Below are 72,089 nucleotides of genomic sequence, written 5' to 3'. Positions count from 1 at the left end.
GGCAATTTAAAGGATAGCTCGCTTCATTCGGGGCCTTTTCGCTGGGGGCCTGACAACCTATCAACTTTATACTGCATAAACAGGTCAGGATCGTCTGAGCAGTCCAATATGTTATACTTTAAGGTTTTCAGCACACAGAATTTCTAAATAGAAACTGGGGGGAAAAAAATGAAAAAAGGGGGGGTTGGGGGAAGCATCCTTAAGGGGATGCTACAGAGCCCCTTGCCTAAGAAATGATAAATTTGCACTGTGTCCGTTTTTGAAACGGGGGAACAAAATGTTATTAATTTCAAACCAACTGGAGACCTCCATATCACAATTTCTCAGGCTGTAAGTAATATTATAGTCCCGGAGAAGATGATTGACTGACAGGCGCTCTTGCTTGGCTTTTTGTGAGGGTTTCAGAGCAGCACTGAGCCCCCAGTTTGTCTTGAAGCATCCATACAATATAATGGCCCCCAGTTAAAAGTCCTCTGCTGGCACTAGTGGCTCTATTTGTGTTTTGTATAATTGACAGTGGACATACAGTATACCAGTGAGGGCCCACTTCTATACTGAAACATTTATGCATGCAGAACTGAGTTTTGGTCAAAGCTAAGACAATAGACAGTATCTGTATGTTGAAACCGTATTGAAGAAGTTGCTGGTAAATAAAAGTTAAAGTGTATACCACTCTTCGATTAGACGCAAGTTGCTATCACAGTTACATATAAACTATCAATCCAGAGCCATGGCTGGTATCAATAAAGTTGATTATTAGAGACAAAATGTTGAATTTGCTAAATGACAAATGGGTTGTTAACTTGTCATTGTATGGACCAATATGAGCAATGATAAATGTGTTACTTGATATAGTTGTACAAACCTCTAATGCCAAATAATGCCCTGTGTGCATTATCAATAATTCCTTGATTAATATTCCCATTATATATTAGAGTTTGGGAGGAAATACAGAGTCATTTCAGTTATGGGCTGAAGTTACAGTTACAGTATATATAGTCAATGGCACAAAAACATTATACTTAACAACTTTCAATCTGGTGTCCATATTTTGGGCATGTCATTATAGGCAAAAAAAACTTCAAAAATAGCGAAAATATCTTTGTATATAAATATTTTCACTACTTTGCCGTGACACTGTCGTACAACAAAGCCTAAAATTGGTCTTAAGTGGTTAAAATGTTCATTGTCGATGGCCACAAATGTTTGAGACTCAGACCTGCCTCATAATAACTGTGGCCTTCAGTTCAATTTCACCACAAGTTTTACAGTTAGCTGAAATTAGCGAATGTGCCCTATGACCTTGAAGAAAACGTGGACTGCCTGCTGCGGGCGGCTCTACCTTTCCTGTTCCTTCCAGGTACCCTGTCCCTCTTTTTTATTTCCACTCTGCATTTTACCAAACACACAGGCTAAAGATAGTTATTCCACCTTGAACCGATCTACAGCCCCTCCCCAGAGAGCCCCGGTCCCCCTTGTGCAACCTCACACAAGTATAGCATTTTCTCACTTACTAAAAGGGGAATAGAATGGCGGGTGGATTGGGGTGGTGGGGGGGGGGGGGTGGGCGTGGGGGGTATTCAGCAAGCCTCACTTTAAATCAAGATAAAAGACTGAAATGGAAAATAATGGAGGGAACAAACCCCTGGACGTTACAGAGCCCTAATGGAAACACATGGCTGAAGGCTGAGGTGTTGTCAGCAGCCAACACTCTGACATTCCTTTTTTGATAATCTGTGCCTGCCATGAAATTAGAATAGCAAATATCTCCTGACAAAGATGCATGTTCCTCCTCTATTGTGCCATCATAAAAAAAATGAAGAGCCCCAAAAAAAGGGGGAAAAATACTCCACTGGCGACTCAGAATGCCACAAACTTCCATTTAAATTTACAGCGCAGCGGAGAGGAGAAGTGATATGCACTCAGAATTTTTAATAACCTATTAAGTTACGACTTCAATTTCATTTTATGAATATTTTCCTTGGGGAGCACAGCCATCACCAGAGAAAGATAGAAGTTTAAAAAAGATAAATAGTGCCATTAATCTATAACGTTTCTCTCCCATTATCCCTGAAAATGAGGAGTTATTTTTGCTCAGATCCTCACGTAATTAGCTCCTTACACTTGATTCACTAGCCAGAAAATGACCATGTTCAGAAAATTAAAAATTTGTCATTAAGTGGAATTTAACATAATATCATTTATCTTTATATATTCCTCAGCTGACAAGCTGCAGCCTTGGATGTTGATCAGGCTTTGTCTCAAAGCCAATGTGCAGGGACTTAAGGAACGTGTGTGTGTGTGTGTGTGTGTGTGTGTGTGTGTGTGTGTGTGTGTGTGTGTGTGTGTGTGTGTGTGTGTGTGTGTGTGTGTGTGTGTGTGTGTGTGTGTGTGTGTGTGTGTGTGTGTGTGTGTACTTGTAATACTACACTTGTGAGGGCCAAATGTCCCCACAAGTATAGTCAAATGTGAGAAACAGCCATTGTGCGGACATATCTCTCTCGGACATAAGAGATATGGTTGTTTTATGGATATAAAAAAATATTTTTAGTGTTAAGCTTATAATTAGGATTAGGCATTTAGAGGTTAGGTTTTTACGGGTTAGGCTGGAGTTATAACTGATTTGTACATAGTGTCACACAACGAAAACAGTGACATGTGTGCTTGCAGATCAGCTATTTTCGGTGCGCAACACAGGCATGCGACTAAGTATAGCTTAGCCTTTAGGATTAGGGTTAAAAATGGCAAACAAAACGGTAAGAATGGCATTCATAAAAATTGCCAGTCTAAAACGTTGATGTCCTCGCAAGTATAGTAATACAAACGTGCGTGTGTGCGTGCGTGCGTGCACGTGCATATATGCACATGCACACGTGTGCGTGCATGCGCTGGGTAACCAGGTGACTATTGGTGGTTTTAACGTCCTCTCAGACAGAATATTTATCCTACTAATGGTGCTGTCATTTGAAATAGGGATTTGCCATTTGAGTTGAAATGAGAATAGCAGCGAAACACCATGTTACTCTGTTGACTTCTTGCACTCCATTATGAAGATGGATGTAAACATACTGTTTACTTTATGTGTCCACTTTGCTTTTTGAAAACCAATGCGAACTTCACAGCAGGTACTACCACTCGATACGATCTGTTTGGATTGGGGTAATTTCCAATCCGATACCGTTTCATATTGACAAATGATCACAGATAAAAGCTTAACCACATGAACCCTATAGCATCCCTATTCTGGACATGTCATAATAGGTGAACATTTGGAGTAAAAAAACATTATGAACATCTGGCGAAAACAGGTGAACATTCGGCTAGCATTTGGCAAAAATTGCAGATCATAACATTGAGCGTGTGTATGCTATTTTCACTACTTGACGTACACCTTAGTAAAAAGGTCAAATATTTAATTTTGTTAGTTTATTCAAATAGAGAAAATGCAATAAATAGTCTTTTCAAATGCGAACTTCATTTTGTGCGATTTTATCGTACAAGCCAAATTCCTCTTTCTGGCATTCATGTTTCATTTCAACAATGAATAATTCCAACATCACAGAACAAATCCTGTAACAGCGTCATTGACTGAAATACATTTATAAAGGAGAATAGGCCATTCAGTTCTGTGCTACTGACTGCTGTGTATGTTTTTGTCATTTGTTAATAAATTAAAAAAAGTAAAAAATAAAGGATGTTGGGCCTGGTCATCATCGCCATGCACACAGCAGGCTATCCATTAAGATCTAATTGATCATCAGAGGGAACGGGAGAAAGAAATGGAGTTGATAATGATGAGAGAAACCATTTTGTCTGACTCCCATTACAGGGTAACAACATTCTTGTTTAGTTATTATTCTCCTGTGACAAAAAAAGAAAAAAGAAAAAAAGTGAAAAACCACATGCTGCACTTCTATAATGTATCTTTCTTCCAAAAATTTGAAAAAAAAAAAACTTTTATAAAAGAAAGACTTCCCAATAATCTTTGAAGCAACTTTTTCAGTTTTTCATTCTTTTAAGGACTCCACGTTACTTCTGTAGAACACCTGATGTGGTTCAAATGTGCGAGGATGCCTTTCTTGAGGATTTTAACTTTTTGCTAATAGGTATAAACTGGATTCCTATGTATCAGTACCATGTACCTCCCTTCAAATTGAATATTGAATAGTTGAGATTGCGGAACTTCTTCATATGTTATCCATTTAGCAAGTTATTTTTGCAGCTTACACGAGCATGGTTGTTGTGAACACCCGATACCTATGTTCTCATCCCATTGAATGGGGCCATTATCACCGTTCTCATCAATGGGATGAGAACATAGGTATCGGGTGTTGTGAAGCAGTTTTTACTAATAGGATATGTGTGAAATATTGCTATTTCAAATAAAAGCAAAGGAGACAGACGAGTAGAGAGAGAAGTTATTTGGTGGGACTACAAGTGGGTGGTGAAAAAGTCAAAACCAGGATTTGTAATGAGCTTTTAGATGTGTCCACAGAAATGCAGCTTTTTAACACTTACATGTACAGTTTTTGGAAGAACAAAATGTGGTATATAACAGTAATGCTCAATGATCATTATTTAGGAGGAAATATGGGGCCTGTGGCACATCAACTTTGAAGTCTTTGGGTGGCTATGAAGGAAATTATTCAAAAAAAAAAAAAAAGTCATATAACAAAGAGCTTACAGGAAAAACGTTTGACACTCTGACAGGAAGCAGAACCAGAATCCATAATCATTTGTGATTTCAACTCATGAAATCATGTACAAGGAGCTGAATATGTTTTGCATTGTGCATGATGTCACGGTGCTGGAACCAAATTAGGGATACATGTAGTACAATAGAGCCTTCACGTCAAGTGGTTAATGCAGGCTCTCGTCACCCTTGCCTGCTCCCCTAAAGCAAAAGCACATTACTGCTAGATTTAAAACTAATAAACTCATTTCATAATAATATGTGCGGCTGGGCTGGTAATAAATCATTATGGGAGTTCTTGTTCCCTTGATACAGTATTGAGGCATTGACCCCAATCAGCACTTGTGACAAATATTTGGAATTACAGTGGGGACTTGATTAATTTCACCAGATCCTCAGATTCTTTGAGGAGATGATGCATACACTCTTCAGGGTTCCCTGCAGAAGGAGTTAGCAGGCTAAAGATAGCTGATGGGACACATTCATGTGCACATTACTGTACAACAGCAAAGAGCACAGTGATCTTTTCATGTCCATCCACGATGACAAACTGTTGCCCTTTCCCGCCCAACTTGTCTTCTGTTTCGACAGACGTGATTACGTTTCGCAAGGTGGAAATGAAGGGAGCTGCGGGTTATCCTTTAAAAAGCAGGATATTAAAGATGACAACTTTAAGTATGGGTTCAGGGGAGGTGACACACACACACGCACACACACACAGATCAGCTCAGAGAAGTGTGAACGTGGTAGTCTATCACTTGTAATAGCAAAGGAACAAAAGTCCTCCACCATGCATATTTCTTTAAATAGACCCTTTTTACATGTCCATTTGGGTCCATTTATCTCTTACAAACTTTCAACACGGCATCCGTATTTTGGGCATGTCATTATAGGCAGAAATTGTCTAAAAGAAAATCAAAAACTTAAATAAGTTATTATAAGTTATAATAACTTATTATAAGAAAATAAGTGATCTACAAGCTCACAACGCGACTCGAGGCATGGTGAGCTTGTAGATCGGCATTTTTTGCGAGACACAGTCATATGACAAACAATGAAATACGGCTTAAGTGGCTAAATTAACTGAGGTTTTGACTGTGTCTAAACAAAGCCAAGCAACCTTACATGCTGCTCACATCGATTCAGTTCCCAGGGGCTCAAACCAATCTCTCTTGTCTCCATCGCAGTCTTTCTGCCTCAACCTGCAACAGCCATCAAACCCATTAATCCATCTGCCGAAGATGACTATGACTGATCTGGCCGCCAAACAATCAATTTGTATCTCTCTCTCTCTCTCTCTCCCTCCTTGCGCGGATGTACAAAAATATCATGAAAGACTGTCAATGGTAATAGTTCCACCAGAGAGAAATAATAGAGTAATAAGGCAATCAGCATTTGACCTTGGAGGACAGCTAATTCTTCTGCCCATCTATCTTAATTATTTCCTCTGAAAATGGCTACAAAATACAAACTGAACAATTCATTCATTCCCCCCTGTGACAATTCCATTTTTTATCTCCTGGCAATGCCCCTGTTTGTTTTTGTTTTTTTTAAACATGATGCAGCAAAACTCTTGGGGAAACCTATTGGTCAAAACAACTGAAACCAGGCCTTTCATAAAAGTTAAACGAAAATAGTTACTGCTAAGAGATATATTAAAATAGTCAGACAACTAGAAGATGGTTTTATAGTGAACGTAAAAGTTAGATTTAGTATCATAATGCAATAAAAGGGGCATGAAAGCCTAAGCTAATTTTGTAGTTTGTTTTCCTGTACAGGTTAAACACTTCAGAAGTGTAAAACACATGGCAGGATAGTATAAGCAACACAGCTGCAGCTAATAAAATGAATAATGGTTAGATTTAGGTGTGCCCAGAGGTGTGCCAATGTGCCAGCAAAGACAGTAGTAATATATTGTACATAAAGTGCCCTTTTTTACAATTTCTCCATGGAGGACAGGATTCCTCTGCTTTCTCCATAGTCACGAAAATGTTACCGAACTCGCCTGAATAAGTGAGTCAATGTTAGCAAAACTTCATTGCACGGTTAAGAAGTCAGGAACGTATGAATTATGTTCATAAATCAATATATTCTCTTAAAATGCAACAATTGCGTAGCTTTGACAAAAAAATTAAAATAAAAAAGTAAAATAGAAAAAAGCGTCTCTTTATTTCTTTGTGATAACTGCTACTGGACTACACAGCCAAGATACGTTGCTGTGGCCTGCAATGAGAGCATGGTGATTCAAAACTAAATGTAAAACTTTGGATTAATAATACAATTATATAGAAACCAATATCTTCCATGAAAAACTAACAAACAAAGGTATTCTTTGGAAGAGTTGTCAGTTATGCCTAATAAAGTCATAGTCAGTGGGCTATGTTCATGCCAGACAACTACACTAGCATGCATGGGGCTGTGGTAGTTGTTTAAAGCCCAAGATATGGGGTAAGGGAGAGTAAGGGATCTGTTATAACATAATTTTAATATATAATGTGTTCACCTTTGAAAATGTTATAATTTTTCAGATGTGTGTCTGATGAATAAAACTATGAATGACCTTGTGCCACTACCCCTAAAGCAATGTGTGCTCACCCTCAAACTAACCTCGCGTCACCAGGCTTTCCACCGCGGAGGAAAGCCTGGTATTCATTCTAAAACTGAGCCGTGGGATCCGGTTTAGAAAAAAGGAAGAAAATAAATCGTGTTCCGGTGGTGGGTTCCGGTCGCGTTGTTTTTGATCCCCACATAATGCGAAGCAATTCGTTTAGTCTGTCGCGCTACGAGTTAGAATAAAAGATGGACATACCAAACGACTATTATACCAAAATAAACTAAATGATTGTACCAAATTAAACACATTTTAAACTTGGGGAATCATTTTGGAGGTGGACAGCGCCGGAAGGTTCCAGTCGTGTGTTCCAGCCGCGTGATGACATTAAGTTATTTCCGCTCGAGACTGGATCTGAAATCCGAAAATGGTATTGATCCCAGGCTACCCTCAAACTCAGAGGTGGGGAGACTAGAGCCTCAGTGAGAGGTGACTGTGTGCTTGCATTCAGGAGAACAATCTTTTTTCCAATCAGATTTTTCTGTTATAATCATGCACGCACCAGTAACTGACAACTTGCACGTAGTTTTGTTTATTGATGGAACTATTTGACTACCTGTTATATTGTATTCTTCTTACTGTTGTATTGTGTTTTATAGTATGTAAATATAGCCCCTGCCCAGAGACTTCAGATGAAAATTTGCCTGTACAGTTAAAGGAGTAGTTCACCCAAAGAATGTCTTATTTTCTATCAATTACACACCCCATGAAGCCTTGAATTCATGGATATTTTTTTGTTTTTGCCAATAATTTGATGACCGGCGGAAAGATGCTAATGTCACCGGTAAGTCTCCTACCAGAGACTCCGGCGGTCATCAAATTATTGGCTTAGGAATGCGACAAAAACAAAAACCTCTCCTTGAATTCAAGGCTTCATGGGGTCTGTGAATAATACACACCCCATTCACAGAAAATAAGTATTTTTTGGGGTGAACTACCTTTAAGTCTGGTGCATTTTTGTACAGTATATATAATGTACTGTACATGTTTCCTGCTAAATATTTAAATACAAAATACAAAAAAGAAAAAAACTGCTATGAGTTTTATTGTGATTGACAGAGAATCCAACATGTAGAATCACTGCTGGCAGTCAATCAGGTTAGGGCACAAGAAGTCAGTATACAAGTGTTTTGACATTTCTGAAAGAAGTTATAGATTAAAGGGTCATTTTATCGTCTACTCAGGCCTTTGTGAACCCCCCCAGACAGTTTTTAAGTTACTTGATTCAGTATTTAGATATTTGAAATTCATTTTAACAGACACGCCCCCTTCCTATACAAACCCATTGTAACTTCAAACTTCATTTTAACCATGCTAGATTCATCAAAAACACCCGTCCTTGGTTCTGGTGACTCACCCTGCCCTCCTAATGCGTGAGGGGGCCGTGTTTTTCCGATCATTTTTTTCATTTATTTTATTTTATTTTTTTATTGTATTTTATTTTTTTCATTTTCCAAAAAAAATATTAAAAATAAATGAAAAAAGTTAATGAAACACGGCCCCCTCGCGTATTAGGGGGGCGGTATGAGTCACCAGAACCAAGGACGGGTGTTTTTGATGAATCTAACATGGTTAAAATGTAGTTTGGAGTTACAATGGGTTTGTATAGGAAGGGGGCGTGGCTGATTAAATGAATATCAAATATCTATATACTGAATCGAGCAACTTAAAAACTGTCTGAGGGGTTCACAACGGCCTGAGTAGACAATAAAATGACCAAAAGTTTTTTTGAAAGTGAAATATCCCTTTAAGTTCTTTTATTTAACATAAAAGAGTCTGATCAATATTTATTTTACATTTCCCCCCACAAATTCCTTTATTTAGTCTGTCTCCCGAAGGAAGGCTTCATTGTTGTCTCTTACATTTCTCACTGAATCGAGGAATCCAGACATGCATAATGTCAAACACAGGGAACTTGAATGGCTCCATTGTTATAATTTCACTGTATTCAAGCTGCATTGAATCACAGCACTGCACAAAGGAGGAAGCAGTTTTCCACTAACAGAAGGGATTATGGGGGCCAAATGGCAAACGATTATCCACACTCATGTAATGTAACGCCCAGGAATCGAACCCGGGTCTCCTGCGCGGGAAGGCACACTAAAGCCAAACAAGTTATCCATTGACTAGCCTAAAGAGAAATCCCCCTTGGCCGGGGGAGGTATTACGCGTTTTGGTCTTCAGGCAGAGGCTCTGAGCCACTCTCTTACACTCACCCCATTTTGAACTCCACCACACCATAACACCCGACCAGGGTCATTGCACCAATGTAACGCCCGGGAATCAAACCCTGGACTCCAGGTGGGAAGGGACACCAAAGCCAAACACTTTATCCACTAGCCTAAAGGGGAATCCTACTTGCTCAGGGGAGATATTAGGCTTTTTGGTCTTCAGTCAGAGGCTCTGAGCCACTCTGCTACACTTGTTTCAATTGTAATCGACTAGGGCGATACCTAGCAAGCAAGCCCCTTCGCTTATCTAATACCCATTGTACCCGTTGTTCCCGTTGTCAGACTATGTAGTGCAGCACCCATTATCCCATTATCATAGTACTTGGAGAACAACCTATTGACGTGAATTGCCACTCGGCACAAGGGTCCTCTGCGATACACACGTCAACTTTGAAGTCAGACGGTCAGACGGTGTTCAAGTTATGTGCAGTACAGACAATAATTATAATAATAACAATAGATAATTTATATTTTCTGGTTTAAAAAGTGTTTTGTTAAAAAAAGTTAAAGCTCTATATTCCAAGAGTAATCATTACTGTAGAGTGTCTGTTCAGACACAGGGGTCTCCCCATCTCTCCAGCTCTTTACTAACAGAAAAGACAATTTCAGGTCAGGATACCAATTTTATCCAATCAGGAGATAGAACTCCACAAAGTTAATTCACCGTCAATTTGTATGTTCCAGTTCCAATTTTGTCTGCAACTGTTTTTGGTTTAATCACTTCCAATTGCACTTGTTTATCCATATCCTGTATGAGTTCTCTTTCCTGATTGGATAAAATTGCTATCCCAACCTGAAAATATATTTTCTATAGGCCTATACTAAAGAGCTGGAGAGAAAGAGCTGTTACCGCACAAACTCTAGCAATGATTACTGTTGGAATATAGAGCTATTTAACACTTACCGACATTTCAACAAAGAAATACAACATTTAAAATAGCAGATCTACAAGCCATACAACGCACAGCACCGTGATGCATTGTATTTCCACTATTCGTCATACAACAAAGTAGCTAACATCAGTGGCATTTGTGGCAGTCATCTAATTTAGGTAAATTTGGGGTAATTTCACATTGCAGACCAAGGAGATAAAAGCAGATCATACTCCCTCCCGTCTCCTACAGCCTGCCCTGCCAAACTACGCTAGAATGCAAAGCAGGCCATCTGATTGCACAGAGCAGAAGGTGGGAAGGAGGCGTGCGTCTGGGACGCGCAGCGGAGGAGCATTTGTCAGGAGACAGTGACAAAAGGGGGTTGAAGGGGCCTTGCTCAATGCTATTCAGAGACAATTTGTAAGCCCGGCTGTTGAAGCCAGGCCAAAGACTTGCGGAACAGCTGGAGCCCCGCCGTGATTGATAAACGCGGGCCTCCAAGAACTTCATTTTGATATGAATGAAGACAAAAGCGCGACAACATTCTGTGAGTGTTTAATATTACCGTCATTAAGTGGCAACAGTGGACAAACCCCCTGTCCTCAGCTGGGGATACACAAAGCCAAAAGGGAGGTCAGAACCCCCTGGTAATTAACATTTTTATGACAAAATACCCTCTTTGTAACAGCTTTGTAATTAATTCACGTTTCAAGCCGCAGTGATTAAAAGAGCATTTAATCTAGATTTCAGGGCTCGGATTACGTTTCAAGGAACTCCCCATTTGAGCCTTGCAAAAGGATGGACAGTTATTTCTCATTATTTGTTGAAACGCTGTTATCTTCTCTTGTACAATCCTTGTATTATATCTGCCTCCATATAAGACATTTAAACATAGGCTATCAGTTCAGTTTAACACATGGCAGGTAATGTTACCTGCTGAAACAAAAGATTATTTCTAGGAAACAAGGGATATTTTCTCACAAAGCATGGTGGTAACGCATGAATGGCAAGAGCCCCAATCCCAGAGTGGGAAGACTCAGTTTTATATAGAGCACTGTTTCTCAACCAGTGGTCCACAGACCACTAGTGGTCCATGGCATAATTGCAGGTGGTCCAGGGGAAAACGTTTTAAAACATACCGTATATTGTACCATGTTTAAATGTATCGAAAATATGTTTAAATAACATACAAATTAAGAAAAGATAATAGGCGTAGTTTGGGGTGGAAAAAAAGCTTGAAATGAAGTAATAACAGTTAAGGGCTTTGAAGTTGTGCAAACACCGAAAATAGACAATCTCCAAGTTGTGAGCTTGTAGATCAATTATTTTTGGGACGGCTTGCAACTCCAGTATAAATCCAGAATTAAGATTAAATATAGGAAAAATAATAACTGTGTTATGCCTGCTTGTATACTAAATATACTGTATTGTTGTGGGTAGGGGGGGTCCTTGTTCAAGTCGTCCAGAGATCAAGGTTGAGAACCATCGATAGAGATGTATTACATATGGGCTCTCATCTAATTACACTGCAAATGCAGTTTGTCATGCTAATCTTCAAATAAATACATTTCCAAAGATATCGACAGGAGTGCATAAAAGACAGAGCTCCGCTGCCTCTCTTTCACAGGCTTGTGCAGATTTTGTGACCCATGTGTGTATGGGTCATTGAGAGGGAGAGAGGGTGACCAGTTCAACGAAGGGTGATATTTCCCACTCACTTAGTGGGTTCACTGACTTTTAAACCTACCAGAAACATCTTTATTAAAAACAGATACAACCATGATTTTGTCATTCACTGATACACTTCAAACTCATTCACAGTCTTATATCAAAATTTTAAAAAAATGAATTCAACTGAAATGTGATTCTCTCTTTGTTTGTTATTTATCATGATTTGCCAAATCAAAATAAGCCGTTTTATCAAAATAATACAGAATTTTGTGTCTCCATCAAAGGGTTAGTTCGGTGTACGGGGTACAGTCAACCCTGACCTATTTAATGGCTGGGTAGTGCCACAGACCTACGCAGCAAATTGAAAAGTTTTCCATCATTAAGTGATATATATGGCTGTGACCGGAGTCCATAAAAATTGGGAATTGTTCTATTCTAATTTAAAATTCCATTTCAGGCATCCCTCACAGTGACAAAGGGGAACATCCATCCAGTAATACAGTCGAGAATCTGCTGCCAGGATTCAGGATGAATGAGTGAATATTGATGAAGTTGAAAACTCCACTGGGTCCTTTTTTCTACATCACTTCAGTGGAGAGAACGCGATGGGCTGGGGGGGGGTGGGAGGGTTGGGATGGGGGAAGGGTGGGCTTTGCTGGGTTGCCGTGGCGAGAGGCACCTTTCTCAATATTCAGAATCCCAGCGTTCGGCATGAAGTCTCCAAAGGAGATCAATCTCACTTTGAAGCACTGGGGGCTTCATTTGTTTGTGAAGGATGTGAGGTGCTGCCTAAATGACTCTGCCAATTCTTCAAAAACCCCACTTGCCGTTGACACCCCGGCTCTCCTCTGCTTTCGTTGTTTTTTGGGCTCAAGTTCGCAGGCCCATTCATTGAATTCGGCACAGTTTTTCAAAGTCTTGCACACAGTGACAATCTCGGCAGTCGGACGTTGCGTCACAATAGAATTTCAATGTTGCAAAAATATACGAGACAAACACGCATTGATTTAACCAATTAAACCCTATATACTTCTTGACCGGGGTCCCACAGGGGTCTATTCTTGGCTCCCTCCTTTTTCCCTCTACACCAAATCTCTTTAATAATGTTCACCAATTATGACATGCCCAGAATAGGGCCAGGGTTCATGTGGTTAACACTGAGTGTAAAAATTGACCCGTGACCGCCCGTATACGGATATTGCAGGTATTGTACAATATCATACTCAGGAATAACATACCATATTCTTCATGATTTACTATACTCCCTCCACTTGTTCCTCCTCCTATAGCACCTTCAGCCAACCATTTGGGGCTGTTCTGCAATGATTTCCCATAGTCCACTCCATGGATCCCAACACAAATAAGTGCTCTCTCTCTCACTTGCCAGTACTAAAGTAGCAGCGTGTCAAGCCATTCCTCTCCCAGTTTTAGCTGTGCAATGGGCCATGCGGTTCGCTCACAGTGTGTTTAGAAGAGGGCCCTCCATGTCTGGTCAGTTGTGCCTGGTTTACCAACACTATTGATTGCAGGTGATGTGCTGGACAGAGTCCATCTGACCTCTGGAGGGGCTTAAATACATCATTGTCCGAGCGAGACCTCCAGAGACTCCCGTTATACTGTGTGTGCAGCCTTGTGCCTCCGCTGCCAGACACACTGATAAAGTGGCAACAAAAACAGTCAACAGGACACATGGATAAGCACTTCTTACTCTTTTTCCAAGACGCTGCAGAATCTAAAAATACAACTGTGTTCGAGGACGGTAGATTATGTCAGTTGAGAGTTTATCTCTAAATGGAACTGTGGATAAATCTAAACGCGTTTGTGGTCTTGTTTTTCGAGCCTTTGAGGTTGGAAGAAGTATTATCTTGATGAGAAATATGATCGGACGGGTCAAGCTGCTGTACCTAAAGACCCTTAAAAGCAGGGCTAAAGCCTGGTTCATATTTCGTCAAATGGCTGTGACACTCTGCGAAAATCTAGCCAGACGATTATATAGATATAGCTAACGTCTGGCAGAGAACTATAGAAAATTTGTTTTGAGATAAAAACCCAAAACATAACAAACATATGAATTAACCAACCATGGGCCTACGTGTCATTGTAGATTTTAGCGTTGGCTATTCAAAAATAGCAGATTCGTGCCAGTCACAAGTTTGGGAACCACTGCTTTGGAGAATCTCCAGTGCACACATCACAATCAACTGGTCTGCTCTTCCCTTTATGTCGCCATGACTGCTAATTGGCATTATTAATAAGCAATCATGTTAACACTCTCTCTAATCTGTGTGGCAAGACTTTGTTCCATACACACCTCAGAGCCATTGATGGAAATCCAATGAGACATAGGCTTACCTGCCATGAAAGCACCTCAGTAGCAGTCGTCAACATATTGTGGGGAGTGCGGGGGGAAGTACACTTTAAATTAATTAACATCAGACCTCTTGTAGCAGTTCATTTATTGTAAACAAACATTCTAATGTGCAGTAATTAATTAAATATGTCAAGCTTCCATTCTGTTCTCCCATTGTTCTTTCTCATTGGTTCATTGTTTATAATTTTTTTCTTAGTTATGTGAAATAGTTTTTCACTGGCTGGGAGTAAAAAGATGTAGGACACAATGTAGTCTGACACTGAAAAAAATATCCTCACTTCAAACGAGAAGGAAAGGTAGTGAGTCTTACAGACATTTTGGGCCATAAGGATATTCAATTCGAAATGATCTAAAGGTGGAATATTCATAACGTTAACTCGGGAGCATCCGTTTGTAAGATAGCATTTATTTGTGGCTTCCCTCATAGGAGGCAGCATTTGGGGCGGGGTGGAGGGGGGTGTCTGGGACTTTTCTGTTTTCCTGATTTCCATTTTATATCTGCAACACTCACACACACACACCCGGCTCTGCATAAGAGCTGCTCATGGGTGATGATTTTAGAATCGATTTGCCATTCTCACAAATGAAGGGCACAAAAGGCTGAGCAATCAGTCCAAGGCTGGCTGCATTTGGCCCAGAGAGAGGAGAGATGCTGGGTAGAGGAAGGCAAGCATGGCTGGTCTGAATCATGAAGAATAATGTTTAGCCTGGCAGATGATTAGGGATGTTAATTTTTTTTCTTTTTGGATGTTGGGAGCGGTGGGGGGTGTTTTGGGGGTTGGGGTGGGGGGGTGGGGGGGGCAAAGGAGGCTGGCGCTTGGTGATGTCACGTTGGCTATCGGAACAATCTGGCAGGGGCTGATCCTGGCGAAATGCTGCTCAATTTGCTGGGACGCCTGCTCCATTTGCCTGTTAATGAGCACTGTTGTTGGAGGTACCCATGTGTACCATGTCACGAGGCTAGCAGGCAGCACCTTCACCTGACGCTCTGACCACAGAGGAAAATGGCATCCACCGTGACAGATGTTTTGGCGGGCCTGGGAGAGAGAGCCATGGGAGACCTGTACAGTCAAGAGGGCCCCGCGCTATATCGCAGGCAACAACTGCTCCGACATGTGTCTGCCTCGATGTGCATTCAGCAGGCACGGAAAACAAGGGACTCAGCTCTTTTCTTTGAAACAATATCAAAGTGACAACAGTGTGCCTCGTGGCGTAACTCAATAAGGACCACCCAGAAACAAGCAGCAATGAAAAATCGTCAGAGGGGGGTTTTAAACCTCATGCTTTGAGCTGTGAGAGGAAGGACTGAGCAAGTTTTTCTTTTTTTATATCTACAATAAAGGTACAGGAATTTCTCTTGGTGACATTGCTGCAGAGACACAACTAATGAAGCAACGCAAATACATTCTGGCACACGAGATACAGGGAGGGCAGGTTTGCCACATAGCAAAAGCATGAAGAAAAGAATATGTTTTAACCACTTATAGGCCCTATACGTAGTTGTGCAACGAATAGCAAAAATAGCTAATCTAGAACCTCACAATGATGTGTCGCACTGCAACATGTTGTGGGCTTGTAGATCAGCTCTTTCCGCTATTTCTGAACATTTTAGAAAAAATATTTTTTACATTTTGCCTATAATGACAAGCCTAAAATAGGGACGCCAGGTTGGAAAGTGGTTAATGGGTAAAGTGCTACTACAGTACATGGCTGTTACCCAGTGATAGCTCAGTGTGTGTCAGTGATTTACTGGGAGGAGCACTCTCCTGAGTGATTCCAGTGTCACAGGACGGATGGCCAGGGTAAACTCATTACGTCACAGCATGACAACAGCACTTAATTACTAATGAAAGGGTGAGCTCTCCACAGTCCACTGTTTTGGTGGGCTGAGCATGCAGGAAGTCCCCTGTATTGCCACTGTCAAAAGGTTCTCCACATATTGGTAGGTGCACCGACTGAAGAGTCCCAACACATCCTGACAGCGTAAAAATGATGATGATTCTGGGAGAAGAGCGGGTTTTCTGAGTTCATATGAAGGTTGAAGGCTGCTGTGGTTATTTATTGACGTTGCTGAGTAAAATGTGACAATGGCACTGGCCTATACATTGTTATACCATTACACAGTGCGTCATTAAACAGATCCATAAAAAAAAAAACAAGACAGGCAACCCGACCAAAAATGTAATGACAAAAGCACTGATCTGAGATAAGTATAAATATGGTGTAATTCAGTGAGGTTTCATGCCTGGTTAAGCATGTACATCTTTTGGCGGCCTACTAACTGATATTACCACAGTGCAATATTTCAGCGCACATCAACAGCGGAGCGAAATTAACTCTGATGTGTGAACAGAACCAGGTCCGGAGCTCCAAACTGTCTTCCTGATTATATCGAGATGGATAGAGCGAGCCTCGCAAACAAAACTCCCCACAATCTACACGCTGTCCCGGGCGAGTTTAAATAAGCCTCGGAAAAAATGGGAGCATCTCCTCTTTAATGAAAATGCAGATCTACAGTGCCTTTTCTTTTTCCTGGGTGGGGTGAAGGCATTTGGGTTCCCTTGAAATACAGCTTAACCACCTTCAACCTGGCATCCCTACTTGGGCATCTCATTACAGGTTAAGTGTTTCAAAAAGTGAAAATAGCTGATGATCTATACGAGCTCGCAACGAGTCGCGATGTGACACGTTATGAGCTATTTGTAGTACGATGAAGAATAAGGGGCTTAAGGGGTTAACAGATATGATGCTTAGAAGCACCACCATCACCAACAACCCCACCCTCCGCTCCTGCACCACACACCCACCCACCCACCCACACATCCCTCCCTCCCTCCCTCATCTCTTCTCCATCTGCCAGACAACAGTTTAAAAATTCTTAATCCATGAGCAACCATTGAACATTAGTGAATTGCAAATTACAGATGTTTTACTGTCTCTGTGTTGTTGAGTTTTTTTTTTCTCCTCCTGTTTTGATCCGTGCATCCCACTGTCACTCAGTGTCGCGCACGCTTCCCTCGCTCCTCTGCATTCATTAGACGCCCCGTGCCATCATGGCACCATATGACACTGTCATCATTTGGTAATTAAACCTTTGCTCGTTTAAATATGAAAAGCTGGCAAGGGTGCGATCATAAACAATGTTGCGCAAACCAGATTTTCCAGACTAGATGAGATTTCAAGCAGCACCATGGCAGATTCTTTTCCCCCCTCCTTTTAATTTTCTTACTTGAAGCAGAACAATATCCTCGAAATTAAAACAGGATGCTGAAAAAGTTACCATTTGGTCGAACATGCCTTATATTGTCGTACATTTCAAAGCTCATTGATGTTATATTCACAGCGTTGTATCACTAAAATGTTGTAAGCTCTATTTGGACAGAGTTTTGTTTATGGTATATGGGTAAAATACTTGGGAACGTAACACCAATAGGAAACATTTCTAATATCTTATGTCTATCTGTTATATGGTATATGCCTTAGATTACCATTCTCCTATTTATAATCATACTTCTGATGACAGCACTATAGCAGAGAGCAGTAAACCTATACCAAACCAATGCATAACGTCCAAACCAATTTGGACAGCATCATTATAGTATAACGATTTTTAGCAATCTGAAACTGAAACAAAAAAAGCACAGAAGTAGATATGAAATATTCTCTAAACACAGTTTTATATTCACTCATATGTTTGTTTGTTTTTTGTTTTTGTGGGAGGCACAGATTGGGGGTGGCGGAGGGGTTGACAATGAAATCCAACCAGCGCCCGAGGACGATTGTCAACATCCTCCAGATTCTAATTTACATCTACACACTGAAGATTTAGCCAAATGGGGTTTGAGAGGAGGAATGCCTGGACCATTACGGCCCAAACTACTGGCTTTTTTATTACCACTGAACAATCTTCCTCGGAGCCCTCCTTTGGCGTGCCTCCATGCTCGGAGCCAGGGAGAAGTATGTGGGAGGAGGCCATTCAGTCACATTATGGCTTTCCATAGATCAAGGTCACAATTTTCATGATCATTACACCACTGAAGGTGACAGGAAGCACTTACAGAAGTGATCAGGAGCTTATGTGGAAACCACTCATCCATAGATTTCTGGGGAGAGCAATGTATGTGTGTACACAGTCCCACACGCATTCAGACACACACACACACACACACACACAAATATACGTATTTACTGTGTGTGTGTGTGTGTGTGTGTGTGTGTGTGTGTGTGTGTGTGTGTGTGTGTGTATATATATATATATATATATATATATACATACACATATATGCAATATATATCTGTAGCTAGATAGATACTAGATAGACAAACAAACGTGTATGAAACATTCAGTGTAAATGTCATGCCATCACAACATAAAGCGCTACCTTGACAATTAAGATAACTAAAAAAAGAATTAGCTTTCCGTAATTCATTCTTAAAAAAATAAAATAAAAAATGTTTTCTGGGCTCACATTCTGCCACCGGGAGGTGGATGCTACATTATACATTCACATGCCATGGGCTAACACATGTCACGGGCCCACCGGACAGAAGCTGCAGTTCCCATATTGCTGACATGTGATTGGAAGCTGTTGGCTGTCTGGTTGGGACAGAGGCAGCTGGCAGGCCACCTCCGAGCAGCCTCGGGCTGATCTCTGCTAGATACACGCTGATCCACTGGAATACACTGACATGGGATCAGATTTCTCTCTCACTCAGACGAACCAAGGCCCTTTGTGGAATGACTGACTAGTGACTGCAGGATCTGGTGTGTAGCCTATATACACTACATTCATCCAGTGAAAGGAGCACTGCTATAACTGCTGTTTTATGTTGATGATTATTTGCACGTGAAATAAAAATGGTGAAAACTGAGAAAGGAGGAATGCTGTTGTTATTGTTGTGACAATTGAGATTTGCTAGAGGTGTTGACGATGATATTGGTGTAGAAGTTTATTTTTATTTCATTTATAAAATGCAAATAATTATTTTTTGTGACAAATTATTTTGTTGTTTTTGCTACTAATTATGATAAAGATGATAAAATATTGAATATGATCATGAGTGTTTCACTAATTGGGTTGTCCAATCACTGAAATATAATTTAAGATAAATCTCTGGGATTTTTATTTACAAATGCAGTGCATATACTAAAATGATTTCAAATTAGCAACAATTTTAAAAGACCTCACGTGATTACCCTCTCTCTCTCATCTTCGTTAAGTTCCAACCAGAGGGGCACACATTTAACTATTCATGTGGAAAGTTTGGTGGTGAAGAGGGGATTTAGCCCCTGTTCCCAGTACTATGCAATATAGAGAATATTTTTGAAATGACAATGATACAGTCCTATTTTTAATCCAGCACTGCAGGGCATATTTAACAATTACTCGCAAATCTGCATATTGTATGAGGCGCAAGAGTGTATTTTCAGTCTATAAGGACAGTATTTCATTCCTTGGTGTTTTAATTCATAGGAGGTAAAGAGACAGTGCCTGAAATATTAAGAGGCCTTGAAATGAGAGGTCATACAGACAAAATGATCAGTGCACACAAAGTGCACGAGCTTTCTTTTCAGGTGAAGTGCTTGAAAAGTTTTCACGTACAGCAATGTTTGCAGTACACTTAAGAGTCAACATTACGGTCATTTTATTGCATTATAGGTAATGTATTGGTTTTACAAGCTGGGCAAAACAAATGTCACAGTGAATATCATAAATAGATAAATAATAATAAATTATTATATTTTTAATAAACTATAATAATAATGTTTGTAATGTAATCTGCATCCTACTTTATATAATGTATTCTTTCATGTTTAAAATGCAAATGAGATGTTAATTTTGCTTAATGATTTGCCGTACCTGGGGCATGGAAAGCTCAGAAACTCAACTGTCTGACTGCTTTTGTGCTCAGGGTATAAAAAGTAATTTAACAAAGTGTTTTCCAATCAAAGTAATACTATAACCTGATTCTACTTGCATTCAAATATTTCCTACAACCTAGTAACACCAACCCTTATTCACAGAATCACAGACAGAGACTGTGTGTGTGTGTGTGTGTGTGTGTGTGTGTGTGTGTGTGTGTGTGTGTGTGTGTGTGTGTGTGTGTGTGTGTGTGTGTGTGTGTGTGTGTGTGTGTGTGTGTATGTGTGTGTGTGTGTGTGTGTGTGTGTGTGCGTGCGTGCGTGTTAAAAGAATGGGTGCATGAGTGATGAGGGAGATCAGAAAGATCAGAGACATCAGCAAGCACAGCCAACCGGAGAATATTCCAGGTACAATATAGGCTGAAATGGAATTAATACTAAATGTAATGTAATGCGTAGTTTTAGGGGTGTTGGGTTTTACAGCTGTAGTCAAAGATACAGCCATATCCCGGACGCAAGACCATGCTATGTGGATTTTATCATCTGAGATATGGCCCTAACAGTTGTAAAACTTTCACATTGAATTTTACCCCTATTCTTAATTTTTCATGATCTCCCATCAAAGACAGTAACATTTAATTGGCTGTGGTTGCTGCACATATGCAGTGGTGAATTGACATATTTTCCTTTAAGTGATACCTTTGGTGTAGTTTCTTAAGTGCAAGCTGAAAGAGCACTTCAAACTGCAGAGCATTGTTAGGTAATAGCCTCATTAGGCCATGCAAGACCAAGGGCCTGACATGATATCTGTAAAATGTTTTAAAGTGTTAATAGCCTATATAGAGAGTGTTCTGAGAGAAAATAAAAAAACAAAAAAATATATATGTATCCAATTGGGCTTTCTAAAGCAACATAATATATATATATATATATTGAATGACTTGTCAGGCATATAGGAATTGCTTTGCATGGTTAAGATTCACACCTGGTAAGCTCAAATGTGTGCTAAAACAAGAGATGCAGTATATGTAACACTTGCTTTGATAACTTCCCATCTGCAGCCCTGCTCAGGAGTGAGTCTCTCTCTGTGTGTGTGTGTGTGTGTGTGTGTGTGTGTGTGTGTGTGTGTGTGTGTGTGTGTGTGTGTGTGTGTGTGTGTGTGTGTGTGTGTGTGTGTGCGCGCGCGCGCACGTGCACGTGCACGTGCGAGTGTGAAATCGGGAGCGCGTCTGTGTAGGGGGTGCGTGTATAGGCTATAATTCCCATAACGTTATAAATCTGTCATGGCAGTATATACTATTGGCCTACCAGACCTACTATGGTAATAGGCCTACTAATAATCAATAACCCCTCGCTTTTTTTTAAATGCATAATGTTGTTCCACAGAAAACATAGATCACACTCTAATTCACCTTTTAATTTTACATTTAAATGGGAAGATCAATGGAAAACAGCTGTAATGATCTAATTAATTATGGCAAAATTAAAAGCAAGTGCAAAATCAATCTCTCGCGGTGTTGAGGATGGGATCAAATTGATGCTCCATCTGTTCAAGCGAGCAAGATTTGTAGCCTAAAGTATATGCTCGCTACTAGAGAGCACACACACACACACACACACACACACACACACACACACACACACACACACACACACACACACACACACACACACATACGACACCTTTTGGAAATCCAATAAAAAGTCAAGCAAGTATTTGTTAATATTGTGTGTTGCAAATGAACTGTAAAGAGACGTCAACGAGAACGAGCTCGAAGTTGTCGATCTAAATTGGTAACGGCTTTATCGTTTTTTTAAATTTAAAAGTTCCTCAGCAAGTCGTTCATTTGTCAAGAAGTTCTAATGATGTGTTGAGAGGTTGGGTCACACACACGCAGCTGACAATGTCCTAAAATGTGATTAAAGGTCTGTTGTTAATATTCGGAATATTTAAAAAGACATTTGGATGACAGCTTATAAATAAAAAAAAAACTTCTTCTTTAAGTGTCAAAGCCATTTCCAATTTAGACGAACAGCCCAAGTGAAGTGGCCTGTCATATGTAATTTAAGGTATATAGCTCTTTCAATCGATGTATTGATAATGGCGCATGACAGCTGGCATTTTAGAAAATGTAATAGCCTATCAGTTGATTTATAATAAAGGGGGAAAATATCAGATTTGATTCAAAAGTTTTACATCATAGCCTGATATGCAGGATGCAAACAGATATGGCAATAATAACCAACAAGGCGCCCTTAATTGGCGCAGGGGTAATATTTCCAGAAAGAGAAAAAACACCTATGAATCAGAAGAAACCCAGTCAAGAGAAATCCCTTCTTGAAAATCCAAAGCATTATAATATTCAACTTACAACCAGTGCTGTCAGCTCCCAGTGCACGGTAAGGTATAGCTATACTGAAAGAGAAGGGAAAGTCATATCGATTTGTGACGTTGCAATAGCGATGGCGAACGAGAGAGCAGCAGGGACCATGGCTACTACGAACGAGGGAGAGAAAAATAAGAAATACAAAATAAATAACATTTCAGCATTTACCCCGCACCGCACGGCCAACCAAACAGCCCCTCCCTGGAAATACTGGATGTTTCTCTCTCTCTCTCTCTCTCTCTCTCTCTCTCTCTCTCTCTCTCTCTCTCTCTCTCTCTCTCTCTCTCTCTAGAGCTGCTGCTGGACCTGTCTCTGTCTGTCCCGTGTGTGGTTCTCCCTCTCCTCTCTCCTCTCTCGTCTGCACAGAGCTCCTCTTCCTCCTTTCTCCCATATGCCACTTAAAGACCAACACAGGCCATTAGCAAGGGGGGCAAAAAGATAAATTGCTCTCTGTCAATATATTACACCTCTCTTAATGGGTGCATGCGGGCTCCCAAAACATTTACCAAACTCTTCTCTGTTATCTGTTTTTGCTTTTTCAGTTTTTTGTTTTTACTTTTACATTCGCGTGATAACGGTTCTGAACCTTTTCAGGCCTTGACCCCCCAAAATAATCATATTTGAACTATAGGGACCCCCCCACCCACCTGACAAGCACATGGAATGTAGGAGTTCAGGCATTACATTTTCGGTTCCAGATACAAATTGTGAAAATAGCAGATCTACAAGCTCACAACAAGGCTTGAGAGCTTGTAGAGCGGCTATTTTCACAATTTTTGCCTCTTTCTTATATTATTTGACAATTTGGCCAATGTTTGACCAGTTTGTATAGTATTGGCAGAGCCGTCTGGGAGAAATGTGTTGTTGATTACTTTTTATTCAGTAATGGTCTTTTTCTTTTCTTTCTTTTTGAGGTATTAAAAAGGTCTTAAAAGTCCTTAAATTGTCACTTCACTGTCATCTGGGGACCCTCCTTGGGGTCCCGAACCACAGGTTGAGATCCACTGATATAGCCTAACTAACGGCGGACTGGATGTCTAATTGAGGGCCGGGGACCTATTTATTCTTATATTTATCTTCATCTTCTCTGATCTTTTCGTATCCTTTTCCAACTTTTTTTTGACAGGCACGTGTCTCTGGGTTCAACGGTCGCCTAACCTTCCCAGCTGGCTTGATTGGCAAAAAGAGGAAAGTTGCAAAGGTGGAGTTAATTGATTCAGCTGATTGCGTTGTTTTAATTTTTCTGAATAGGTTTTTAAATGGCTGTGAACCTTATAGGCTATAGCCTATACTTTCTGAATAGAATTGGCTATACTTGGTTTAAAAAAAAGAGAAGAAAAATCATATGGCCCAGCATCTGAACAGAGTCAAACACGTTTTTACACGTGCTACCCCAGAAGCAGACAAAGAAAATAAACAAGTAAAAATGTGTATTAATTTATATGTGTTCAGAAACAATTCCAACATTTTTGTCCCGTAGATTAAAAAAAGAAAAAAAAAAGCATTAATGCTTAATTTTTGCAGTGAGAGACCAAATCGTGCAGAGCACAAGGGCATAGGGAAGGAATTGAGGGGGGGTCTCACAGAGAAAAAAAAAGAATGTAGCTTTAAGGGAAATGTGCAGTCAAGTGTGAAATTACAGCCTATAGTGCTACATATTGTACCAGAAGCTCACTCCAAAAACAGTAACAAAAAGAGAAATCATCCCCTAACCTGACCAGAAGGCACAGCACTAGATGGGGCCGTCTGCCCCTAAGAGATGCCCCCCCCCCCAAAAAAGCCCAAATATCAGGCATGCGTTCCCCGACTATATACACAAGCCTCTATAAGCCCTTTAAAGTTTGCAAACACGCATATAAAATATACATAAATAACTGCATTGCATTGGCCCTATTTTTTACGTAGCCTAATATTATTAATAGGCCTACATAATAATTGTAATAATCATATTTTTTAATAATACATTTTCAAGTATAGGCAATTATAAAATAAACTTACAGGAACAGATAGGTTACTTCCCGCAAAATCAGTTCAGTAAGGTTTGAACTCTAGAATCAATCAAGAAAAGTTAACAGGGAAATGTCACTGATTATTTCTGTTATCAGATGCCTATTAGTGTGTGTGTGTGTGTGTGTGTGTGTGTGTGTGTGTGTGTGTGTGTGTGTGTGTGTGTGTGTGTGTGTGTGTGTGTGTGTGTGTGTGTGTGTGTGTGTGTGTGTGTGTGTGTGTGTGTGTGTGTGTGCGATATTGAACAATTATAGAACAAAATATATTTCTTACAAACCGCAGCTTAAAACTCAGGTGCGCTTGTCAAAAAATATTTAAAAAAAATAATAGTCTTTTTTCATCTATAGCCTATCTTGTTTCCAACCACATATAGGTCTAGTTTCCTGCAGCATACAACGGCTAACGGTGAATGTGACCTCAAAAATACGTCCAAACTCGTATCAGTTTGTCTACATTCGGCCCAGTGAGTGAACCTCAAGTTTAACTTTCTGGGTTTCACCTATTTTCGCAGTCTCTTTTATACCAGAGTTTATGAAAATATGCAGCGCCATCTACAGAAGGTGTGGAGAACTGCACCATGTTGACGCACCTGCTGTATCACACACACACACACACGCACGCACACACACACACACACACACACACACACACACACACACACACACACACACACACACACACACACACACACACACACACACACACACACACACACACACACACACACACACACACACACACACACACACACACACACACACACACACACACACACACACACACACACACAGCAATCTCACCTCCAACCTCCACGCACACGTTACTCCCAGCCGGCGCAGGTTGTTGGGTTTCGGGGGGAAGGTTACAATGATCACACTATCAACATTATACTATAAAAAAAGGTTAATTCTCAAGTCTAAAGCTGTCTCTTTTCCCTTTCATATATTACAGCCACCTATATACTTTAAAGAAAGTTGTCAGCAAATTATAGGCCTTTTTAAAAATCACTAGTTCAGACACAATGATCAATGATGAAAAAAAGAAAAGGTCCCAGGGCTAAATCCTGAGGTGGGGAAAAAATTAAATAATTTAAAATTTTAAAATTGAAAAGGTATAGGACTATTGTGGCCTATCCTGCAGAAACAGTTAATGTATAGACCAATTTGAAATTATTATTATTTCATTTTTTAAACAAACATATTTTCATCTCTATTTCTATTCATTCAGAACTTCAGTCAAACCTATATAATTAGCCCTGCATGCTGTAATGTCTATAAACTTCGGGTCCAATATAACATTGGTTCTCAAAGTGGGGTCCTGGGGGGGGGGGGGGGTACCAGGGGGTCCCAAGCAAAATTAGTTAATATAGCGTCACAATCATTTTAACCACTTTAAATTTTATACTTTGGCTATTTAAAAATAGCAGATACAAGCTCAAAGCATGGAATTAGCTTGTAGATCTGCTATTTTTGGAAAGTCCCTGGCACAAAATATTTTTGAGATATGGGGGTCCGCAGCCAAATACATATCACTTTGGGGGTCCTTGACATGGAAAAACTTTGGGAACCACTGCTATATGATATATAACTCCGAATCAAATCCTTATATGTATTTATTTCCCTCCCCTTTCGGCGTGTCAGACCAAAAGGAACCTCCTCATTTTGGACCCCGGGTTTTTGCGTTGGCGAATCACAAAAGTGTTGGAATCTACTGCCTTTGTCTGACAAGTCATCCATATAAGCAAGGGGGTCTGCGGAGGGGAGGAGGAGGAGGGAGAGGAGAAGGAGGAGGGGGGCTTTTTTTCGCAGCTTTTAGAAACAGCACACACAGAGAGAGAGGGGCTTCATTCTCAACCCAAAGATCCAGCCTAACGCATCATCATCATCCCTATATATTGTGTAAAGAGAGAGAGAGAGAGGAGAGAGAGTCAATGTTCCTCCTGTCATTTTTTGATGCTCTATCTGAACGTCCCCAACGCGGCGACCGGCGGCACAGCGAGGCCACCAGGAATACGGAATAAACACCAACAACCCGCAACAAACTGGACACGATTCACATTTACAAACATCTGTTATTATCATCCGTGGTCATGCTCTGAGAATATAACCCTCATCCTCCACCTCCTCCCCACGGGCTGCTCCGAAAACACCGATAAACACGTCACGTCCCTCGGTCATGTTGTGCACCTGCCAAGCCTCTCTTCACCTTCACCAGCACCACGGAACGGACTGTTGTTGAAGAAGAAGGAGGAGAAGAAAGGCAACTTTTGCTGGGAGAAGAAGAAGTTGAACGTTGGTCCCGATCGGGTCGTTTCGACTTGGGAGGGGAGGGTCGGTCGAAAAACCGAGAAGAATCAGTTAGAATCTGATTTTTTTCTTCACATTTTTTATCTTTGATAGAAAGGCGAGACGGCGACTTCAGTTGATTATTGCTCTTTCCTCTGCTATCCGATGGATATTCACTGCAAAGCGGACCCCTTTTCGGCGATGCACTGTAAGTAGCATGGCCGTTTGTGTAGTTTGTGCAGATGAATGCACCGTGCATGTATAAGCTGGTTGATATAGTGGTTATCAACCTTTTCAGGCCCCCCAAAATAATCATATTTGAACTGGGACCCCCAAAAATAATCATATTTGAACAATAATATTTGAACTGGGGACCCCCCAAAATAATCATATTTGAACTGGGAATTGTATAGGAGTTGAGGCATTACATTTAGTTTGACTAGGTTCCATACTACATATTGTGAAAATAGCAGATCTACAAGCTCTGGCCTCTGGGAGCTTGTAGATCTGCTATTTTCAAAATGTTTGACAATTTGGCCAATGTTTGACCATTACTTTTGATGCAGCACTGGTCCCACAGGCTGAGAACCACTGATATAATAATACATGCTTATTATAACGGTCTATAACAGTGGATAATGGCACTGTATTGCTTTCAGTGCAAACGTGCATCCTTGTGCATTAAAACTGACACTGTATACGGACTATAGTGCATTTGCATGCAGCAAACCAAAGCACCAAGTGCAGGGGAAACGATCATTAAAATAGCCCCTTTCTTTCGTTCATATTAAAAGCATTCCTGGGATCGTACTGGAAATAATGCTCTCAATAACATCATGATAACTACAATAATTTAAAAAAAAAATGTCTACAGGGCCGAGATTTGCAGAATTTTAAGTCACAAGTAAACAAACAACATACACCTGTCAGGAGTTGGAAACACGCAATTTGATATTATTAGAGTTTCAGCGTGCAGGTTTTATTTACAGTAACCAAATGAACGCAATCAAATGGGTGAAAAAAGTCACCATATAGCACATTAATAACACGTTTTTAATTCGAAATTATTTCACTAGTGTTTCATATAAGCTCCAACACGAGCTATTGTTTTGTTTTTTGGCCTCGTTGTAATTCACTGAATGTGTTTTAAATAATTGATAGCCTCTTCATTTACCAAATAATATGTAATATGAGTAATCAAAGCTCTTTCAATTATTTACAATTACCGTGCGAGGAAAATGGCAGACCTTGCAACTCAATAGCCAACTTGAGACGTGGAGTTTACACGAAAACATAACCTCTAACACAGTGAGAGAATGTTGGGCACTTTAAACCTGTATATCACTTATCCACACTTTAAAGAGTCAGAGCATTAAAACTATAGCATTTAAAATATATATATATTTTCCTGTGACACGGAGGCCTAACCACACATAGGATGGATTTAATATGCTATAACTATACTAAATGCAATGCATTGTGGCAGCTAGCCTGCACATATAGAACAACAGTAGGCTACATAGCCTCAAATATACTGACAGTTACTGCATTATTTAGTAGGCCTATCACTACACTATCGTGATGTAATATATTTAGGTCAGAAATTCTGAATGCCTTTTTTATTAAAGAGCGATATACAGTTTTCATTTATAGTATATATGCAGGCCTATTTAATTGTTTCCAATTAAAGATTAACGCTAAAATATCTCACAAAAACAGGAGCAGATCAAATTGAAGAAATAAAAAATTATTCAATAATACAAATGTTTTAAAAACTATTTATAGTGGTTCAGCATCTCACCGATTTGTTTTATTTATTTATTTATTTGACTATCTAGTTTGGTGTCCATGCATGCAGCATGCTGTCCACAGGCTGTATGTAATGTTAGGGTGCCCTGTGTTTGTGCTGTTGTATCCCACATAGGGCACGGCGGGGTGAACCAGCTCGGCGGGGTGTTTGTGAACGGCAGACCCCTACCTGACGTGGTCCGGCAGAGGATCGTGGAGCTGGCCCACCAGGGGGTCCGGCCCTGCGACATCAGCAGACAGCTGCGGGTCAGTCACGGGTGCGTCAGCAAAATTCTGGGCAGGTAAGGAGGGATGGTGAATAATAAAAAAGAAAAAGTCAGAATCAGAATCACTTTGTTGGCTACAAGTATACTACAAGGAATGGAAATCTGACTTTGCTGTTCATACACAGGCAACTCGCAGGGTTAATTTAGCTCAGATAGGGTAGCCTACACATGGAACCAGGACGCAAACGCACCCGTGACTGACCCGCAGCTGTCTGCTTATGTCGCATGGAACCAAATGGATCATAAGGGTCCATTTGGCTCCATGTGCACCCATATTTGAGTTAAATTATCGCTGAGGATTTTCTGTGTATAGGCTAGCCTACACCGACAAGAATATTCTATCAGGTCAGGTAAGCTAGTGTGTACGGATAAAAAAAAATGAAATGAAAGGAAAACTGAAAGGAGAAGATTCTGATCACACAACATGCATGGGGTTCATGAAACAGGCATTTGACATTGGCTAGAAAGACTTGGATGTAGGCGACATCATCATCATGTATTTTAAGTATTATAGCCTATATGGGAGAAAGCCTTCCACATGTCGAATTATTACTGAGCAGCATGTAGGCTGCACCACATTCAGAATGTTTTAGAAATATTATTAGAAATATCTATAGGCTAATGTGGGTTTATGTGCCCTTATTAACAAAGGCAATATTTGCCAAAATTAATCAACACTTAGCCTAATTTGATTTGCTATATTGAAACTATAGTCGCATTTTTTCTATCAATTGGAGAAGTTTTACGTGGCGTTTTAATTGACAGTTAGGAGAGATTGAAGCCTCTGCATGACTGGATCAGCAATTTGCTGCATGGATAATATTATATTATAAATGTAGGAGAGAGTCGTTTGCAGATTTAATAAATACCTTTCTGAGCTGATGCAAACATCCTCTTGCCAATCAATTCCTAGACATTTTTTTATTTTTATTTTATAAATCACTATTTCATTAATTTTTTTGATCAACAGATTTGGCCTGTCTTGTTTATTTCGTGCATTTCTTTCGCAGATACTACGAGACCGGCAGCATAAAACCCGGAGTCATTGGGGGCTCCAAACCCAAAGTGGCCACCCCCAAAGTAGTGGATAAAATAGCAGACTACAAGAGACAGAACCCCACCATGTTCGCCTGGGAGATCAGAGACAGACTGTTAGCAGAGGGCGTCTGTGACAACGACACCGTTCCAAGCGTCTCGTCAATTAACAGGTAAGAAGAACAGTGATTAACCCCAGTGGTTCTCAGCCTTTTCAGGTCGCAACCCGCCAAAATAATCATATTTAAACTGCATGGGGACCCGCCAAAATAATCATATTTAAACTGGAGACCCACCACCCTGACAAGCAGCTTGGATAAGAGTTGGGCATTACATTTAGTTTGACTGTTCCACAGATAAATATTGTGAAAATGGCAGATCTACAAGCTCGTGTTGCCAGGCGTTGTGAGCTTGTAGATCTGCTATTTTCACGTGTAGTTTGTAGATGGACTATTTTCCAAAAAAGTGCCTCTTTCTTATATTATTTGAAAATTTTGGGTAGTTTGTTGATTATTTTTGATGCAGTGCATGGTCTTTTTCTTGTCTTTCATTTTTTTGTGGATATTAAAATGGTCTTAAAAGTCCTTCCATGAACCACTGGATTAACCTACTAACATAAAAAAAAAGAACATCTCTGAACTGCACACGTTAAGCCGATTCATACGTTACCGATAAAATAACACTTTAAATCGCATATAGGCTATATGGCACGTGATTATTTTTTGTCTTGAACCTTAAACTGTACACAGTAACATCTTTAATGTAAAAAAAAAAAAAAACACATAGCATTGTGAGCTTGTATATCTGCTATTTTTGGCATATGCCCCCGCCCCCACAGAATAAGGTATTTTGGGTTCAAGTGGTTAACAGCAATATGTAATATGATGACCCATTCAGTAGCAAGCAGGACGAATATTCTAATTTCTCGGAATAAAACGTGAGGTTGGTTGTTAAAGAAGAAGAAAAAAATGAGAGCAGCCCACGTAAATTAAGGGGGTCAGAGAGTGCAAATTGAAAATCGTTTATCACAGCAGCCCCCCGCCCCCCCCCACACCCCCATCTCTGTTTAAGTGCACCCACAGCAAGAATATTGTTTGACCAACTTTTTTTGCCCATCGCATGAGGGTGGTCTCAGAGGTGCAATTCAATCTCTCAGACCAAACTCCCTCAACAATCAGCAGTACATCTAAAGGACTGAGTGAATCTGTCTAGATGAAAACCGATCAATATTCGGTGACCACCAGATCCCGTGGCACTCACTATAAAGCAGGGCAATTTTCTTTAGCCTCATCTAATGTGTGGGGTAGACGGTATAGACCAGTGTGGTTCTCAACCTTTTCAGGCCGTGACCCCCCAAAATAATGATATTTGAACTGGGGACCCCCCACCCTGACAAGGCAAGCACTTGGAGTTGTAGGAGTTGAGGCATTATATTTAGTTTGTTTGACTCAGTTCCACAGATAAATATTGTGGAAAATAGCCGATCTACAAGCTCCAAATGCCTCGCCATGGGAGGTGTTGTGAGCTTGTAGATCTGCTATTTACCAGTTTGTATATATAGGCTATAGTTTGTTGATTACTTTTGAGTAATAAAAATAATAAAAATGTCCTTAAATTGTCACTTCACTGTCATCTGGGGACCCCTCCCAAATCATTTGGGGACCCCCCCTGGGTCCCGACCCACAGGTTGAGAATCACTGGTGTAGAGTTTTTTTTAGGGGAGGAGGTTGCCTGCCTTTGGTGGGAAATGGCTTGACCACTACTGTTGGCTATAAGGAATTGACTCGTACCAAAAAACACATTAAGAACCCATCACCGTTCAAATGTGTTCAGAAGCCTTTCCTTTCCTTTCGTTCTGTGATGGCGCCTCTAATTCAACTTCAATGACTTGGAATTGTATTTTTTTCAAAAAAATAAATAAATAATAAAAACGTTTATCTGTATAGGCACATGGGGTGCAATTATAGTTCGAATGTCAAACCGATATTTTGAAATCGTTTCGTTTATTATGGTTTTCTTTATTTAATTAATGTCAATCAAATGTTAAGTGTGCTAAATAAATAATAACTGTGTTAGTTAAAAACTAAAAAACTAAACTAAACGTCCAAAACGACGCTTATAAAGCTCCCATATAATCTGAAGGGGAGCCAGCAATAGCTATACTTTACAAACATTTAGTAGGCTATATATAACTTCAAATCTCTCAACAATCTGAACCTCCTGTTGATTTGAACGCACGGGTCCATCTGGTTCCATTTAGTTAAATTAATACTCAGCTATGTCATGTCAGCACCTTCACTTTAAGATATAAAAATAATAAGTAAACAAACACCAATACATAACCTACATTTGAAGATGGAAGCGCATGGCATGACCCCGCCCCCTCTACAAACCTGATTTATACCCCGTGGTACGACGGTGTAGCGCGTCGGAAAAATGTGTGTAAGCTCACACAATGCAACACTTTGTGAGCTTGTAGATCGGCTCGCTCTTTCCGTCGCGCGACGCCGCTGTACGACGAAGTATAAATCGGGCTACTACACACCATACACACACCACCAAACCCCCCCCAACCCCCTGCACCCCCCCCCCCCCCCACCCTCTACAACCCCCCCACCCTGCCAGAGATCTCCTGGTGATGAACTTTGGTTAAGAGGCACTGTTCCATAGAGCCACAGCATCAGCATTACATTTTAATGAGCTGATGGGAGAGCATGGACAGCTCCACACAAGACATCTTTTAAATAGAGAAAGGGGGCTGAAGAAAATTCATTTCATGCTTCGTGGTTGCTTAAAAAGGCCCATTTAAGGAGGGCTCAGACACATCACACATGTATGTGATAAATTTCAAAATGTACATTAATATCATTAAAAGACCCATATAAAGTTCTTTCTTTTTTTTCTCTTTTTTTTACAATTCTAATTAAAGGCTTGGATATTTTTGGGCTGAGGGACCTTAGGTGTCTTTGTTTACGTAGGAAATTAAATTGTGAACACAATGAACTTTAATTCTATTAGCCAGTGAAGAGACCTACTTTGAATTCCCCTCAATGCATAATGCTGAATACTTTTTTTTTTGTCATAAAGCAGTCTTCTGAGCAGATTAAATGTAAGATTTCAACGCTTTTTCCACATCATTCTCACTCCATTGCAACACATGCATGCACACACACGTGCACACGCATAACACACACACACAACACACACAATGAGGCATACACAAAATAACAAAAATGAATGCACACGCACACACACAAGAAGAAAGAGAGATATTGCTTTTTGACTTAACTCGCGCTAAATATTTCCATGCATGTTGTGAACTCCTAAAGTAATGATCTGCAGAAATCAATGAAAATGCTCATTTCATTAGCGGGCTGTGCATTAGATCAGCTTATAGTATCACACCTTGTGTTGTGTTTGTTTATAAAGAACATTGGAGTCAGTTGAGATGTTTCAGCTCACAAACAACACCCACATAAATGAGTATAGCTATTGATAATGGTCAAGCTCTCACTTCCCAGTTACTTAACCCATTAAAACCGGGAAAGGATCTGTGTCATTTTAGATTTTAGCTATATATATATATATATATATAGCACATTGGTTGGCTATTCAAAAATAGCAGATATTACAAGCTCATGAGCTTGTATATCTGATTTTTTTTAAATCGTAAATTGTTTTGCAAATCTTTGAATATATATATATTTTTTATGCGAACATTTTTAACTCAAATCTTTGCTTCATGGGGGTTCCTGGAACAAAATATTTTAAGATGGGGTCGGCGGCCAAATATAATTTTGGGGGTCCTTGACATGAAAAAGTTTGACCTCCACGGACATAGCAACATACGTTTTTCCGACTGTTTAGAAGACATTTGTAGAATCGGCCTCAGATCTTAATGGGATAAATGGGACTTGCTGTCGTACAAGCTAACACAGAGGTGTATTCCTATAGTCAAAGGCAATTGAGGAAAAAAAGGTAACCACTGGAGCTATAAGGCTTTTTCTAGACAGACAGCTGTGACTGAGAACAGTATAGTGGGTTTCTGTGGCAGACTGTCTGACCTCAGGACTGTTGACAAAAGAAGGTGTTCTATTTAAACACGTTTCCCCTGCATGCATTATTAAATGCTACAGAGATAGTGTTGTACTGTTTGTGTCTGGGCTACCGCAAGGAATTACCAACAACAAGTAACGCTACCCTCGCTATAGTAGACATAAAAAAGGTCCTCAATGGCGCTCAATAATATTGATTCAGAAGTAAAGCAATTTTAATATTTCTTCAGGGGATTTTCAGCAACAGCCAAGTCATTAATTCATTCTCCCAAATTGCTTATTCAATATCAGGAACATGGATCCCAAATAAAGTATTTGAATTTATGTAGCACACACAAGTCAAGGGGTCGAATAACTGTTATGGCGAGAATTGAAAAAAAAAAAAATTAAAACATCAATATCTGGTCTCTGGGAAGGCTTGTTGTTAGATAGCCTTGCCCCCAAGGAGAGTTTTGACAGTGTTGGATATATATTCTCCCACTCGCCTCTAGCACCTACCATATCAATACCCAGATAATCTGACGTATCTCAGAATTATACGGAAGCCCTTAAGTGTCAGAAAACAACATCGCAAGAAAGTACTATAGATTTAAAATATTCTTAATCCGGGAGTCATTATCTCTCTTTCGATCGATTTTACACCAGGCCACAGTGACTCTGTATGTATTTTCTATCTATAAGAGGATTTAAAAAAAAAAGAAAAGCAGTTGAGGAATTATATCATAAACAGCACAGCACTACTATGCTCACTCAGCAAATAAACCAAGCCAAAACAAAGGTGTACGCGCTCTGGTCCTCACCCGACCTCCTTTAGCTTATGTTCTAAAATAGGTCCTGTGTCATATATGATGAATAGTTTTAAAGTTTACAAATTATTGTGACAGCTCCCTTTCTCCCCGAGTGCCATTCAGATTAAAGGAATCTAATGCTGGCGTAAGCTTGTGCAAGGCAATAAGGAACTATTGCTTTCCTGTCACATATAATTTATAGCTTTCTATTTGCATCTGCTTGCCCGTGTGACTAATCCCCAACTTTTTCTCCCCAAGCCCCGATCAATACAACCTCATCCGCATTGGCACTTGGGGGCTGGTGGTTCTACAGAGATGTTTGATCTGGGGAAGCAAAGGGCCAGCATTCTCAGATATACCCCTATAAACCTCTCCTTAGTGGGAGGGAGGGAAATAGGGAGGGAAGGAATGGAGGAGGAAAGAGAGAGAGAGAGAGAGAGAGAGAGAGAGAGACGAGAGGGGGCTGATTAGTGCAGGCCAGGTAGAGTCAGTGAAGCTGATCATTGAGGTGAATTGATGTGATTTCATGCTTTGTTTGCAAGATCACTCAGACCAAAAGACCAAAAGACTTTTCTCTATATCACCACCTTAAATGTGGACTAGATCCATTCCTATGAATCGGTTGGGTTTGATATCTCACTCGAACATGTGGTCCTACATGCGTACCGTCTGTGGTACTGGTGGCGATGCCTTCCTAATGGGTAACAAATTGGTGTGACCAAACAACACTATGACACAATTTGAATTGCCTGCTTCAATGGAAAAAAATGTCAGCCAGGCAAACGTGCTCATAACAGATCCTTTTGTTGTTATGTAGGATCATCCGAACTAAAGTCCAGCAACCGTTCCATCCCTCTCCTGATGGGACGTCCCTGTCAACGCCGGGTCATACCATTGGTAAGATGTCAGGTCTACTGCATCAGCTTCAATAACACACACATTTATGTCTTGATTATAAATGCTCATAGGTCGAACTCTGCATCATAAAAGTTTCATTTCGCTTTTATTTCCAGTACCAAGCAACGCCTCTCCGCCTGTAACTAGCGTTTCCAATGACCCCGTTGGGTCCTACTCCATCAACGGGATTCTGGGCATTCCACGGTCAAACGGCGAAAAGAGGAAAAGAGATGAAGGTAAGAGGAAGTACTTTTCACGTTTTAGCGCTGGAAGTAGGCTGTGTTAATGTGGAGTACAGAAATCGGCTAAATTGCAAATGTATGGAACATATTATTTAGCTATAAGAAATTAGCAGCTATATATTGTATTGTAAAAAGCACCTTACTGAACTCTCACTGTAGCGTGGAAAGATGTGTCTGCTACTAAAGCTCAACAACACAAAAAGAAACACACCACCCAAATCTGAACCTTGTTATATCGGCACGTCAATCTGGCAAGGAGCCTTTCTTTTTTTATTTGAAGACACGACCTCCACTGTTGTCTCCTGCAATTAATCTTTATGGAGGTGATTAAGAGGCTTTAGATAATTACATGTCAAGATGATGTAGCCAACCACCCAGGTCAGTCAAGGAAGCAGCGCTACTACCTCCGTGGAGGAGGTTTCAGCAAAAAAAAGCCCCTCCACTTCTTCTGCTGAAGTAGGAGGTTAGTGGATATAGCGTTGGCCTGAGGCGATATAGATTATTGGCTCTGTAAGCAATAGGCTTTCTTAATGTCACTACATGAGCACTAGCTGACGAGAATAGCTAAACAGGACACACCCGCAGTCCTGCGCTGTTGAGAGGCGTGTGTTGTTGACATGGAGGGATGAAGCATGGCTCCTGGAAGAGGCAGTTAACTGAAAACGGGGTTCGGGGAAACCGGCCCCCCCCCTCCCCTTTAGTTCTGCAGCAATTTGGGGCACGAGCTAATCGGGGAACGGCAGTGGTTTACGTAGCGTTTTCTTTGTTCTTGTGTGAGAAGCACAGGGTTTTTCTTTTTTTGGGGGGTGGAGGGGGGGGATATTGAGTGGAATTGATGTTTTGTGTGTGCGCGTGCAGGGAGGGAGGATGACTAATGACCTGTCAGAGGTAGATTTCCTGGCAAAGATATAAAAAAAAGAAAAAAACAGCATGACGTGGACATGGCAAATGACATAATCAAGTCTTCCCCCCCCTGTAAAGAGATGCAATCGCGAGGCATAATGCAAACGTCTGGTATTTCCCAGAGTTCATTTTCAGCCATTCTGGGTCCCTCTGATATTAGCCAGGGTGTAATGTCTAGTCACTGAATGATAGAATGCACACATTTCTATGCAGATTGCTACTGAAGGGCAAAGAGGTATTAAAGGGCACAGAGAGGAATAAGGTGTGCGTGTGCGTGCGTGAGAGAGAGAGAAGAGAGAGAGAGAGCGAGAGAGAGAGAGTGAGTGAGGGGGCTAACCTGTTTTGTGGAGGTCTTCTAGGTGACAGCCCCATGTTTCTATGGCTATTCAGTCTCAAATGATCCCTCTGATGTGGTGCCATTTCTGTGATTTAGATGGTCGGCCAGCATTACGAGGAAAGGGAAGAAAGCTGTGTGTGTGTGTCCGTGTGCATGTGTGGCCGTGTACACGTGTGTGTAAAAGTGTGTGTGTCGGTGTTAGGGTAGCTGTGGTTCTTATATACTTTCCCATCCTCCCCACCTAGAACCGGAGGGGCAGGGATACTTTATCTTTCCAAAACATAAACCCCAGGCCTTGGCCACGCGCACGCGCACGCGCACACACACACACACACACACACACACACACACACACACACACACACACACACACACACACACACACACACACACACACACACACACACACACAGCATCAAAACAGTGCTTCAAAAACAATGTCTCGCCTCAAGGCACAGTTTGTAAGAATAGTATATTACATACAATGCTACCCTCTAGATAGCATATTGTCCTATTGCTGCCTGGCTCTTTCTAAAGCGCACCTTAGCAAACGACAGCCTGTATTTGTGTTCGTCAACGTATTGTAAATGATATGTCAAAAATTGCTTGCTGAAATCAAATAGCTTATAAGTGAAACGATACAATGCTACAACCTCATGGTCGGCCATCTTGGCGTTTTGTGGTCTTTTTGGGTTGATATGGTAGCTTGTGTTTTAAGATTGTCTTGTTTGTTGTGCAGACGTATTCTTGCACCGCTCAGTAGGCAGTAGTCTATAGTCAGTTAATGCCTGGATTAAATTTCCCCCACTGCACAGTAGCGTGAGAATGCCTGAGCCCTATTTAACTTGGTAAGCCTCATGATGATTATAGCACGAGAAGTCATTATCAGGGGTTGAAAACACGAGCAAAAAATGAGCAGAGGACAGGAGGGGAGGCTGTGTGTGTGTGTGTGTGTGTGTGTGTGTGTGTGTGTGTGTGTGTGTGTGTGTGTGTGTGTGTGTGTGTGTGTGTGTGTGTGTGTGTGTGTGTGTGTGTGTGTGTGTGTGTGTGTGTGTGTGTGTGTGTGTGTGTGTACGGTGCCAGCGAAATAGATTGGCTGTGTAGCCCAGAGTATTTGTTTTTTAGGATGTGCTGTGGCTCTCTGCCAGGAAGGGAGACGGCTCCTAAGTTCCAAGTCAGCAGTGCCCTTAGAAAAAAAAAAAGGTCCCCATTACAGGAGGGATGTAGAGATAATGTAGTGTGACACACGTTATGTACACTGGGTCTCGGCAAGAGGAGCTTCAGGGACACAGGTGTCATAAGACCCATTAATCTGCCATTGTCACGTGTTATTGCAAATTAAAAGTAGCATGTTACACTTGGCAGCTATTGTTGCCGATGGAGTGGGGGAGAGAGACCCCTCGAGATTGCGTCTTCGGTGACCATGGCTGTCCGTGCGCTTAACAAAGTGACATGTATGAGAATTTGCAATTCTGCAGAGGAAAGCTATTACCTCACAGATTAACATCCAAGTACCCAGCAACGACCCCCCCCCCCCCCCCCCCATCCATTCTCAACCCCACCACCCCCACTCTTTCTGACAGCGTAGGGTTCAAGAAAGACAAAGGAAATAGCTTAAGGAGCTACCGTTCTACTCTGCTAGCGATGGTTTTGCATAAAACAAAAAAATGATTCTAATCCAAAACAGCAAACTGTACAGTGACACAGATACAGTATACTGCATACAGCTGTATAGGTTGACTATTGCTCTCATTGACGTTCTTGTTCAAATTATTGCTATAAGTGAATATTCTACGAAGCTGAATGCACAGGTTGGAGGTTTCATGAGGACATGCAATGGCCAAATGGAAAGAATGACAATCTATGAACTGTGTCCGCTCTTTTTAAAGTCATATCACACACCCTTTCAGATCACCCACGAATTGCACAATCAAGAATTGCAGGCCGTTCTTAATTCCAACCATTGTAAAGACCTCCCTGCTTTTGTGTCGGGGGCCTTCTTGATTTATGAGGAAAATACTGAGAGAGAAATTTCATGATAAGACGATCATCATACATTTTAAAAGCCAACAACAATAGCCAGTGGCAGTCAGGATGAATGTGATTCTGTGCTTCAGTAGCTGTTGAATTAATTATTTCTCATCTCTGAGTGTCATGAGGAGTGAACAGTGAGTAGAGATGAGTGATGGAGCAGGCCAGAATCACAGCTCGCTTCATGTCTTAGCATCTGTTTGGGTGAGAGCTAAAACCAGCACAGGAACTCAGTTCACAGCGTAATGTCAGACAGACAGCACGCTGATCTGCACCAACAAATTAGATTAATAAAGCCTTTAAATGCCTAGTAACATCTCTGCAAATTAATATAACCTACGTTAAGTCATGTTACTGCTTCTCCCTTACGGTTCTTCATGCGGATGCTAAAGATATGATCACAATTAGCTCAAAACAAGATAAAAGGGAACTTTTCCCTTCTTTCTTGTATGTGGAAATGTGCAGGCTGAGCATGTAAACATTCCATCTGCAATATTTGAATTTGTTTACATAATCAAAACGTTCCAATTAGGACAAATGCATCTGAGCTCTTCCAATTTGATGCAAATGAGCACTAATTTGATTTCATTTGAGGCAAAAATTGAATCAAGCCGTAAAGGATGGAGGTGTATTACAACTAGATACATAACGATCTGTTAAGCGAACATGAGCGTATGTACATTGATGTGTTACTATGTACCACACTAGCAGACTTGGAAGACTTTAAAGATTAGTCTGATACCCCCTCACAAAGACAATTTGTCATAAGTCAGAGACTTTAGCAAGATTTAGCAAAGACTACAAATCTTTCAGGGTCACTATGTGCAATAATACTACTGGATTCAATACAAGAAGAAGAGTTGTTGAAAAATTGAGCAGGAACAGAAGCAACCTTTGGCCACAACTGCCCTTATGTATGCGGTGACTTCCTGTTTGTTGCTGGAGAGAGCCCAGCTATTGGCAAAGTTCACGTCATTGAACTTTACATGAGCATGTGCCAAGATGGCTAACGGCTTCAGATAATATTAAACAGGTTTGATTTTATTGGAACGTCAATACGAGAAAAAGACTGACTTATGACAGCCCAGACTGAGTTTTAGAACAACCAAAATGATCGAGGTGTTGGAAGCGTGCTACAACCTCGCTTTTTCCTCAGACATTGAAAATGTGTCTGGTGGTGTACGACAGTGAAATGACTTGAAAGGTTGTTTGATGTTGTTTGATCAGTATTATTGAACCACTCCAATCCTACACATGTTGTTGACCAGGGTCCTACATAGGTTTGTACATGGTCCCCTCCTTTTTTTTGCCTCTACCAAATCTCTTTGCTGTTTGCCTATTTTCACAGATAGTTCATGCACAGAGTAGGTACGCTATAGGTTTCATGTGGCTAAACGAGGAGCCGATGAGAGGAATGAACTCGTAGAGGGGCTTTGGTGACCTCAAAGTGCCAGCTCACATCCCTGTGCCTCTTAACAAGGACGATTGACTTAAATATGTTGCCCAACCGATTAGTCTGCAACTTTCCTCCTTCAGGGGTTCATTGTCTTTATTGAACTCACACCATTAGCAGCTACCATTCAACCTGGTGTTGACATTCTGACATGCCCCTCCTCATACATAAGGCTGCTATAATAGCGCTGCAACTGTCAATTATCTTCTTAGCGATTATTTTATTGATTTATTTTCCAATTAATCGCATAATCGAGAACAAATCAACATGAAACATTTTGAACACTTTTTTTGTTGTTGAATAGAGTACATCGATTGGTCTGATTAAGCACAAGTATGTAATACTTTGTCGTACAACGGCGTTACATGCACACATGGAAATAGTGTGTTACATGGAAATAGTGAGAACAACTGATCTAGAAGCTCACAATGCGTCGCGACATGACGTGTGGTGAGCTTGTTGAGATCTGCTGTTTCAATATTTTTTCAATCTAAATGATTTTTATTTGTTAAAATCAATTAAATCGATTAGTTCAATTAACTGTTGCACCCCTATTTGTTTTCAGTTTTCTTTGGCAGGCAGGCAGGCACTCGATCAGTCAGTCAGTCAGTCAGTCAGTCAGTCAGTCAGTCAGTCAGTCAGTCAGTCAGTCAGTCAGTCAGTCAGTCTCACTCTCCCCAGCCCCAGAATTGCGTCGGCTCAGCCTCCTGCCAGGGGTCGTGACCTATGGGTGCCAAACCCGCAGAGAGGAGTCTGCTTCATAGAGCTGGTTATCTGATCTGATAGAAGCCGCTCCCTCGTTACCAGAGTGTTAACACAGACTGATGTCAAGATGAATACACTCAACTCCGCCGGTGATCAATAAACGACCATTGCGGGGGACAACCGCGTAATACTGGGACAAAAGCCGCTGTGGTCAAAGATTAGTGGTGTTGCATAACAGGCAGAGTGGAACATGTCAAAACAATGGCCTGTTGGATCATAATAGCGAATGTAAAGCAGTTTATGTGCGTCTGTTTTCTTGTACTTGTTGAGTGATGAATACTTTTTGGCTTTGGCTTATTAGAAAGCATGACATGGATTCATGTACCTTGAGGAAATGGAATTAAAAGGCTGCATTAAGTGAGTTAATGTCACGAGGACCTTCACCGTGGAAATATGGTCATTGTAGTACTAGTCTTGGCTTAGGTGCATATCATTGGAAATGCAAATGTTATGGGTGTACTAGTAAAAGACAGCAGTTGCGATTGTCGCTGTAATTTGAGGAGGTGTAAGAGAGTTCAGGGTTCACCTGGGATGGATCATTTTGCGTGTGGGAAGTGTATTCCACAGAGGTGAATGACAAATGTAGTGGTATTGATTATGCTTGCTACTCAGGCTGGCTGATGGAAAGTAATTAATGACTCTATTTGCTTTGGTACCAAAGAGAACAATTGAGTTTGATAAAGTGACAAGCAATGGCTTAACCACTTTAAACCTGGCATCTCTATCATGTCATCATAGGCAAACATTGTCTTCTAAAATAAAAAGCAGTCCTACAAGCTCACAACGCATCGCAATGTGAGCTTGTAAGTTGGCTATTTTCGAAAGGTTTTGAATAGGGCTTAAGTAATTAAGGTGAGGGTCGTGATTGTGGCTGTCCTGGTAACTTCCCTTAATACGATCTATGATCTTATAATTCTCAGGAACATAGCTGATCACATGGCGGATCAATGGTGTAGACTGGGGTGGGCAATCTTTTCGGGCACATGATCACTTAGACGTTTTTCATTGGCTGGCGTGATCACCCAGTGCCAGACTGTGAAAACCACATTTGCTTTTACTCTTTATTATATTATATTATAGCTAATAAGAATAATGCAAGCATAGATTAAGTCAATAATATAACATTAAACCTAACAAAGAATGAGTCAATAATGTAATATGAGTAATAAAGGTTAAATACATTCTGACTGGGGAGAAATGTTTTATGCACATCAAACAATAATAGTAAATTATGGTTATTTTTCATCAACTCAATTAATCACCTCAATATCTAATCACCTGTGTTTGCTCAAAAAGCAATGGTTGCTCACCCCCTGGTCTAGACACAACTGAGAAATGTTCTGTTTCTGGCCCTTTGCGAGTCTGCTGAAACTTGCATCTGTTCATTCATACATATTTATTTAGCCATTGACCATGACTCACGTTATACTTGACATTACTGTACCATTCATTATCATTACCGATCATTTTCCAAAGCATACCATGGTTTGTTTGATGTTCAAGGAAGCCACTGGACTCCATTCATTTCAGTTCAGTATAAAAATCAACTTGCGCACTTGAAACTTGCTTGACATAGGTAAATCGACACACTAAATATAATTTCTTGCCGAAAATAGTCCCAGGAGAAAAGGTTTATGAAAACAAAATCAAACAACTCTACTTCTAAACTGCACAGGGATGTTTAGTCAACATTGACTAAATTATTCAGGTAAGTTCGGTAATGTTTTAATGACTTGGAGAAAATGTGAACAAATGTGAAATCTAAAACTAAAGCCTTTAACAGTAAAATAGTCTATGATAATGTACAACATATGGCTGAAGGTGTGAATAGACAATGACATGTTTGATGGTGGTTATGGTCCTTTAAGTCCACTAATCTGTACAGTCACAAAATCTCCAAAGTAAACAATGAGGCGTAAAAGGTCGGAAAAAGTAATTTGCCCATTTCTGGCCTATAATTTGTGTGAGGCATATTTGCAGATACCAGCTAACCTTGAACATAGTTTCAGCAAGACATACCGTATGTGTGCACACCAGATGCACGCACGCACACACACGCGCACACACGCACACGCACACGCACACACACACACACACACACACACACACACACACACACACACACACACACACACACACACACAAGCGTGTACGTACGGATGGGACTGCACTCTCAAGTCTCTTTATAGCCCCTCGATACGTTTAGTTCTTAATGGGAGTCAGGTTCATCCTCTGGCCTCAGCCGGTTGAAGAAAGGTCAAGCAGCAGAATAGAATGGCAATAACCCTCCCAAATGGTACCATCACGGAGACATGATTGATCAATTGAATTCCATTGGCAGAGAAAAATGTGGGGATTAAGTAGAGTATTATACGCACAATGAGTTGAGGCATGATGTTCATTTCAAGTTCATTTCAGCTCCCTCTTTGCCACCAGATCAGGCAATCAATAGGGGCCTTGCATATCATATATCACCCGCTCTCCCGCCGAGGAGAGAACATAATCTGCCGCAAATTTAGAATGACAGATTTGTAAGGGACTCGCAGGGATCTGGGATCCGGGGGTAAAAAAAAAAGGAGGCCCTAACACCTCAGCCACCATAGCCAGGACGCAAGGGGAGGGGAGGGATGGTGAAGGCCTGGAGAGGTGGGCTAAAAGCCTGATTATGCTGAGCTAATAGCTGATCTGCAAGCTCAGCGCTGCGAGGCGCCGTGAGCTTGCAGATCGGCTATTTTCGATGTGCCCGCACGCAAGTATATAAATCAGGCATAAGGCTTGGAGGGATGGCAGAGGGCTGAGGAGGGTGGTAGAGACGAAGGCAGGGTGGGTGATGTGCGTGTGTGTGTGTGTGTGTGTGTGTGTGTGTGTGTGTGTGTGTGTGTGTGTGTGTGTGTGTGTGTGTGTGTGTGTGTGTGTGTGTGCGAGTGTGTGTGTGCGCGTGCGCACATGTGCGCGTGCATGTATGTGTGTTTGGGGAGGGTTAAAGCATTGCATACAAGTGACAAAGAGAAAAGCTAAGGCATCCTTCTCCCAACAGTAAGGGTAATCAGGTCAGGAGTCAGGAGAATACGCCAGTGTTTGGGGAGTGTGTCCCTGAAGGAGATGATTGAACCAGACTGTACAATTTTATTCCGCTGCCTCTTGTCCGCCATCCACCGTTTGCCAAATGGAACCCGGTGGTACTACTCGCAGGGAATGAAAGCGGTATTAAATTGCGAGAGAAGGGAAATTGTGCTTTTTTAAAAACGCACGCTCTTGATTTCTCGCGGATGTGAAAAGAAGGTTCTGGGTGGGGGCCAGATGGGGGCTTGTATGGGGGGGACGGCGAGGGGGGGGGGGGGAAAGAAAATCCTCTGCCTAGAATAAAAAAGGCACTGTAATAGGCTAGCTGCCTCTTTCATTAGTATACATGGTCGAGAGAACATGTATATATTTGCAAGTGATGGTAATCCATCAATTACCCCAGGGCTTTCACATCATGATGGTGTTAATACTGCAGGGGGGTGGGCAGACGTTCCTGGGCGAAGAAACGCTTCTGAGGCGTACAGTAGCCGGGTGGCGCACCACCACGGCTATTAAGATGCTGGAGAAAAAAAGAGAAAAAGAAATCTGCACTCCATTGCTGTGTATATCCTACTCTCATCCCCAGAGTAGTGGTGGTACCAGGGTCAGCATCTCGATTGTTGCTCTCTCTTCTTGTAGATGGTTCAGATGGTTCTGGCCCACACAGTGAATCTCAGGGTAGTGTGGAGAGTTTACGGAAGCACCTGAGGGCAGATGCCTTCACTCAGCAGCAGCTGGAGGCTCTGGACCGGGTCTTTGAGCGCCCGCCGTACCCTGACGTCTTCCCCACGTCGGAGCATGTCAAACCCGAACAGGTCAGTACGGTGACGCTTTGACGCGTCACCTTTTCCCGCCTCCGCCCCCCCCTCACGTTCGTTGTGCATGTGTTATGGTGTCAAGTTTCAAATGGGGGAAAAAAAAGACAAAGACATGAAAAGCGACAATTCCAAAAGCATTTTGAGCAAAGAAAATGCACAAAATGCACGAATGTGATGTGGTTAACTCCTTTCGCCCTGGCGTCCCTCTTTAAGGCATTACGGGCGAAAACTTTCAAAAATAGCAGATCTACAAGCCCACAATGTGTCGCATCGCGACACATTGTGAGCTTTCTCTAGATCTGCTATTTTGAAAAGAATTTGAACAGGGCATAAGTGGTTAAACAATAATTCCACTGTATTACAAACCAGCATGTAAAATGCTAGAGGGATCACAAGAAAAAACTCCCACACTATTGATTTTGTGATGAAAAACACATTCCTTGGATCCCCCATAATTGAGAATAACAGTAAGGCAACATGAAATTAATCAATACTTAGATTTTTCTTCATCTTTTGCCATGTTATTCAAATATTGCTTTATGTCGTCTTTTTTTTTTATATCCCTATTCTTGATGTAGTGCCTGAGACTGTTTTACAAAGCTGCTTTAATTGCAATATGTCTATATGAAATGTATGTATATGAATAGCAAACACAGCAAGAAGCCTTCATTTTTTGCTCACAAAACCTTTCATAGTTGTTCCTTCTGACACTAAAATCACACTCACCACCGCCATCTATCCATCATGATTTAAAATATTAAGAAGCATTCGGAGAACAGCCCCCCACACCCACACACATCAAAACGTAGACCAGAGCCCTTATACGTGGTGCTTCTTATTAAAATCTCAGAGCTTATTACAATGGATAACCTTTATTTACTTTCATTATACTATTTAACAACAAGAGACTATTAATTTCTCCCATGAAACTACAAGTCGGACCCATAAAGCAAAAGCAATCGCCTAATTGAGTTCATTTTAATTTCTCTCCAATCGGGGCGAATTACGCAGGTGATAAATCAGTGGGACAGGCCTCACCTCCAGAAGAGGCCCTAATTTGCAGCTAATTACAAAACTGATTTCTACTGGAAGATCAATACCAAAACGAATTGGAAATGACTTGCAATCACAAAGAGCGTCAGAGAGAGTATTAAAAAGCAGAGGGAAAACGGGGTAGACTAAAAAGAAAAGGGGGAAAAAAAGAAGGGCCAGTAGTACAGGCCAGAAACGGTCTAGAAAAATCAGCTTTAATTTAATGCAATATTAATCAGAGCACTTTGCCTTTCATGGATCTCTCTCTTTCTCTCTCTCTCTCTCCCTCCCTCCCTCTCTCTCCCTCTCTCCCTCTCTCCCTCTCTCTCTGGAAAATGTGGCCCTATTAGCCAGTGTCTGGGTCCCTGTAGCAGGGTATTAAAAACCCATTCTGGAGATGCAAAACTCAATGGATTCAACCCCTCCCACACTTCTGCTGGCCATTTGGTCATCCTTTTCAAATGTGTCTTTTCAGCGTTCCCCCTCCTGCCCTTTATCTGCATGATAAAACGTCTGTTTGGCGTCTGAGGCCCTCAAAGAATAGAGGAAAACATCCGACATTGTGCCAGTGAACAGTTGTAGCAGACAATTAGAGTTTATCGGTGATAGTGGCAGACAAGAGCAGGGTCACAGCCGTCCCCCTGTGGGAGCAAGGGCCCAATGAGCCACTCACACACACATTTGGGCTTTTGGACGAACATTGTCAACACAGAGTCTCCGGAAGTCTCATCTCATTAAAGAAAACTGCAAAACATCTGCCACGGCTCCCTTTTAGCCCAGTTACGCATGAATACGACGAGGTAGGCAGTAGGATTAAAAAAACAAAAATAGAAAAAGTCAACTTAGCGGCATCCCTATTTTGGGCAAGTCATTAAATATTTTCTAAATGTTAAAAAACAGTGAAAATAAATAGCAGATCTACAAGCTCACAACGCATTGCAATACAACACGTCGTGAACTTGCACATTGGCTATTTTCACAATTTGTGAAAGGGCTCAAGTGGTTAATGCTATATAAAAAAAGCTTTTGTGGCATCAATACACGATACAAACAACATCAACTCGAGCATGTACCTTATCTTGTCATGATCGCTTAGAAACGGTGACGAGTATAGTGTGGGTCACACAAGTGTTTCTATTCAGCTGGGCAATAAAATTAAAAGCTGGTTTAGAGTCCAAATTAAAAGCGCAAAAAAAGGAAAATGGAGAAAAAAAGTGAATGGTTTCACACAGGGCCACATGGTGTGTGTGTGTGTGTGTGTGTGTGTGTGTGTGTGTGTGTGTGTGTGTGTGTGTGTGTGTGTGTGTGTGTGTGTGTGTGTGTGTGTGTGTGTGTGTGTGTGTGTGTGTGTGTGTGTGTGTAACAAAGCAGGACTGCTTTCTCCCTTGGCTGATCAGGCCTGTAGGACCGCAGTCGAGCACAAAGGGCCAGCTGACGCCACGGCTTTAGACTCATCTCAAAATCCTTACTTCCTCTCAGACAATACCAAAATACATTCATGATATGCTTGAACTGCCGCCCCGCAGCTCCCACACACACACGCACACACACACACACACACACACGCACGCACACACACACGCTGGTATTAATATACTTGTGAGGACAGCAACCTTTTAGTAGGCTATTGCCATTTTTTCTTTTTACCAAAAAACTCTAATCCAATCCCAGCCCCTAAAGCTAACCCCTAAATGCCTAGTCCTAACCCAACCTGAATCTTTTCCTACAGTAAATGTAACCTTACAGCTCCTTAAAGCTCTAAAGAATCTTTGTTATCTTGTGGAGTCCAAGAGAATGGTCCTCATAAGTTCAATTTCTCAAGTTCTACAAAGTATACTAATACCTGGCACGCATGCTCACACGCAGTCTCTCTCTCTCTCTCGCACACACACAAACGCACAGTGTTGCCAGATGGGAAATATTGAATTATCGTACCGGAGTCTTGAAATTATCCTATTTGAAAGAAAACTATCGTACACAGCCAAAACATTTTAATCTCACGTGTAAATATGTAATTTCCCAAACAAATGCGTATTTAGTGTAAGAAACAACCTGGTTGAAACTACGGGACAAGAGCGCATCACATATTCTGCGTGGAAGCAGGCAACGTCCTGGACCTCACTCAAATAAAAAAGAAAAGCGAAATCGGATCCCGAATCAGCAGCCAGGGAATTTAGTAAATTCACACACTTTTTTTGTGATATGGCAAAATGATCATACATTTGGGCATTTTGGGGTTATTGATACATCATACAGGGGTAAAATTATCATACAAATAGGATAATTATCGTACATCTGGCAACACTGACGCACGCGCACACACACGCACATGCACACAAACTCTCATACACATTAGGGGTGTGCCGATAATTTCACCAAACGATACGATACGATATTTGGCACACAACTTCGATACGATTACGATACGATACGATACGCACTTTTTTATTATGAAAATATATGGGGGAGAAAAAAAGCTAATGCAAACAAATATTTCTGTTTTTGCATTATTCAGATATGCAAACTTGTAGCTTTTCAGCTTCCACTAGCCGTTTTGAATCCAAATAGGGCAATAGTGTGACACCTGACCCGAAAAAAAACATGTTGTCAACCTTTTCACCTCGGGGCTGTTTGCATGCCTGATTATTATTATTTAAAAAATAAATAATAATAATAATAATAATAATAATAATTCAAAACGATATTTTTTTTTCAAAACGATACATACGTCACGAAAACGTATCGCGATATATCGCGGGACGATATATCGGCACACCCCTAATACACATTTATATCAAATGCTCTCTCAATCACATTTATATACACCAAGGGTTCCCAAACTTTTCAGGCCGCGACCCCCCAAAATAATTATATTTGAACTGGGGACCCCCCACCCTGACAAGCACATGGAATTGTAAGCATTACATTTAGTTTGACTCGGTTCCACAGATAAATATTGTGGAAAATAGCCGAACTACACGTAAGCTCTCAACGCCTCGCACTGCCAGGCGTTGCGAGCTTGTAGATCGGCTATTTTCACAATGTTTGTCTCTTTGTTACGTAATATTTGACAATTTGGCCAATTTGGTAATAAAAAAGGTCTTAAAAGTCATTCAATTGTAACTTTAGAAATGTGCAGATACCCTGTATACACCTATACTGTATGTTGGTTTGTTTACTGTTGAGTGAGAAAACAATGTTGCACATTAAAGCTAATCATCTGGGGACCACCCCCCCCCAAAAAAAATAAAAAATATTATAATCTGGGGACCCTCCTGGGGGTCCCGACCCCCCCCAGTTTGGGAACCACTGACATACACAATGTGGAACAGCTCGTGGTGGTACCAGAGGATGTCCACCTAGGAGTTGTTTGGTTGTGTAATGATTGAACTGTCATCGTCCCCCCACCAGGCTAATGAGTACACGCACTCGCTCCCTGCCCTGAATCCCGGCCTGGACGAAGTCAAACCCAGTCTATCCTCCGGCGCCAACCCAGACCTGGGCCCCGGCGTGTCGCAAAGCTACCCTGTAGGTAAGATCAAGTGCCGTAGTACAACAAGCACTGTGTGCCGCTACGCTACGCTGCCAAGCCACAGCTTCAGCTGAGGGGGGATTATGATCTTGTTTTACAACCATGAAAAAGGAAAAAAAATGAGTGAAATAAAAAACTAAAAAAAGAGAAAAGAATGTTGTGCAATTTGAATGCCGTCCGCCAATAAATACTTCAAAAACAAAAGCAAGACAAACACAAAAAACCAAAGCAAAGTAAAGCGTGAATACTTTTTTTTTTTGATACCTCTCGACTCTGAGCTGAAAAGGTGGTACGACAATGTGGTACGAGCTATGATGTTAGCAGCAGTCTTCCATCTTGTGTTTTTGCTGAACAAGCAAGGGTGATAAAGAGAGGGGGGCGGGGGGGGGGGGGCTGGCTGTTCAGTCACTGTTGGACAAGGACCTTTGGTGTCAGCACATCACAACTATGACTGTGTATCAGTGCAAGGTCTCGCAAAGCCACCGGGACTGAGTGCTGCTGTGTTCCATCCCCGCATGCATGCGGCGTAGCTGCACTGGTGATTTGTTCACTGCATGGGAGAGCCTTGTGTGCGACGTGGCGATTTGTGTGTACGTTCTAAAAACCAAGGGGAAAAAATGAAAAGAAAAAAACAGCAGCAGTGTGCCTTGTAAATATGCTTTGGCATTTCTGCCACCAAACTATAATACTGTGATCATTTTCTCTCCCTCTTATCTCTCTCTCTCTCTCTCTCTCTCCCTCCCTCTCCCTCTCCCTCTCTCTCTCTCTCTCTCTCTCTCTCTCTCTCTCTCTCTCTGTCTTACCCTCCCTCATCTTCCCATTCTCCTTGTCACAGTTAATGAGTGCCTGGCTAATTGAAATATTGTTTCATTGTTGCCATGTTATTACCAAGAAGAAGGTTAAGTTTACTGAAAGTTTACGATTACTGCCGGGGCCTGAGATTAATATACGGAGCTTTTATTAAAATTCATATAATTATGCAGCAGCCATCAAAAAAAGGCAACGAGTTCTGCGTGGGGGGAAGGACAGGGTGATTGAAAATTGCGGCAGCCCCCCCCCCCCCTTTCTCAAATGATAGCCGAGCAGCCTTATGAGAAAAGAAAGGCCCTTTTCTCATTAATATGTGGGAGGTAGATTTCCCCTGTAAGGCAGGCCTCGTGAGAAGGAAGGTGTGTGTTTGTCCTTTGTGTCCTGATGGCTCCCTAGTCCTTGCAGTTCACTGTAACTGGGCGACCATTGTTTGCACCTGGGATGTTTTACAGGGGGGGGGGTGGGTGTCTCTGCAGAGATGGCCATTGAAGGCATGCGCTCTAATGCAGGAATGCAATGCAGAAGTGAACAAAGAATAGGTTGACACACCAAAGCCAGACTTTGTTGCCCACCGAAAATAGCCTATCTACAAGCTCGGGAGCATTTGAATCGTCTATTTTTTGGCGCCCAAACGCGTAGAAATTAGGCATAACACAAATTCAGCGGCGAGGCACTGTGCATATTTTGATGTAACACCTATATGTATAAGAATTATTATATTAGTTTCTCTATCCTGCACCACAGCCGTTCTGAATATCTCACTGGAGACAAAGAAACAACACATGAGAGGTCAGCCTAATGGAACAAGCAGCACTTTGACTTTCTACGGCAGTTAGTTAGTATGGTTTTCCCTCCGTGGGAGTGTGGATAAGAGGTGATACTCAGGTGTGTGGTCTCTGATGGCTGAGTGTTACAGTTTACTTGCCAGCGATAAGCCTGGCTGAGGATTTCGTTTTAGCTGTGCAAAAAAAAAAAGTAGTAAATTATCTTGCAGCATTTAGGCCGAGATCCAATTTCAAATTAATTGTGTCTTTACGGGGCAAAGAACTGGAGATTACGTTCATCCTTAAAATGCTTTCTAACACCAATTAAAAAGCCTGCAGTTATTGATCTTGTTGATTTTATGTCCCGGAATTTGCATAATCTATTAAAAATGAATGATTCATAAGAGTGCTCGTTGCCAGACATCCGAATTCTCAGTGAACTGAAAGGCTTGAGAGATAGAAATCTTTTGTGTTCTCTGCTTTATCCTATTAGGGCTCAAAAGTACCTGCAAAGCAGGCTCCAATAAGAAAGGGATTTAAGGGCATTGTGCACATCATCGAAATTCAGAGGCAAGAAGCCACTTCCATTAAAACATTCTTCTTCTTTTTTTTCTTCTCTCCCTCTCCTCCACATTAATGTGGTATTACCTACTAAATAGTCCCTATTAACCCATAAAAACACCAAAGGGTTCCATGAATATGTGGATGGGACAATTGCATATTGTGAGGTAATTTCTATTGTTGATATGGGAAGTAATTTCTTTGATGAATTCCCCTCCGAGAGATGGATTTCATCTCAGGTGCTTCTTATTCTTGCTCACTGAAACTACTTAAAATTCATATCGGCTGAGCCTTGGGTGAATTTATGAATAGTGGAAGGAGGAGCTCTGAACTTTTTTTGTACCTTGAAAAATAAGTGGGGAGATGGCTTCGATACGGGCAATTGTCCACCATTTTCTAACCAAGTGGGTGTCTGTATATATCCTGAAATTACTCGACCCGCCCGCGATGTTTTGGTGGGGCTTCAAGACTTCCAAGCCGCCTTTGAACACCGAGCCAATTCCCCTGAGCACTCAGTGGGAGTTTTACACCTCCTTCTCCTTCTGAGGACTGTTTAAACCTATTCCCTGCTGGGCCTGTTAACGGGAGACTCTCAAGGCCTCTTGTCCCTGAGTCAATGACACTCCTCCTCTTCAAGGGCCAAAGCAGGTGCTCCTGTGGAACCCACTTGGTCTTCATCCGTCCCGTGCTTGCACTCATTAGAAACAAAAAAGTTGTGGGGCTGCCGAGGGCCGTCATTTGAACTCTTTAAACTTTCCATTTCAATTAAAGAAGCCGAGTGAGCGCTCCCTGTGTGAACTTCTGACAGCAAAGCACAAAGACTTTGCCGTTGTCCAGTGAGCAGCGAGCAACGATCAGACGGCGAACCTGCTGTCAGTGATGTGTGGCCCCAATGACAAACCACTCGCCTCTCTTCCCACAGGGGAACTTCAGCGCTGGGCTCCGAAATTAATGCTTATTTCGTCTTCACAAAAGCAAACTAACCTTTGAGCACACATTTGATAATGAATGACTTTCAGCCGGTGTTCGGGGAATTAAAGCAATTTGGCTCTCCAAACATTCTTTACTTAGTTGTAATTAATTAGGGTGCAGAGATTTTTGGCTGGTGATAAATTGCTCCATTCTGCATATAGCCTAGAAAATGGAGGTCAAAGATTTCTGGTTGTTGTTGTAGCAAACACGAAGGTGTCCCTGTCATGGTAAATTTAATACTCTCGCAAGCAAAAGAGTCATTCACAAATGACTTTGTTCCTGTGCCAAATAAAAAGAAGGTCACCCGGTTTTCCTGTTGGTGTTTTAAGAAATCAAGCCGATATGAATGCTGGAAGGGCCGTACATCACGGGGGTCCCTGTTATTTGTCATGTTGTTGTGGGTTGAGATAAAACTCGTGCATCTGTGTCTTTCAACGAGGTAATCGCACGTTGACAGGACCAGTTTCTCCCAGGGTGAAATGTCCCCAGTTGAAGCGACGCTCTTGTCACTCGGTACAAGCGGTGATCTGGGAAAGAATAGGCAGCGATTCCTTTCTGTACATTTATGTTGTGGTTTGTTCTCAGTTGGAAGTTGTTTATACTTAAATTGTCGCTGTCAATGGGCTGTCACATACTGTACCGTAGCACAAGTACTTTAAAACAAATAAACAAAGCCGTTTCTATAAAACTAAACCTGAGCTGAAAGAATGATACTGTATTCTTCTCTCAATAGATCCTGCTACAAACCATCTCTCATTAACCACTTACTATAAACAAGAATCAACTTTATTAACTTTAAACCCTATATACTTAATTGACTAGGTAGGCCCCCTCCTTTTTTCCCTGTACACCAAATCTCTCCACCGAAAATAGCCGATCTACAAGCTCACGTCGTGCTGCGATGCGTTGTGAGCTTGCAGATCAGCTCTTTTCGTGGAATGTTCACCCCAGAATGGGGCTGCTAGGGTTCATGCGGTCAAGACAGAAATCAACAGGCTGTTTTGGAACAGCCGACCAAAACAAAAACAAAAAATATTTGCATTGATTTGTTTTGGAAGGGAAAAAAAGAGGGCAGAGGAAAATAAATAGCTTGATTTTCTGGCGTTGAATCTAAGGGGACTGTCAGCTGAAGCAGACATTATAAAGAAGTCCATCTTTTAATGAGAATCCGGGCACACATCGCTGTTGTAAAACAACAATGGCTAGGACGCAGCTAATGAGGCTATCATTGCTATACAGAGAGTCCTTTCAACCGGCGCCTCTCTCAAAGAGGGGCTTTAAAGGGGACATAAAGCAACAGACAGAGAGTGCCTGGCAATCATATACAACTGTACACAGTAAAATCCCCAGTGTTAATTCGCAACAAATGGACCCAAATGTACTGTGTGAGTTGGGCTAAGAAGAAGTGTAAAAGGCATCGATGGCAAATATTCTAAATGCATGCGTTTCTGATCATGTGTCATTTGTATATCACATTGGTTTTCAAACTGTGATCCAGGGACCCCTAGGAGTCCTTGAGGGGATACCAGGGGTCCCCATTCAAATGAGGAGTAGTTTAATGGTGCCTTTCCACTGCATGATATGGTATAACATGACTCGCCTTTGCGTTTTTCTTTACCATTAGGCAAAATAGACGTTTCTTTTTTTGTTACACCTCCGTTGAGGTCCCAGCGAGCTCTGACGATCCCAAAAGGGACTGACTGGTCAGAGAGAGTATTAGCTTTAACTTTATCATTGTTTAGTACTCTCATATGCAAAGACTTGAATGTGACTAGGATGACCAGCTACATTGAGAGGGTGGGTGCTTACTATCTACTGTATTTCTCATGTGTAACTATGCATGCACATGCATGTATAGTGTTACAATCATGACCTTTAGACCATTTCATTTCATTTAAACCAAAACATCTTCAAATCAGGGTCCCTATAGGACAGAATCATTTGAAATGGGGGTCCATGACCGAATGAATGTCAATTTGGTGAAATAAAAATGGGAACCCCCACCCAGATACAAGTACAAGCCTTGGAGAAATCTTGCTGTAAAATCACCCATACAGTAGTAGTTTAAACAAAGGAATAAGCCAATGTCAGTCCATCATGTACTGTGTTCTACATCCTAGCATCACAGGAAGATGTACAGTAAAGCCTTCCTGAAAAAAAAACTATGAAAAAAGAAATATGAGGTCTCCAGACATTTGAGATTAGGGTTAAAGGAATTGCCACTCTGCGCCTAGTATTGTATTTGTCAAATAGCTGCTTATATACAGAGTAAAATAAGCTCAGGTCAAATGCTGCGGGCATCTGATCAAAAGACCATAATCAAACTGTTAGTTTCTCCAGTGTGTCTTGTAGTCGTCTAGATAGTCAACTAATTAGAATTTGAGTGAGGATAGAGGTATAATTACGCATCAGTATCACTTATAGTATAGGGACAATTAAGTTATGTGTTGATCTGGTACATTATTTTCATGTTGCTTTGTAGTGGAAATTCCCTTTAAGTTGAGAGTTCGGTTAGTAAACAGCTTTGTTGAAGAAGATGGCCTCCTAGCTTTGTAGCTTCACCATATGTTTTATAAGGTAACGACCAGCCTGTGAGACTTAAACAGCAGCAGCAATTGTTGGCCTTTGCACTATTTGTAGTACACTATTTGCTGAATGAATAAAACTGCGATTTTGTTGTTGTTGGATATTTCTCCCAAAGATTAATAGCTTGGAAAGTCTTTTTAGCTTTCTTGCTAGTTAACCACTTAAGCTCTATAATATACTGTACTTATGACAAATAGTAAAAAATAGCTGATCAGCTTTTTTCAATGTATTTTCAAAAGAAGTGAGCTATTTGGAGCTGATTGCCAGACAAAGGTTTGGGATTAATATACAGTATGAGCTTATACAACCCTAGTTGCCAACATTTGGGAAATAAGTGGCTGGTGTGGCTGCTGCCATAATAATGTATGACAAATTGGACAGATGCGTGTTATTGCACAAAAGCTCCCACTGTTATGTGTGTGGCGCGCACACACAGAACAGTGGGAGCGCACACACACGCACACGCACACACACACACACACACACACACGCACACACACACACACACACACACACACACTCATTCACAATCCCCCTCCAACCCGGCTAGACCCCCCACCCACAGTACTCCCACAGCTCTCTTTGACTGAGGTGCACTGGCTTGTGGCTAACTAATTCTTATTATAAATGAATGGTCTGCCATGACCTCACTCTTCTCTGTAAAGCTCTTAACACACAGCGGAGCCCTTCAGTCTTTAAGCACTTTGACCGTGTTCAAACACAATGCGGCGTTCCATGCGCCGACGCCGGGCGTTCAAATAGTCGAACGCCCGCCGACAAAAAGTCCTAATCGGTTTATGAATCGTTCCATTTTCAAATGAACACAAGATAGACATTTTATGGCTTATATCTTGATTTTATTATTTGCGTGTATGAGTGAATGGGTTCATGCGTGTTAGTGAGTGTGTGTGTGTGTGTGTGTGTGTGTGTGTGCGTACGTGAGTGCGCAGGCACGCACTCGCGCGCGTGTGTGTATGTGTGTGTGTGTGCTTGATTTTGTGCAATGCCCCCATGTCACTCTCTCATATTGTATCTGTTGTTTTATCTCTCCTCCATCCTGGCAGAAGCGTTCACTCATCCATCCCCATCCTGCATTAAGCGGGAGCCGTATGAGGCTTCCATGGCTCCTTTCACACCCACCTCCACCTCCACCTCCTCCTCCTTCTCCTCCTCCTCCCTGGTGGGTCTGGGCCTTGCGGACATCCAGCCCTGCCACCCTGCCCTTTCACTAGAGGCCCCCACCTTTTCATACCCTCCTGGCCCCCATGGGCCCCGCAGCAGCCAGTATGTTGGCCAGCCTATACCAGCAGGTACTAACATTACTCAAACGTGCCATGACTTCCCCCCTCAATTAAACACTTTCGACCTGGCGTCCCTATTTTGGGCCATAAGTGTCATTATAGGTGAACTTTTCCTTAAAAAAAAAAAAAGATAATCTAAATTCTCCCGAATAATAGCAGATCTATAAGCTCACTGCGCTTGCGACGTGTTGTGGGCTTGTAGATAGGCTATTTTTTGCTACTGGTTGTTAGGGCTGGGATCCTTTAGGATTTGAACAATTCCGGTTGCTTAACGATTCCCGCTTTCCCTCTTGTACACTCTCAGAGAATCGGTTCCAAATGTGGATCCGGTTTGCACCGGTTCCGGATCCCAACCCCACTCATTGTACGACAAAGTATATATAGGGCATAAGTGATTAAATTAGATGTCATGTAAATAAAAAGCCATTTGACCACTGCTTCTTCACTTATGAGCAATACCAATTGGCAGCACTATAAAAAAAATTTAAAGTTTATCTTGATTTATTTGCCCATGTAAACTACGATAGCAACATTGTAGTGTCGTATTCATTACGTAACAGTCATGGCCACATGCAAAATTATGTATGTTACAACATCATTTTTTGAGAAGAATGTACAGCACCTGGTCCCGCCCATATGGCATAGCAGTGACGGCCATTTTGTGGTGCCACATATAGAAAACCCATTATTCTAAGCCTGGAACCACGCCATCAAGGCTCCTGGTGAATAAAAAAAAATATATTTTAATTATATTATATACTATATTTTAAAAATACCCCTTTTTGCGGTTTTCAAATTTTTTTGACACTCACCAGGAGCCTGGATGGCTTAGTTCCGGGCTTAAAATAATCAATATGTATGGGCGTTCTATCTGTGGCACCACAAAATGGCCGCCACTGCTATGCCCTATGCCTATACAACATACACAATACTTTTTGTTTTTATTTGCATATGCCTGCAGTGAGACATACGTATTTGATTCCGAGCAATTTATTGCCAATGAGCAGGTATCACGCCTTGCTCATAGGACACTCTGGCAGGGAAAGACACTGGCTGTTGCGGGGACAGCAAACCTTTTAGCCACGGCAAGGCCCCCCCTCTGTCCTCTGGGCCATCCTGTCACTTCTAAACACTCCCGGTTTTCAATAAACACATGGAAAAAAAAGGCATACAAAAAGATTTTTGCATCGTTATTCGTCTTAGAATATCTCGTTTTGGCTCGTGGCTTGCGGAGGAAGCGTTTTACTTTGCCTGTATCAGTGAACATTCATTGTTTATATAAAGCCACTAAACAGCGGATAAGTGCCGATGCCTCTATAACTCCACAGTATGTCTTGTGGCGTTATGCTGTATTATGCCCACCAGCTTTCCTCATTAAAGCTCCATTGGGAGATGATTTCCCCCTTTGAGCGCGAGTGGCCCTCTTTGCTGACAATGTCGCAGGGGCCTCGTCCACCACAGCGCTGGCCAGATTGGGTTCTGAGTGCGGTGGCCCAAAAAGCACAGTGGCTCGGGGGGGGGGGGGCAGCATGAGGGAGAGGGGGGGGGGGGGGGACCCAACCGTCACTCCCAATTACAGAGCTGAATATGGAGCATCTGCACTCGAGAGGCCAGTGTAGTTGGTCCTTACAATTGCGCTCTGCCCTAGCTAATGGAGAAGAGAGAGGAGGCTCATGGAGTTCAGTAAAGGTCGCTATATTTAGACAATGGTATTTGATTGTTGCAACGAGGAGACTTCTTTATTACATACTTAAAGAAAGTAGTTTGTTTTTTTTCAGAGGTGGAATGATACTTTTTGAGGTCTATCTGTGTCTTATTTCTTTTGTGAGACGTTAAGACATTAATCAGTACGACAGTTGTTAATTCTAACTTATGCTCAAGTCATGACACTGGCATTATATGCAATTACAGTAAACAGCATTTTTCTGTCACATAAGATGAGGTGTGATGGCGGTGTTGTGACATTTAACAGTGAAAACAGTAGTAATGAAGTGTTCTTTATGTTGTCTCTCTAGGTCGGGATATGGTCAACACAACCTTACCTGGGTACCCCCCTCATGTTCCCCCTACAGGCCAGGGCAGCTACCCGACCTCCACACTCGCTGGAATGGTTCCTGGTGAGTGAAAAAAACAATTAATTAACTACATTATCCCTGGCGTCCCAATTCTGGGCAATTTTACTTTCAAAAATAGCAAAAATAGCAGATCTACAAGCTTGTGAGCTTGCCAGGCTATTCATAGTACGATGAAATACAATATATAGGGGCTTGAGTGGATAATTATTTAACAGAGGGCAAATTGACCCTTTTTAAGAGTCCATTTTTAAACTTTGAGTTATTAACACTAAGGAGTTGGCATATAAATCTATATTTATATGTATCTGTGTGTAACAGAGGGCATTGCCCTAAAAAAAAGAGCAGATGTAAGGACCCAAAAGCCCACAGAGGAGACTCTTAGCACCAAATTACACAGGAAGGCACTGAATATTGACCTGTAGGGTAGGAGGCACACACATGCCTATATTAGCTCCCTGCGTATGATTGGATTAGACAGGTGGAATAAGTGATCAGAGACAGGGGAGAGGAGAGTTCTTCCCTTCCTATAACCTTCCCTTCCTTCCTTATTGGCTCATTATCTCCCCGGCATGGCCATTCTCAGCGGCCGTCGATAAACAGCGGCTCCCCAGCCCCGGCGCTCCGGAGCATATCCCTTTCCCCCCCACTACTTAACCTGCAGTTCAGGTTCACAGCAAACAGTTAAGGGTCAAAAGACAGAGAGGCATGGGAGCCTGGTAAATATTCAAATGGCTATCTCTCCGAGGAGGGTTCAGGGGGCTAGTGTTTCACTACCAGACACGAGGCAGGACGGATCTGTTTTTGGATACTCCATATAGGCACTCTGTGGTTTAGCATTTTACTTTGAGGTGGTTAACCCATGTGGAAAGGGAAAACCAATCAAGTGAGGAGTCTTGTTAGCATATCATTAGCCGACTGCCGCGACAAAGGCGACTGGGAATCCTAATCTGGTGGATGCATGCGATTCTTCTATAAGTCACCGCCTTTTTTGTTCTTTTCGATTTCAACTCATGTTATGCAATACAGACAATACAGCAGAATACTAGCTTTGCTATTAGCAAAAAAAGAGAGAGAGAGCTTCTTTTTGCTTTGAGATATTAACCGGTACAGTTCTCGGAGAGAGATCCTGTGATACAGTGAGACGTAGTTAAACTTCCTGTTGTTTTCCATTTGTTCTCATGTTGACAGAGTAAAAGATGAGAGCCTCAATCCCTCGGGCAGTGGTTATACTGTATGTTATAAGCCATTCATCCAACCCCACAGCCACTAAGATTTAGTGACGGGCCCCGAAACACTGTTAAAGCAAAGCTATTTCTCACCAGCATCATATAAAATCTAGCCTTTATTGTGTCATAAAAGAAGGAATGGCGTTGAACCAACAGCAATGCTCCATGACATGGGCCCAAGTTACTTCCTGTGCAATGAAACTCTGAGATACAAAACATTAGACCAGGGATTGGGGGCCGGTTCAGATTGAGGTCATTAAAATTCCTCAAAGAAATACTGCCAGATTTATTGTGCCATATATGAAAAATGTATGCATGAAACTGTTTAATGCCACAAGGTATTTATTAGAATGGTTTGGAATATACTGTAGCATAAATAATGGCCAGATATCCATAAATGGGACAGGGAAAGCCTCCTTTAGTGTGGCATCCTGTATTGTTCAGTGTTGCATAACTTAAGTGAAATGAAAAAGAAATAAATTACTTGCTTGACTGGTCTCACACAGATGACTATCATTTTCCCCTCAAATTGCATCCAGTTTGAATGATGAGAAATGACTGCATGTGAAAAGGTAATGGTTTGACACATTGAAATGCTAATTGATTTGTTGTTTTGTTTTTCAGGGAGCGAATTTTCGGGGAACCCCTACAGTCATCCACAGTACACAACCTACAATGAAGCTTGGCGATTCAGCAACCCAGCATTATTAAGTGAGTATAACTAAAATTAGGATCAAAATTGTATTTTGTTGCCGTCGGGTGGAAACCTTGTATTTCCAAAACCGTAGCTTTTTTTGAATTATTGTTTTAAAAACATTTCAAAAAATTGCTAAAATAGCCTGCCCTGAGCTTGTAGATCTGCTATTTTCACTACTTTTGTGTGACACCATTGTATGCTAAAGTAGTGGCATTAATTAATGAAAACATGAGGTTTCTGCCTGACAGCAACGATTTAGAGTATTAGAACAGTATTTTGTGAAATAACATGTATGCTAAGATGTTTTCCCCAAAACATATATGTATTTAACTACCCTGGGACATAAAACAATGAATAAACCTAAATTAATTTGAGATCAATTACATTTTCAGTTTGGAATACGGTGTTTGGCGGTTGATCTTACATGTGTTGCGCTCTTTCTGTTAACTTTCAGGTTCCCCATATTATTATAGTGCCGCATCGAGAGGCTCCGCCCCTCCCACTGCTGCCACTGCCTATGACCGCCACTAGTTACCATGGAAACCAAATCAACCTGCAAGACCGTGGCCTGAGCCTCCACCACATAGCCCCGGTGTGAAGTGTATGGTCTGTTGGACACTGGGGGCAGCTGCGCGTAAAATGTACCCTACAACACCCCCACACACACACACACACACACCCACACCCACACACACACACACGCGCACACACACACACAGACACAGACACACACACACACACACACACACACACACACACACACACACACACACACACCATGAAGAAACAGTGGTTTCAGGATCCCAGCCAACTTCTTCTCTCTTCTCAAATTTCGGGACATTTTGAAAAAGTCTCCAACCTCTTCTTCTTCAATCTACAAGACTCGATGTTTATGAGACACTGAAAGACTCTTTTACTCCCTTTACCGGGTGGTAACTAACTGCGGTGATAAAAAAAAAAATACAAAAATACAAAATAAAAATAAATAATGTATCAAAACGACCAAGGAAATTTATTTTCACGGTATAAGCTGCGAGGCGGCTTTTTTTTTTGTCCCATCATGGATCGATATACTGTACATTCCTTCCCTTTGACGGATCTCACCCAAGGAAGCTGGGCCTGAGCTGAGCTTACGGTTAATGTGACTCGGAGGGTGTGTGTGTGCGTACATGGAAACCGTGTGGTTCCATTTGCACACAACAACCCGAGTTAAAATGTAGTGAGTGGCCTTCAATTCTTCATCTTGATCCCCCCCACCACTCCACCATGCAGTGAGATCCCAAGCAGAGGAGATTAGCAGAGCAACGATGCGGAGGCTCTGCTGCGGTCAAGTTGTTTTAATCCATCTGAGCATAGCGTCACTTGTAACTAACCAAACCCTTCAGCATGAATAAATCAATCGCTTTTTTCAATGATGCCATGAGAAGATTAGGAACATGTTCTCTGTGATACACAATCAAGATGTATAAAAAAAAAAAGAAAGGAAATGAAATAAATTAAAATTAAATCAGACATGTCGATTTGAAAATAGGGGGTGGGCATTATCATGGTCTTCTATTTGCAAGGTTTCAATAAACTAGTAAATATATTCTTGAAAATATTTTTTTTATTTCATTTTTTTATAATTCTTAATGACGTCTTACTGAATTGCAGACAGCTTGACTAGTGTTTTAATATTTACTATTCTTATTTGTCAGGACACGAGAGATCATGAGGCAAACTGTTTATTTTTTATTTTATTTTGTTAATTTTGCACTATTTTGCAACAACACTGGAGCGTTATTTTGCAAATTATGATGATGCAGATTTCAAATTTGCTTTACAGAACATCATGAAACCAACCGTGACTCCATCATTAATTCTTGGTCTGAAAAGGCACTTACAGAATCAGATATGCCACTGTTCATTGTCATTGTCCATTTGTGTGACTCGAATGCTTTAAAAATGGTTCATTATTTTGTTTAACCCTGGGAGTTTCATAACGATACTGCCTTGAAGTGCACTATTCTTAAAATATTACTGGCATTATGAACCATTTTAAGTTGACTTAAGTCTTTGGCATTTAACTACTGAGCGACAACTATCCTAATTCAAACAAGTATACTTCTAGTTCGGTGATAACAGCAATCAGCTTTAAATTCACTCAAAGTCAATTTGGATGGCGATTATCTCATTTAATGCCTTAAAACATGCGTTTCTCACAGAATCAGCTTCCACGCATGTTTTGGCCCAAGATATCATGATCATTCGCAAGTTTCTTTGTCTGAAATAACATCAAAAATGGATTTGATGGACAAGCTCGAGCCGTAACTGTCAAGTGAATGTATTTTAATCGCATTTGCCAAAGACTTAGTTCTTGTTAATATTTAATTTACAGCCCGCCTTTATGCATCATGAGAGCAGTATTATTAGCCTAAACACACATTGTTCATGATGAAAGTGTATGTATAAATTCTATGCAGTGCAGAGATGGTCACCATATGCATATTAAGCTGTAAACCTAAAGGTAGGTGGAATTTATTTAATGTTATGTTATTTACAACCTGTTCATTTGTAGAATGATTCTGTGTGTGTGAGTGCGCGCGGGCGTGTGTACAGTACAGTACATGCGTGCGTGCGTGCATGTGTGCGTGTGTGAGCGTGTGCGTGTGTGTGTGTGTGTGTGTGTGTGTGTGTGTGTGTGTGTGTGTGTGTGTGCGCGCGCGTGTGATGTGAAGACACTTCTCTGTAAATACAAAAAGAAAAATGTCTTTCTTGTTCATGTGCATTATCACTTTCATTATACTCGTCTCACTTGTACAATAATAAAGTGTCTGAAATCTTTTAAGTAAACGCGGCGCATGGCTTTCTGATTATATGGACCCATCATCAGCTTCATGTTGTTCTAGGTGTTTTATTACCAGGAATTTGATGACTACAAAACAGAGGGAACGGTAAAGAAATACACTTATGGATGAATTATCACGGCACAGCACACACACCAAAAACTATAACTATAACGATAACTAAATCATGTTTTAAAAATAATTCTAAGTAGAGTTGTTCCAATACCGATACCAGTATCGGAAAAGCTGCCGATACTGCCAAAAAAGCTGGTATCGGTATTGGCGAGTATGCCAGTCTATGCCATTCCGATACCACGTAATTTATCACATGATGATATGTAATTACAGTCATATTTTGATTGATTCAGTTGATGTTGTACTACTGTTTTATACACAAACTGTACTATTTACATTATCATTTTATTAACTTGTAGCTGCACTTTAACAATTATTAATGTTATTTTGTATCTATTCCTAGATCAGCAGTTCTCAAACCTTTTAATTTCAAGGACCCCCATAACTCTGAGAGTGTACACATGGAACCAAATGGACTCGTAAGGGTCCGTTTGGTTCCATTTGTACACTCTCAAGAGTTACAGACCTGTGAGGGTCCATTTGGAACCTCCTCAAAGAACCCAGATGGTCCCTGGACCCCACCTTGAGAACCACTGTCCTAGATTTGTTTAAATTACACACTGGCATCGGATCGGTGGAGAACGATATTGGGATCACTTTCGGGGAGATTTGTTGAACAACAGAAACACAGACAGCCAATCAAAATCCATGATTTGACACATTCAATGTTTACGGCAGTGGTTCTCAAACTTTTTCATATCAATGTCCCCCAAAATGATATGTATGGCCTTGGACCCCCATCTCAAAATATTTTGTTCCAGAGACCCCCAGAAGCAAAGGTTTGAGTTACAAATGTTTTAAAAATATGCCTTAAAATATATATATATTCAAGATTTGCACATTTTCACGATTTTTCAAAAATAGCCAAAGTATAAAATATGGTTAAAGTGGGTAAAATGATTGTGAAGCTATATTAACTACTTTTGCTGATGCCCCTGGTATCCCGCCCAAGGACCCCTGGGGGCCCCCGGACCCCACTTTGAGAACCAATGCTGTAGACCCACCTTTGGCTATAAAGACGACAGAGGTGCAGTTTCAGCAGCCATCTTTGCTGCGCATTAGTTCAGTGTGGTTCTCAAAAGTGGGGTCCGGGGACCCCCAGGGATCCTTGGTGGCAGTTCCAGTGGGTCCCCAGCTAAATTAGTTAATATAGCATCAAAATCAGTTAAACCACTTTAACCCTACATACTGTACATCAAGCTCACAACGTGTGTTGTGAGCTTGTAGATCTGCTATTTTGAAAAAAAAATTGAAACATTTAACAACACACATTTTGTATGGGGGTCCCCAGGACAAAATATTTTCTGATGGGGGTCCGTGGCCAAATAAGTATCAATTTGGGGGTGGTTGACATGAAAAAGTTTGAGAACCACTGCATTAGTTTATTTTGTATATGATAATTTACTAGTTTTTCTATGATGGACGGTCTACAAGTATATGTACCTGTAGGATGTTGAGAAGACAAAATGACTTGCTCTTCTCTGATCCTATAACGTAAAAACGAAGAGTGTCTCTTTCTGTTTTTTTTTTTTTTTTAACACACCGTAATGACTTCAGGCATTTAATGAGAACATTTCTGACACAAATGTATTTACTTTTGGGGCGCAAAGATCACGGGGCAACTCTGAGAGCGTACAAACGGAACCAAATTGGTTCCGTTTGTACGCTCTCGGGGTCAAATTAACCCTCAGGATTTTTTTTACGGTGTACATGGGAGGTCTGCAGTGAGAACGCCTCTGAATGTTTTCTCCATGATTTGGATCAGTGAACAGCACATAAAGTGTTTAACCTCAATGCTTTGTAAAGCTGAATTAATTTTTCTACCAGTGTGCCTGAAATTCAATTTGTGCCAAGTTGCAAAGAGACATTTATGCATGAAATCCTTCCTAGAGCTTATTCTAACTCTGTTTCCGCCATAATCCCCCCACTGTTACGGCTCTGTGTGAATTAGTAATATCATTATTGATTTACAACAAGTGGACAGTGTCCGATTAACGTTTAGAAAGGGATTTTGGAGGCATACATGATAATGGGAGCAGGTGTACCTTTTTGTATGCTATCAAGCAAATTGGCTGTGTAGTGCTAGCGTTACACAATGGAAATACTTAATACTGTATGTTCAAGATTTATCAAGTCTTTTATCCCCAAGTCATAGCCTTCTCAATAGCTTATGCACTCATATTAGGATTGCTACTGTATTGCAATGGCTCTGACATGACTCCGAAAGCCTGATTTATACTTTGCGTGTCGAAAATACGGTAGCCGATCTACAAGCTCACAGCAAATGTGAACTTGTAGATCAGCGATTTCCAGCATGGGAGACTATCATGCGATGAAGTATAAATAGTTTATGCTCTTGCTTTACACCAGTGGTGGAAAGCAACTAAGTACATTTACTCAAGTACTGTACTTAAGTACAATTTTGAGGTGCTTTTACTTTACTGGAGTGTTTCCAGTTTTCTATACTTTTACTTCTACTCCACAACATCTCAGAGGCAAATATTGTACTTTTCATCCACTACAATTATTTGAAAACTTTAGTTACTAGTTACTTTGTAGATTTGAATTATTATTACAAAACATACATTAACAAGCTCTCAGCCCTATTTAATCAGTCCAAATAGCCGATCTACAAGCTCACAACGCATCGCTTTGCGGCGCATTGTGAGCTTCAAAGCATGTTGTATACATTTTGGAAACTTGTGAAATGGGACATTCTGCATAATGAGTACTTTTACTTTCAAGTATATTTTTATGCGAATACCTTTGTACTTTTACTGAAGTTCATTTTGAATACCAGACTTTTATTTGTAACAGAGTATTTGTACAATGTGGTATTGGTACTTTTACTTAAGTACAAAATGTGACTGCTAGTGAACAGAGCTGGATGGTAAGCACACTTTACATCTATATCTCCAACTGTGAAATTCACATTTCTGTCGGAGGAAAAAAAATATCAAGTCCTTCTGAGACGGACTGAGGTGAAGTGTTGACTTGTTTCGGTGCTCCCTGATCCCTCTCAGTCCAAGACGAGAGAACCTTTTTCCATTGTAAATCAATTTCTCTGCCTGTTGTTTATTTCATAGCTCCCCTGTGAAGCATCTAAAGCCGCTGTTCTGTCAGCTCCTAACTGTCGTATATGTTTGTCATTCACAGGCCTTGTTAAAGGAGGGGGAAGGAGGAAGAAAAAAAACACTTGACTCCTGCCTTTCCCCCAGCTGAGAATTCCCAGTAGTGAAATTATTCCATTTAGATGGAAACTTTTTTGTCACTCTCCTGTCTAAATGGGCATATCTGGCTCTCTCACTGAAACCAATAAAGTGTGAACCTGGATGCATCTGTCAATCAAGCTCATCTTAGCTGCAGCATGCCAGATGACAACAGCATCCGTAAGAAGAAAGGAGAAAAAAAAGAGATGATGACAGAAAAGGGCTCATCTGATTGGCTTTTATCAGGAAGGCAGTACGAAAAGCACCTGTCACTGTCATTGCTTCTCAAACACTCGATTCCAAAGGAGCAAACGCGTCTTGAAAATATGAAAATGCTATTTTTTTACAGATTGACAAATCCAGGTACAAGTTTTAATGTCAAAGCCCCAAAGTCCTATGTACTAGGACATCTTATCAGATATCACATGAGAAACAAATGAAAAACAAGTTTAGCAATCAAGCTAATGCCATGTGCAAAAAAAGTTGTTTTACAGTAACAAAACAGGCCAATTTATCAGCTGAGAAATTAAATTAATTCAGAAAAACAACAGTTACTCTGCCTAATAGATACGCTGCCTTTTATCTCCCTGCCGTCAGACTCTGAAATAAATGCAATTACTTATTGAATAATCAGTAATTATTTTAATGCTTGGAGTATAGGATCCCCCCTGGTACTTCATCCATTAGCATTATCAAGATCATTCAAGCCCACCGGCCCAAGTTACCCTAAATGCCAAAAAAGTTATGCAAGGCTAAAGGAAAGTATGCAGTCCTAGACTGTAAAATTCAATTCTGATGCGTCGGTTTTTATCGCATCCGGGGGGAAAATGCAGGAATCGGTCTATGTTCAATCATCACAGCACTCTTCAGACATCAGTTTTGGAATAGGTGTGCAAGAGGTCAGAGAAAAGCGTGTTCATTCAAAACTTTCAACGTCCGCCCAAGAAATCGGATTCTGTGTGCAAGGGCCTTTAATTGCAGGGTCCATTTCTACACTCTCTGGGTTAAATAAAAGAGGAACGGTTGAATCCTCTTGTCTCTAAACTGCGCGCAGATCCTAAGAGCTGATGTCTCATATTCATACATTTAAAGAGGAGACCGGTGACACCCTGAATGGGGACTAATAGAGTGCATGCATGCAAAAAAATTGCATTTGGTTTAATTTGTACACTCTCAGAGTTACAGTAAATGAACACTGAGGATTTTACTGTGTACATTGCAGCCAACACACTGATAGAAGCCCTCATGTATTATACAGCGTAACTCATCATGCATAACTTCAAAATACCACAGCAGGTCTATCTGTTGACCTTTGCAGTTATACGTATGTGATGCTCTCTCTCTCTCTCTCTCTCTCTCTCTCTCTCTCTCTCTCTCTCTCTCTCTCTCTCTCTCTCTCTCTCTCTCTCTCTCTCTCTCTCTCTCTCTCTCTCTCTCTCTCTCTCTCTCTCTCTCTCTCTCTCTCTCTCTCTCTCTCTCTCTCTCTACGGTGGTGCTATGAATATGCTGCAGCGACTGAATTATAATTTGGTTACTGGTGTGTCAAATGTACAATAAATCCTCAGGATGTTGTCATTTGCAATGCCGCCGCCCCAAGAGCAGGGCTGGGGGGGAAAAAAAATATGAAAATGTATTTCACGTCTTCATATCTGAACACCAGGCTTTGACATTATACGATACAGGAAATAGATCTGCTGCTTTATGTGCTGTATCTAATTGGATACGGCAATATATAATATGGTGCTCCAGTATCTATCAATTGCCGTGTTAGACCTGTTTGCATGGCGGGGTGTCAGTGGGGCAGCCTAGCTTGTTATGATGCCTGAGCAGCAATTATGAGGTCATCTGTGACTTCTTGCTGTGCAAGGCCGTCCGGAAGACACTTCAGGGGGAGGTTCCTAATGAGTGAACATTGATTGATTGAACGGAATAAGTGCTCTGCTTGACTGAGAGAGTGTGAGGAGAAAAAAAAGCGAGGAAAGAGGAAAGGGGGGCGCATGCCACAGGGGGGCGCGGGGAGGAAGAGGTCTCATCGTTTTCAGAATGACGGCGGAAAGCCCCGCTACTATTTTTGGGGTGCACGACACCATCGTATACGATAATCTATAAGTTCACGACGTATCACGGAAATGCGACCAGCTGCGAATCTGCCATTTCCGGCGTGCGATACCGTCATACAACGGAGCATACATTAGACATCCAGCAAAAATGAGCAGCTATTAGACGCATTACCGTAGGTGACTGTGGTGGCAACACCTCAGCCAAACGAGGCCACTGGCACAGGCTTGGCATCTCTGCCAGCGCACTGCTGCTGTGGCCGGCCCCAGCCAGCCCAGAGCCAAACCCTATTTACCCTTCACCAGTAAATAATTACCCTAATGGCTATTGTGTGATACATGATGCAATTAAAGCCTAATGCAACGCGCCTCACTTAGCGAATATGTCAGAGTGCCGCATAACAGGACTGCTGGTCCAACAGTGTTTGTGTGTGTGTGTGTGTGTGTGTGTGTGTGTGTGGGGGGGGGGGGGGGCTGTGAGGCAATGGGGGGGCTGGTTACCTGACTGGCCACTAAAAGGGGAAAAACCTCCAAAGCAGAGAGCAGTAATCCCTAATCAGCTGGATCTGTCAAAAGCTGGGCTTGTTTGTTTGCAGCCCAGGGAACCCTGAAATATTCAGGAAAAGAAGGGGAAACAAAGGGAATTTGATAAGCTAGCTCTCTGACTACCATTCCTGTTAGCGAGCCTCCCATCTGCAGAAAAATACATGTGAAAATAGAAATGGGTATATGGAAGAGGGCAGAATCATCAACCCCCATCCTTTCCCTTAACCCCAGCCTCTCTCTCACACCTCACCCCCCCCCCCCCCCCTTCTCTCTCTCTCTCTCCCAACACCCAGTCACTGTCAGGCCAAACACATGATGAATTGCCCTGTCAACACAATTCATTCAGGGACCAATTAATTCAGCAGAAATGAACTAGAGCCATCAGTCGCTGAAAAACTCAGAGCAGAGAGAGAGCAAAGTAGCTCTCTTTGGAAGAAAGGGAGAGCGGGCGAATGAGAGCAAGAGAGAGAGAGAGAGAGAGAGAGAGAGAGAGAGAGAGAGAGAGAGAGAGAGCGAGGGGGAGCAGAAGGGGAAAAGAGAGAGAAGAGGGGAGAGGGTAAGAGGGAGAGAGAAAGAGAGAGTGTGTACCGAGGGAGTGCAGTGGAAGTTAGCCTGACAGGAATTGGTCATTTAATGCTTTAGCGCACTGGAGACAGCCCCTGTCATACAGGAAGCCATGACAGGACTCCCCTGGCACTTTATTTATTAATTATCCAGAGCAGCGAGGGGCATTTAACTGTCTCACTCCAGGCCTGTCAACTCGACTTCTTGTCACCCCCCCTCGCACATAAACAGGTCCTTTAAAGTCACACTGAAATGGCACTGTGGGGGGGGGGGGTACATAATTATTCAGAGAGACAAATATTTTGTTGCTAATGGTTGTTCTTATAATTTGTTTAAATGTTCACACCCTGGCTAGTGGCTACCTACAGTCCTTGCCACTCAAAATATTTAGGAAAAACAAGGGCCAACCCCATTTCCCATGAGGTACTGTAGGTTTTGAAAATCGAGTTGAAAATCGAGTTGTCAATTATGTTCTGTGGTATTATTATTTATTATTTCTGCCCTGCATTTTATGCTTTATGCTTCAGGTAGGAGAGTGTAGAGCCAAGGGCAGAGAGAGAGGAGAGACATGGGAGTGAAGACTGTAGTCGGATTTGAACTCACAAGGAGGATTTGAGCCCACAAGCAGCATAATGGTCTGTGCACTAATGGGCTAAACCACCACCTTGTGCACCTTGTGTGCCATTATTTTAAAACCATGAACCCTAGCGTCCCTATTCTGGGCATGTCACAATGGGCCAACATTCAGTGAAAATAAGCTAAGCTTGTAAATCTGCTATTTTAAAGTAGGGGGGGTATGAGTACTGACCCCTGGGAGACCCCGGTCAATGAATTATATAGGGTTTATGTGTTAAATATATTTCTATTTAAATATGGGCCTTTATATGTAACTCAGGCCCTGGATCGTCTGCCACAAAATTACATATTCAAATCATTTGGAGATGCCGTAATATCTTAAGTTCTAGTATATCGCTATTGATTTTAATGTAAATTGAGAGACGAAACTACCCTGTGAAAAACCTGTTATTAGAGATCATAGCCTTGTCTCGCTGGAGTACCTTCAAAATGTGGAGCCCAGGCCCAATAGCCTAAAATAAAGAGGCTGCTCGAAGTGCATGAAAAGAAGGATGATGCAAAACACAGTCACAAAATATGAGTGTAGGTGTTAAAAAACACTTTCAAACTGGTGTCCATGTTTTGGGCATGTATTATAGGCAAAAAAGTTCCAAAATGTCAATTTCTCAATACCAGCAACAACATCAGATCTACAAGGTCACAAGCCTAGCATCGCTGCACGTTGTGAGCTTGTAGATCACGAGTCACGACATCGTCATACAACAAAGTACAAAATAGGGCTTAAGTGGTTAAACTAAACGACGGAAGGATGACGCTAAAGTGATCAGTATTACCTACATGCTGTAAGAAAGTTTCCAACAAACAAACTTTAATATCATGAAGGTGACCTAAAGTTGTATGGTAGCCTAGGCCAGTGGTTCTCAACCTGTGCCCAGGGGGGTCCTCACATGATTTTGGGGGGGTCCCCAGATGACAGTGAAGTGATAATTGAAGGACTTTTAAGACTTTTTTAATACCAAAAAAAAAAAGAGAAGAATGATAAGAAAAAGATCATTATTGCATCAACAGTAATCAACAAACTATACTATAAAAACTGGTCAAACATTGGCACATGAACCCATGGGCATGTTATAATAGGCCAACATTCAGTGAAAATAAGCTAATATTC

At 41.4% G+C, this 72,089-nt stretch overlaps 1 protein-coding gene across 3 annotated transcripts; it reads left to right on the top strand.

Moving 5' to 3' along the window:
- Window positions 1-27,150: 27,150 nt before the first annotated feature.
- pax2b (paired box 2b) lies at window positions 27,151-61,607 on the top strand (the record flags this gene model as incomplete). 3 transcript variants are annotated; one of them, XM_080454410.1, is made up of 10 exons in its annotated part: window positions 27,151-27,199; window positions 28,916-29,081; window positions 30,077-30,274; window positions 35,762-35,841; window positions 35,958-36,077; window positions 45,275-45,450; window positions 49,897-50,017; window positions 59,027-59,128; window positions 60,937-61,023; window positions 61,464-61,540. In XM_080454410.1, 10 exons carry the CDS (start codon window positions 27,157-27,159, stop codon window positions 61,538-61,540), a joined length of 1,170 nt encoding a protein of 389 aa, XP_080310536.1. The 3 variants fall into 3 exon arrangements, with proteins under 3 accessions (XP_080310536.1, XP_080310535.1, XP_080310534.1); XM_080454409.1 differs by having other exon boundaries at window positions 27,157-27,199; window positions 61,483-61,607; XM_080454408.1 differs by having other exon boundaries at window positions 27,157-27,199; window positions 35,958-36,087; window positions 45,222-45,450.
- Window positions 61,608-72,089: the final 10,482 nt, after the last annotated feature.

This window comes from Gymnoscopelus braueri, assembly GCF_963280865.1.
Source record: "Gymnoscopelus braueri genome assembly, chromosome: 17".
Lineage (NCBI taxonomy): Eukaryota > Metazoa > Chordata > Actinopteri > Myctophiformes > Myctophidae > Gymnoscopelus > Gymnoscopelus braueri.
This window is presented reverse-complemented; position numbering and strand designations above follow the sequence as displayed.